The 54,751-nt window shown below is 31.4% G+C and overlaps 6 protein-coding genes across 12 annotated transcripts; 4 read left to right on the forward strand and 2 right to left on the reverse strand.

Moving 5' to 3' along the window:
• The first annotated feature begins 6,107 nt into the window (after positions 1 to 6,107).
• Positions 6,108 to 11,643, forward strand: LOC106774082 (WD repeat-containing protein YMR102C). Of its 2 annotated transcripts, none has more exons than XM_022786300.1 (7): positions 6,108 to 8,863; positions 8,974 to 9,064; positions 9,194 to 9,354; positions 9,445 to 9,496; positions 9,601 to 9,680; positions 9,753 to 9,846; positions 10,556 to 11,643. In XM_022786300.1, the coding sequence occupies exons 1-7, from the start codon at positions 7,868 to 7,870 to the stop codon at positions 11,104 to 11,106; spliced, it is 2,025 nt and encodes a 674-aa protein (XP_022642021.1). In that variant the 5' UTR covers positions 6,108 to 7,867; the 3' UTR covers positions 11,107 to 11,643. The 2 variants fall into 2 exon arrangements, with proteins under 2 accessions (XP_022642021.1, XP_014516400.1); XM_014660914.2 differs by having other exon boundaries at positions 6,109 to 8,863; positions 9,197 to 9,354.
• A 599-nt stretch (positions 11,644 to 12,242) lies between these two features.
• LOC106763485 (uridylate kinase) lies at positions 12,243 to 15,724 on the forward strand. The gene is made up of 7 exons (XM_014647674.2): positions 12,243 to 12,539; positions 12,649 to 12,787; positions 13,293 to 13,346; positions 13,637 to 13,728; positions 13,966 to 14,192; positions 15,052 to 15,228; positions 15,360 to 15,724. Exons 1-7 carry the CDS (start codon positions 12,349 to 12,351, stop codon positions 15,476 to 15,478), a joined length of 999 nt encoding a protein of 332 aa, XP_014503160.1. The 5' UTR covers positions 12,243 to 12,348; the 3' UTR covers positions 15,479 to 15,724.
• Positions 15,725 to 16,809: 1,085 nt separating this feature from the next.
• Positions 16,810 to 19,135, reverse strand: LOC106772029 (protein MKS1). Of its 6 annotated transcripts, none has more exons than XM_022786323.1 (5): positions 17,909 to 19,135; positions 17,750 to 17,826; positions 17,316 to 17,564; positions 17,100 to 17,227; positions 16,810 to 16,999 (listed from the first exon to the last, which is right to left on the reverse strand). In XM_022786323.1, exon 1 carries the CDS (start codon positions 19,009 to 19,011, stop codon positions 18,373 to 18,375), a length of 639 nt encoding a protein of 212 aa, XP_022642044.1. In that variant the 5' UTR covers positions 19,012 to 19,135; the 3' UTR covers positions 16,810 to 16,999; positions 17,100 to 17,227; positions 17,316 to 17,564; positions 17,750 to 17,826; positions 17,909 to 18,372. The 6 variants fall into 6 exon arrangements, with proteins under 6 accessions (XP_022642044.1, XP_022642041.1, XP_022642036.1 ...); XM_022786320.1 differs by having other exon boundaries at positions 17,316 to 17,397; positions 17,469 to 17,564; positions 17,750 to 19,135; XM_022786315.1 differs by having other exon boundaries at positions 17,316 to 17,826.
• Positions 19,136 to 20,640: 1,505 nt separating this feature from the next.
• On the forward strand, positions 20,641 to 21,955 carry LOC106764926. Its single transcript, XM_014649371.2, has 3 exons — positions 20,641 to 20,817; positions 20,915 to 21,110; positions 21,273 to 21,955. The coding sequence occupies exons 1-3, from the start codon at positions 20,683 to 20,685 to the stop codon at positions 21,713 to 21,715; spliced, it is 774 nt and encodes a 257-aa protein (XP_014504857.1). The 5' UTR covers positions 20,641 to 20,682; the 3' UTR covers positions 21,716 to 21,955.
• A 20,075-nt stretch (positions 21,956 to 42,030) lies between these two features.
• Positions 42,031 to 44,420, forward strand: LOC106759204 (UDP-glucuronate:xylan alpha-glucuronosyltransferase 1). Its single transcript, XM_022778750.1, has 3 exons — positions 42,031 to 42,153; positions 42,250 to 42,860; positions 43,195 to 44,420. The coding sequence occupies exons 1-3, from the start codon at positions 42,032 to 42,034 to the stop codon at positions 44,235 to 44,237; spliced, it is 1,776 nt and encodes a 591-aa protein (XP_022634471.1). The 5' UTR covers position 42,031; the 3' UTR covers positions 44,238 to 44,420.
• A 5,369-nt stretch (positions 44,421 to 49,789) lies between these two features.
• LOC106764411 (probable pectinesterase/pectinesterase inhibitor 51) lies at positions 49,790 to 52,760 on the reverse strand. Its single transcript, XM_014648731.2, has 2 exons — positions 51,636 to 52,760; positions 49,790 to 51,052 (listed from the first exon to the last, which is right to left on the reverse strand). The coding sequence occupies exons 1-2, from the start codon at positions 52,564 to 52,566 to the stop codon at positions 50,364 to 50,366; spliced, it is 1,620 nt and encodes a 539-aa protein (XP_014504217.1). The 5' UTR covers positions 52,567 to 52,760; the 3' UTR covers positions 49,790 to 50,363.
• Between the last annotated feature and the right edge of the window lie 1,991 nt (positions 52,761 to 54,751).

Raw genomic sequence — 54,751 nt, forward strand, 5'->3', positions numbered from 1 at the left:
TATATATATATATATATATATATATATATATATATATATATATATATATAATATGAAACAATTTTATATTATTATCATATATTTATAATATTTTTTATTATTACAAAATTTTTGTGTTTACATTATCAACTTTAAAAATTACAATACTTATGTATTGAGAAAGTTTCACCATACATCTACACTTGACTCGTACCGAATCTTACTAACTCTCACTCTTAATATCTCAATACGATAATTTCTTCTACTCAACAAAGCTTAATGCAAGAATTTTCCTAAACTTAGCATTAGTTAATGTCTTAATCCATATAATGCATCTAATGGAATCACAATATCTCCTTTCACTAATGAATTTCAATATACGACATCAAAAATTATAAAATGACTAAAGTATCATTTGATGGATACCATTTCTCATCAAATAAATAATCACATAATTACTTAATCTATAATCATTCTTGATATTCAAATCTATATCATTAAAATGGACATACAACATATCATTCATACATTATCATCTAAAATAAGCTTTTAAAACATTTACATATAAGATTTTGAAAATAAAGACTCGTAATCTAAACAAGACATCATCTTAATAGTTCTAATTTCTCTTTCTTCTCTTCCTCTTTTCCCTCCTCCTTTTGTTCTTTTTTTTTCTTCTCAATATCCCATTTAATTTATTAAAAAAATTTCATTAAACTTGATAGAAAATGACATTTTTTTTACTGATAAAAAAATTATCAAATATAAGAATTATAAATTGATGATGAATTTTGCCAAAAATAAATCAAAACTCAAAGCAAGAAGTAGTGTTGTTTTATTTTTCAATGAAATTTACTAATAGAAAAATTTGTCCATAACAATTATAATTTACCAACAAAATTTATCCATAAAATTTAGTGATGGATACATTACGAACAAAAATAGCCACTAGCAGTATAAATTATAATTTACTAACAAATATTATCGATAAACTTATTAATGACAAATATTTTTCTTGTAATTAAAATTTTAAAATTTATCGCTAAAATTTGTCAATAAATTTAATTTTGTCGATGAATTTTTTATTAATAATTATAAAAATTTTATAATATTAATTCAATTGAAATCAAACATTCATTAACAACAAACTAAATTTATATAATAACTAATCATTCATGAAAATAAAAATGACTATAACATATATATAGGGCTATATAAATCATGTTTACTCCTAAATAATATCACTTGTACACATAAATATCATCAGTCCAAAACAATCTAACATAATCTTAGCATTTCCAATTCAACTTTGTATCAAATTTAAGATTTTAAGTATACTTATTTATTGAACAAAGCACCCATCATACACAAACAAATAATTCCACACAAATTCATCTAGATTATCTAATCATTATTCAATTCAACTATAATCCACTTCCCTAACCTATTAATTCGTATCCTTCAAAACATTCACATCAATAAAAGCTATACGCTATTCACACACAAAAATAAAAAAATAAATAAATACATCTATAGATTTAGATTAACAAAAAATTATAGTTCCTGGTCTAATTTAAAATTGCACATGCATATACAAATCCAACCTACATGCAAATTAACATAAATATCACATAACAAAAGGAAAAATATAAGATATTTTAACGGAGTCTAATAAAATTTGATGGAAATTATATCTTGCATTCTACCAGAAAAGCTCATATAAAATCTATAAAAAAAGAAGTAACTTTTGAATAAAATAATTTGTTTATAAATCATAAGAAAATTCAAATGAATATTATCTAATTTTGTTGTTGTCTTAAAAAAAATACAAATTGAATATTGCGAAACTCTTTTTTCAATGTAATTTCTTCTTTGAATATTAAGAAACTTTTCATAAAAAAACAAATCTTCAAAATTTTGAAATTATAATTCCATATTCATATAGATATATGGGCTGAAATTACTATTAATAAGTGGTGCACAATTAATGAGTTGATAATATTGGTTAAACCCCACTCCTGTCTCCTCACCAAAACAAAACAAAACAAATGTATAATTCTGACTCTCAAAATATCAGAACCCATTATTGTTTATTTGTTTTATACCGTCAAATCAATATTTTGGCAAAGAAAATAATTTAAATATATATATAATTATTCTCTTTTATATATCTAAAAAAATATATATTATTAAATCTATATAATTTTATTATATATTTTAATAGTTATTAATAATATATCTTAATTAATGATATTATTTATTTTAAAGAAAATAAAGATATAAAATCTATAAATACTATAAATATATACGATATTTCAACGATAAAAACATTCTAATATTCATACTTAATATTCTATGTTGAAAGTTAATATACAATTTTTTTTTCAACCAATTACAACCAATTGATCATGTTGAAAGCTCGAAAGTAATGTTATGTCTTTTAATGAAGTTTTTTATCAAAATTTTCATGAGTTGGGTAAATTTTGTTTGAAAATGAATATCATCCTGTTGAACTAAAATCTGTTAGATAATGCAGAATATGAACTTTTGCATTATGTTTCCAAAATTATCCCAAATCTAAATAAGCTAATTAAAAAGTTTGATCAAATTTTAAAAAAAATATATTTAACAGATATTCTCATATATTTATTGTTAGATTGAATGCTTATCATTAAGTTAAAAATTATAGATAATAATTAAAATGCAATTATCTCTACATTAGAGTGTACTAATTTAAGTGTCATAATTCAACTTTGACTCTCCTTAACCTTTATCATAGGACAATTGATGTCATCTTACAATAATATCTCTTTCAACAGTGATTCTACTATAAATCTAACTGATTTGAGCCATGTGACCTATATCATATGATATTTATACAACCTACAACACTTAAACTCTAATGAGAAGCCAACATTTATAATTTTACATGCTATTACTGACCCAAATTAAAACCAAAGCATTTTACTACCAACATTGACACCCAACATCTAAATTTTAAAGTTTAAAAATCAAGTCAACAAAATAATTTATTTTCAAATTATTAACTAAAAAATGTAATATATATATATATATATATATATATATATATATATATATATATATATATATATATATATATAAATTCAATTCCCATCCAACTATTAACATAAACCAATCTTCCATTTACACCAACATTCCACCTTCAATTGAAATAGAACTATGTAAATTAACTTCTCTTATTTGGAAATGAAATCTAGAAAATGATCAAGAACTAGTATCCAAAAAGTTAAGCACCTACAAGCTTTTAACTCCAAAACAACCAAAACAAAAATTAGAAAGAACCTAAAGGTTAGTAAAGAAGAATTCAACTACAAAACTGAGGAAAAATATAAAAAATCAAAACAGATTACAGAAAAAAAAAAATAAGCTTATCTTGTTTCAAAATTCAATTGGATGGATGTACTTTCTAACTCAGTATTATTCATAAGTTGTGATATGAAGTTAAAGAAAATGAAAAATAAAGTCAAATTCGACGAAAGAATGAAAGGTTAAAGAGAGGGAAAGAAACAAAAGAACAAACATGAAAATATTTTCCAAAAGTGAGAAAAGGAAACATAGAAGAAAAAAAGAGAGGAACAAGAAAAGCAAATGGATTCAAACCAATGAGTTCTACATTGTTTGGCCTACATATATTTTCCCCTTTTTTATTTTCTTTTTTCTTGTTCTCATACATATTTCTTCTTATGACTCTTTTTAGTTTTCTTCTCATACAAACTTTTCCCTTTCCTTTTTTTTATTTCATTTACATTTTTCCATGAACAAATCTTACCATTTAAAATTTAACAAATATAAGAATATATGAGAACTCAATTTGGAATAAGTTCTTTTTTCTTTTTGTAATATCTCCTTATATTTACTATTCTATCTCATTTTGTAAATATTTAACATCTCCACTAACTTTTTCAATTGAGATTATTTCTGTTGGGTCTATCAAGAAGGAGATTAATTGAGGAGAACATCAATGAGACATGGAGCCCAACCATATAAGAAATTAACACCACTCTCTACCCTTAAGACAATTGTTATTCATCTTAACAAGACAAGCTTACTTGAAACCCTTTACTAGAAAAACTTTCGATATAGAGACCATTGTACTCATCTTAGCCTAATTTAGGCTTTGATATCACTTGTTAGGTCTTTCGAGGAGGAGGTTAACTGGGAACCACATAAGGGATTAACATCACTCTTTACCCAAAACCTTAAGGCAATTGTCGTTCATCTTAACAAGATACACTTACTTGGAACCTTTTACTAGAAAAACTTTCGATACAAGGACCATTATACTAATCTGAGCCTAATTTAGCTTTGATACCACTTGTTAGGTCTATTGAGGAAGATGTTAAGTGGGAGATACCACATCAATGAAACCTAAGCCCAACCACATAAGAGATTGATATCACTTTATACCCAAAACCTTAAATAATGAGTTAATGGATCTTCAACCTTATATAGTATTCTACTTTCTCATTTCTATCCAATTTGGAACTTAAACTCACACTTGGAGTCTAACAATCTCCCCCTTCAAGGGCGAGTCCCTTCCATATTGGTACACTCCCCCTCCAATGAAAACATTCGAATATCCCTCTTCGTATTGCTGTTTATCTTAACGGGACACATTTATTTGGAATCATTTTCCAGGATGACTTTCAATACAAACAAAGTTCCATATAAGATAAAACAAGATATGAACATGTGTTTATATATGCATATGATACCTTCATTGGTAAAACAGGCTTTTTAGAGTGGTACCAAAAGTAAATTCGTGAGAGTTTAGCCTAAAGCGGACAATATCTTATCATTTGTGGAGATTTATTGTGTTTGTGGAGATTTATTGTGTATTGTCCCTCTTTACCTTTGGTATTAGAACTAGTAGTTAATCTTGGTGACTAATAAAAGAATGGAGATGCTCTTGAATGTATATAATACTATTATTTTTTTTATATTTTGTTGGATTACTTCTTATTTTATAATTAATATATTATGAACAAATGATATATATATATATATATATATATATATATATATATATATATATATATATATATATATATATATATATATATATATGTTAAAGTAAGGATAATTGATTTTTTTTTCAAATATGATTTCCACATTTATCGTAATAAATAATTGTTTATCAATTACCGTTTTTCTAATTTTATTATTCTTTCAAATTTAACATTTTTTTTTAAATTTAACCATTTTAAAACTAAAATACAAAAATATCCAAAAACTATTAATAATAAAATTATAAAATATATACTTTAATAATTTAATTTTATTATTTTTTTGTAGCACATGCATGTCACAAGTATATATTATCTAAATTTAAAAAGAAAAGCCAATGCCTCTCGGCCATCAACATACTTCAGCCTCTACTTGGATATCTAAAACTGAAAGTATTTATTTTCATTATATTATAAGGAAAAAAATGGAAATCATGATTTTTATTTTCTAAATGCTATATTATTCAGAAATCTTTCTAAGTGGAAACGAGAACTAATATTTTTTACTTAAAAATTAATTTTCCCGTAGTAGAATTAAATAATTAAGATGTTTGGTAGAGTTACGTTGTTAGCATTAATTATCAAGAAGTTCATATAAATATTTCTAACATTTTTTTTTTGTCAAAAATCAAATAATTTTTAATCATTCACCAAAATTATAATATTTAGAATGGTTTTTAAGAATTATGATTTTCCCACGTAAAGTTATTTTCTTTAATCAAAGATTGTAAAAGATAATAAAAAAAGAAGAAGAAAGAAGTAATTGTTTACCATTTAAGATGAAACACTTATCCTATGTTTGGAACATTTAAAAAGAAGAAAGAGATGGTTGTTTGGTTACCTAATAACATGGAGAAAAAGAATAAATTGCTGATAGAGCAGAGTTTGTGGTTTGTAATAAAATATATATATTACTTTTTCTTTCCTCTTTCACCTTTTGGGTATAAAAAAGTAAACATAAAAAAGTAATATTTTTGTGAATTTATCTACTCTGCTACAAAACTAAGAGGGAAAAGAGTGATGTACAGGTTGGATGTATGGAGAAAATGATGAAATGAAAAATGTAAGGTGATTTGAGATTTATCCATGGAAATGACAGTGAAGTGAAGTGTGAGTGAAGAGAGGAAGTTGGAATTAACCATAGAAAAGTTGAAGGGAAATGAAGAGATGCTGTGACAGGGAGTGAGAACATTTTGGAACCTTCGATGAATGCTAAACTCTAATAATGATGTAGACTATGATCTATCTTATCACCATCTCCTTTTCTTTCTTCCCTCAAAACACATGTCATGCTTCCCTTCTCCTTCTCTCTCATTTCCCTCACACCCTCTGTTCCGTACACCTCCGGTCCCCGCCACCTCTCTTCCACCACGATCACACACTCTCTTTCCCTTCCCTTGTCCTTTCAATTAACTCATGTGAGTGACAAGCTCCCAGCTTTAAAAAAATACCCTTTTTTGATTCCCCTTTTTCAGAAGGAATTGACTTTCCAAGAACTTAATGCTGTGGGCAATAGAAAGTGGCAACGTTTGCCGTGTCAATTTATATGTGACCTCAACCACAAGGTATGGTATGGTGTGAGTTAGCATATCATATCAGGCCTAACACAACCCTTTCCTTCCCAGAAACACCATCTTTTCTTTCACCTTGTTTCTCCATTTACATGGGAATAGTAAAGAAAGTACAACATACCCAAATAGGCATATAGGAGACCTTAACCTATAGCACCCTCAATCAATACAAGAATATACTTATACTACCACACCACACAACCCGAGAAAATTTAAGTGCAAACTGCAATGCAGAGAGCAACAGTGCTAGCTGTAACTACGAAAGCCTATGAGGGTCCATAGTGGCCACCTACGAGTCTATGACCACCTAATTGGCCTAACACTTTTGAGTTTTCACTTTCGTTTTCTCAGCCTTCTCTCTAGTTCCGTGTACTAGTGCTGTTGTAAGTAACAGCTTCTTAAAACAACAACGCTTGTAACTACTTGTGACCAAGTAACCAGTTGCCAATGAATGCCACTTTTCTAGTCACAGCAAACATAGCAGAAAGTTGAGAATCAAATCCACCTTTGTCTTCATTCGGGCTCACGAAAATTGTTCTCTGTAAATGGAAACGGTTATTAAAAATCCTTGCTTTTTCTTCCGTGTCTGACTTTAAGGTTACACTACGCCAATGCCACAGATCATAGGCGAGGATTACGAGGCGTGATATTAAGATAAGAAAGGAGAGGCATAACATTAACAAACACTATATCGCCGCTCGTGCGCTTTGGCAATCTTCAAATCCCAAAATCCAGATCTCGAGGCATTTTCGCTTGTTCATAACTGGTGGAAGAACTTTTGCCTATCATGAGGGTTTTTGTGTACGGCCATGATAGATTGGGGGTGGGGGATCATGTTGAATTGGGCATTGTTTGACTTCACAATAGCATGTAATCCTGGTATAGTCTCCACTTTGAACTAAGCTTGGACTTTGTTTCTGCTCTGTATTTGATGATTATCAATATTCTATGATCTATAGTCTTTTGGGGTGTGTGGAATTGTTAATTAGTATTCTTTCTGTGCTGGGAGGTTTTTGAACTTGCAAATAAGATGTTGTCATTTACTCATTGGTGGTTAGTTGGTTCTTTGTACTTGGTCCATGGCTTTAACCTGTGACATTTACTATTCTACTGTGTTTTGCATAATTGGGGGGAGAAATTTGGTTCTTGTTTGGAATTCCCTATTTTGAGGTCCTGAGAAGTAGTGAATTGATTGTTGGGAGAAGGGTTAGGACTTAAAGGTGAGATTTTCATGTGGAAGGTGGTTTGTTTCAAATCTAAGTGTGAGATATGCTGGACTCTGATGATGGAGATATTGATGTGTTCTTTGACTCACTGGATAGTTTGTCAGCACAAGATTCTGTTCTAGGCAAAGAAGAGTTTGGCTCTGAAAGGTGTGGTTGTGATTATGGTGACATTTGGGTGAAGGAGCCTGTTAGTGTGAAGGAGAGGAGGGAACGTTTTCTGCAGGATTTGGGTTTAGACGACGCTTCTTCATCCAAGGTTTGTTATCAAGAGAGAATGAACCTTGATGACTCATCTATCAGTTTGGGATTTGAGAGGATTAGGGAGTGCAGTGGAGCAATCTCAAATGCTTCAATTTTGCATAACGATCAGGTATCTGAGAAGGTTCTCTATGGAGGCAAAGCAGCTTCTGAAGCAAAAATCTCATTGGATGAAGTGAAAGGGTCTCCCCAAGGTGAAGCAGATGCAAACTTTGAAGGAAAAGAGCATGACTTCCCTTCTACAAATCAGGAACACAGAGAAGCTGATTCGCAAGAATTTCAGGATTTTGATATGGGTAAAAGGAAAAGAAAAAACTGGTGGAAACGCTTTGTGAACGAGAGGAAAGGGGGTGAAGGAAATGTTAGATCAAAATTTAATGCAGGGGCAAACAAAACTCGAAGAATAAAGGTAAGGCAGAATAAAAAGAGGTGGCTAGAGTTCAGTGGCCTATTCAATGGACAAGAGGTTAGAGCTCACAAAGGTGTAATCTGGACCATGAAATTTAGTCCCTGTGGTCAGTATTTAGCGAGTGGAGGTGAAGATGGTGTTGTTCGCATATGGCGTGTTACATCTCTGGATAAATCCAGTATTTGCTTCACCTCAAAAGACAGCACTTCTAATAGCAAAGTGGAACGTAAAAACACTTCTCCTAAGAAGAAAAACTCATACCAACCCTTCATTTTCCTTCCAAATAGTATTTTTCAAATTGAGGAATCACCACTGCAAGAATTTTTTGGTCATTCCAGTGATGTCTTGGATTTGGCTTGGTCTAATTCAGATGTGAGTTTATAGCAGAAGCTCGTTATCCCCTTCTAATCATGCAATATGCTCCATATGTTCTTCTTGCAATCTTAGTTTTCCTTAAAGCTGATAAAAATTTCTCGTGGCAGATTCTCCTTTCATCTTCTATGGATAAAACTGTTCGCTTGTGGCAAATTGATTGTAATCAATGTCTAAGTGTTTTCCATCACAATGACTATGGTATGTATAAGAGCAGCATGCCTTTTGGTTTGTTTTTTACAACCATACTTTAATCGGTCAATATAACATTTAAAGCACATACTTTTTTTATCTTCATAATCATAATTGTATCTTTACTTTTAATGAAAGCAGTGACATGCATTCAATTCAACCCTGTTGATGAAAATTACTTCATTAGTGGGTCCATTGATGGTAAGGTTCGAATATGGGGAATACGTGAAGAGCGAGTCATTGACTGGGCAAATATACGAGATGTCATAAGTGCTATAAGTTACCAGGAAGATGGGAAAGTATGTCATGAATTCTTGACGGAATTTTTTCTTGACACTGGAAATTCTTGTCTGTGATATTGATAAATTATTGGCTATTTACACATGCAGGGATTTGTAGTTGGTTCTGTTACAGGCACTTGTCGTTTTTATGTTGCTTCAGGTATGTATCTTTTGAGTTACCAAATACCAATTACTGTAGTTATGAAGCCCCTTACAAAAGATAAAATAGAAAGGACTATCTAAATTGGATTTCTAATGATTTAGGAAAATATTTCCAGCTTGAGGCGCAGATAGATGTACATGGTAAGAAGAAAGCATCAGGCAACAAGATTACCGGCATTCAGGTTTCATCCTATTACTAAGATGCTATACTTTGTCCTTTATCTATTTACATTTAACACCCCTTTTGCTTGCAGTTCTCCCAAAAAAGTACACAGAGAATTATGATAACAACAGAAGATTCCAAAATTCATATTTATGATGGCATTGAGCTTGTTCAGAAATACAAAGGTACACCATTTAGCTATTGGAAAGTATAAAAGGATTTATTCTTCCATTCCATCACCCAAACATTATAATGTGCTCTCTATTTTCTTAATTTGAATCATACAGTTGGCTATAATTTTTGTTGTCTGTTACCTCGGAATCATGACAAGCTTTGTCATATACTTTTAAATAATTAATAAAGAACTTCTGATGGCTACGTATGTGTAACAGTTTTTTGAGATCAATAGGGATTATTTTCTTTGCTGTATCCCTGTTAATGTTTGTTTCACTTTATTTGTCATACCTGTCACTTTAAACAGTTTCAAATATCATTGGTTGATAGGTAGCAGATTATTAATTTTGAAAAACCAAAAAACTAAGCTACTTCCCTCACATGGCTGGTGATTTTATTTTATTTTTTGACTTACATAATAGAATACAGATTTGTCTTAGAAAGTAGGTTATGCTCGACTTAATCTTATAAATTATAAGATGACTTGCAATGTAAATCTACAACACAACACAATACATTAACTACCTATAAGAAAGATTTGAACGGCTAATACATATAAGTTTATTCCAAACCTACTGTTATAAACATGATGTTGGATTGTTTGCTCCTTAGCTAATATTTGACTTGTTTTGTATATGGATAAATTTAAGAGGTAGATGTTTGGAGTGTTGGTTTTGCATAAAAATTCTAAGGCAGTGTTAGTGTTATTACGTGTGACAGGTCTTCCGAAGTCAGGGAGTCAAATGTCGGGTTCATTTACATCAAGTGGAAAACATATAATTTCAGTTGGAGAAGACTCCCATGTTTACATATGGAACTTGGATGACTTGGGAAATGCTTCTTCTAAACAGACAAAATCTGAACGCTCCTGTGAGTACTTTTTTTCCAAGGGTGTTACTGTTGCAATACCTTGGTCAGATGTGAAAGCATATCAAAGGGGTTCTAGCAGTAACTTTTCCCACCATTCTTCAGAAATGCAAAGCCAATCAGAGCTTGCCCCCCATGAGACTAGAGATCCAGAGCGTTTTTCTCTTGGTAACTGGTTTGCCATTGATGGCACATGCCGAGGTTCTATGACATGGCCTGAGGAGAAACTTCCCAGCTGGGATTTACCAATAGCAGAAGATGAATATGATGAGCAGCAGTTATGTCAGAAAAATACTTGCCAAGACAGAATTGTATCAGAAACATGGGGCCTATCAATTGTGGTGGCTGGTTGTGATGGAACTATCAAGACATTCCACAACTTCGGATTACCCATTAGGCTCTAAGACAATGTCATCACCATTGCTTCAGCCTTGATGCCTTCCATGCATGACAACTTTTGCTACTTGTCCATTCAGGCTTTGCTTGGTAAAGCTGGAAAATTTACAAGGGTCTTTCAATGCCTGGGAATTCTACATAAGTGGCCAAGGATAGCCTTGGATAAATTTACAAATTCCAACACAGTAAATAAAGGAGCAAAAAAATTATTGTTTTGGAGGTAAAATGTTTTTGAACTTTTCCAACTTTAATCCAAACATTCACTGCCTGGGAAGACAGAATCTGAAGCTGGTGGTATCATCGTCACTGTCTTTTCCTCCTCATCAGATTCTCCGTGCAGAATCCATGGTGAATGTCAAGGCTTATGACACGTTCTAGAAGTTTGTACACTTAACTGTTGAGATTTGTCTCTAGTTTTTTTAATGTGGCTTTGGTGAGTCATGCCAGTGACCACACAAGAATCCTAATCTCTTCTTCGTCCCCCAACATTGTGATTAGATTATTTATTTTGCAGTACAAATTTAAAATGCAATTGAAATTTTATTCAATTATGCCTTCTATAACTTTCTAGAATTACGTTATTATTCTTGATAAAAGTAAAAAAAATGTGAAATGTAGGGGCATGACTTTAATTTAACTGTCGATTCAAAGTTTAATTGACTTAAATTTATCTTTTTTTTTTTTCTAAATTTAACAACACAATCCAACCTAATCCATTTATAATTAAATTCTGTTAGATTGGATTGTTGAGTTGAATATTTAAAGATTATTTTTGCTTATTTTTTAAAATATATTTTCTTAATGAAATGAAAAATTATTTTGATGTGTTTGTCTAATTTACTTATTTTAAAAAGAAGTAATTTTATATTTTTTAAAGAAAAATAAATCCTAACAATATTAAATTATTGATTTGAAGTTTAAATAAAGTGATGTTGCTATTAACTGTTCTCCTTGTATTAAGATAATTAATATTAAATGCATTATACCTTAGCGCGTTCGTTAAACCCTTGGTTTTTGTTATGTACTTGAGATATTTGGTTTTGGTTTTGTCTGGTTACGCATGAAGACACTTGGATTTATTGTGCCCTAGATGTTTTGACAGGGAAATTGTGTTTAAGATATATATTATATAATTGTTTCGGAAATGAAATTGAAAATGAAGAATAAAAAATCAAAGTTATCTTGAGCGGCAACTAAAACCTCGCAACTGAGGGTTTGGTGGCAGCAGTAGCACGGAGCCAAGCTCTCCAATGGCACTATCCACTTCTCTTTTCTCTTCCTCTCTTTCGTCTTCTCTTCATTCATCTTCGCTTCTATGTTTTCCAAAAACCCTCTCCCCTTCCTTCACGTCTACGCTAGGCAATTCAACCCTTCACGCCAATTTCGTTGTTCGCTCCTCTTATTCAGAAATGGGCTCTTCCCCTGACCCAATCGAATTCAGGTTTTTTTCTTTTCTTCTTGTTTTTTCTTCTCCAATAAGCTGTTTGTATAAATGTTTCTGTGGAACTACGATGGTAATTGTTGTGGTTGAAAAAATAATTTGTTGGCAGGAAGCCCATTCCGTCCAGGGCTCACTTGGAGCTCTCCATGAATGAAAATAACAAGCCATCGTATAAATGGCGAAGGGTTTTGCTCAAAGTCAGCGGAGAAGCACTTGCAGGAGATAATTCTCAGAACATTGACCCAAAAGTAACATTAACACTCTATCTCTCTGTTGAGTTCTTTATATAATAACAACTCCTCCCTTGGAGGAACATGAGCAGGATGTTTTTCTATTATTTTAAGGTGCCTTATTGCCTTGATTATTTATAATTGGTTTTGTTATTGTTGATTAAAAGTTTAGATGGAAACTCATGGCTTCGCTTAGTGGTTAAACACCACGCGTTCAGAGGTTGTAGACTGTGTCGATGACTGTCATAGTACCATGAGGGCGGCATTTGTCTATGAACCAATAGATGGGGAACTCATGACAAGATAAAAAAGTAGAACGTTTAGCTAGATATATAGGTGGTAACATGTCTTTAGTTTGGCTTATATACTTAAAAGGGACATTTCAGGGAAATAAGAAAAAAAAAAAAATACTAGAGACGAGTGGCAATGAATACTTCCTGAAAACAAAATGAATTGAAGCATTCTCCTATGTCATGGTGTTCTCGGCATTGTTTCTGAATTTGTTTTTTATGATTGGATACAGATAACCATGGCAATTGCAAGGGAAGTGGCAGCAGTGACTCGCCTTGGCATTGAGGTGACTATAGTGGATTCTTTTTAGACTAATAATACATTTCTGTTTCTTTTGATTTGGTTTTCAGTTTCGTCCACGCAATTTGTTGATCATTTGGCTAATTGATTGTGAGATTTGAGTAGTTTGGGGGTTGTTATTGATTATTGATGTGTTGTACAAATTAATCTTTCAAAGTGTTACATGGATCTATTTTGTATGTGGCAGTGAGATTGGGAGAGCATTTGACTTGAACTTATTCAAAGCTTTTTAACTGGTTTTCAGACTTTGGTGTTATAACTTGGCTCATTTTTCAGGTTGCACTAGTAGTTGGTGGAGGTAACATATTCCGTGGATCGTCCTGGGCTGGAAGTAGTGGACTAGACCGCTCGTCTGCTGATTATATTGGGTGATTTTCTCAATCTTTCTCAAGTGCCTACTTAGATCTTCTTTCAGAACACTTTTCGCCTGCTTACAAAAGTCTGTTAAGTTTATCTCAGATTAAGTCAGAGCTCTTCTGTGCTGGTTGTTCATTTACATTTTCAACTTGCTATGATCCACTGTACTTTGGGTTACTAAAAATGTATATACTACGGTTGAAGTAATACTCCACGTTTTTCAAATTTTTGTTGAATTTATCCTCTAGGATGTTGGCCACTGTCATGAATGCTATATTTCTTCAAGCAACAATGGAGAGTATTGGCATTCCTACTCGGGTGCAGACTGCATTTCGTATGTCTGAGGTTGCAGAACCATATATACGCAGAAGGGCTGTGAGGCATTTGGAAAAAGGAAGGGTTGTTATTTTTGCTGCCGGAACTGGAAATCCATTTTTTACCACGGACACTGCTGCAGCACTCCGATGTGCAGAGAGTATGTTTTATTTTTATTGTTGTGAGCCTACATGATTTGATCCTGAAAATGGATTTACTTTATTTTGTGTTTTAAATTTAGTAGGAATAAGCTCAACTATCCCTTGTCTTAGTTTTATTTTCTCTGTTTTTGTTTGGATATAGGATTAGGAAAGGGAAGTGTTTATCTAATCCCTTTCCACCACACTTTCCATATAAGGAAAACTAATATATTCATTTAATTCAATTTGTTAATAATGTGAATTCATTTGGAGAATTCTTCTCTTACATGGGCTTATCCTAATTGTCCTTTAAATTATCTTTGGTCGTGCTCATTAGTGTATCTTTGGTGATCAAATGGTTGCCCTAATTGCTTATCCTAAGTGTTGCTCTTTAGCTTATCATTGGAGGTGCTTTCGTGTGATTCCAAGTTCAGGATGTACAGAGTGTTCTTTTTTAGGGTTTCTTATCTTTTAAGCTAGGTCACAAGTGACTTTTCTTTATCAATTTCTAGCATTCTTGATTTTTATATTAGGAGCTAGGTCCACAAGTGGCGAATTATCATTTTGTTTATTTTATGGAGTTTGAAAATATTATCTTGTAATCTTTTCTTTTTCATGGTTTTTCAAAATCAAGATCAAATTATTCAAAAATTTCTTTTAAGAATTATTCAAGAGACAGAACTTGAGGTAATCGGTCCACAGTTAAGTTAAACCCCTCCTGGGTTTTCATCACTACCAAACCAAGTCCTACCTGTTTATTGTTGGCCAGGGATGTAGATTTTTTACGTCAATTTGTTAATGTTGTGCTAAATTTGTTTTCACTTCAGCATACGAGGTGAAGTATTGTAGTGGTTAAATGTTGTTCCATCGTTTATTCAGTTAATGCAGAGGTTGTACTAAAAGCAACAAACGTTGATGGAGTTTATGACGATGACCCAAAGCGTAATCCACAAGCACGTCTTCATGACACACTAACATATCAAGAGGTAACTTCAAGAGATCTGTCAGTGATGGACATGACTGCCATAACTTTATGCCAGGAAAATAATATTCCAGGTAACGTCATGCACATAAACCTTTATATGAACTATTTTTCTAATTAGTATCAGTTTAATTGTATCCTTACCCTCTCAAAATTGAAGTGACTGACCACGATAAGCTGTCTCCGTCCTTCCCTTATGGTGCAGTTGTTGTCTTCAATCTAAATAAACCTGGCAACATTGAGAAAGCTATTAAAGGAGAGCGAGTTGGCACTTTGATTGGGGCAAACTGGAATTCTACCGTATACGAACATGAAAATATATGAAGTCTAATTACCAGTTGATTCTTTCTCATGTTTTTCCTATACAACCTTCCTGGTGAGGATGCCAAAAATGTTAGGTGCATTATTAGGTTTTGATGGATTTTTGAAGGGTGCTGTTGAGTCATAAATTTGTAAATATAAAACTTTAAATTATTACTTGACGTTTCTCTCCAGGCTTGGCATTATTTTTACTTTGCCATCTTGTGCTTTAAGCAAAATATATTCAACTCCTGAACTTTGCTCTGTTTACATAAATTCGGTGTTTTTTTGTCCCCAGCTACTAATATTAAGCATTACAATTAGTAATAATAATAATATAATATAATGATACTATAAATAAATTTATATTTTAATAATGAAGATATTAATAATATTAATAAATAACAATACATGATGATTTTTACAAATTTTCTTCTCATTTCTTATCATTTTTTTCTTAATTCAAAATGATTTCATTTTTATCTTTTTTTTTTCTCTCTCAAATCTATTCATTTCCATTCCTCTAATTCCATCCTCTAACCCCAAAAAAAGGAATTTGGTTTTAGTACATCAATCAAAACCATTTAAAATAACGTGAAATAGACATTTTGAAGAAAAGACTTTGAAAGAACAGCAAAATAACATGAACTGATATCCTGTACTCTTAAAGTTTTTTATTTGAATATATTTAGTTTTAGAAACTTTATCCTGTGTTATTAAAGCTATTTATTTTAGTTCTTTTAAAAATATGTGGCTTTATTGGTTTTAGTCCTTGTACGTATATATTTTTTAAAATATATTTAGTGTTTGCTGTCTAAACTTTCAAGGATTAAAAAAAAAATTATGAAAACTAAAGAGGTATATTGAATTGGAGTTTTCAAATATTTTCGTTATAAAAGAATTTAAACATTAAAAAAATATATTATGATGTTTAATCGAAATTATTGAAATTTTTTAGAGGATAAAAAATCATGGATTTTTGAAATTTTAAAATATTAAAAATAAAATAATCTTTTATTCATTATCATATAAATTCCAATAAATTACTTGTTAATTGTTTTATAGATTCTGTGACTTATTTCTTAACCTATATAAATTTTATTGTTATGAAATAATATATATATATATATATATATATATATATATATATATATATATATATATATATATATATATATATATATATATATATTATGTGATCTAATCTTTCCACATGAAAATTTCAAAGACTCACTAAGACATGATCTCATTACTCTGTTGGCTTGTTGTTTCAAGCTCTCAATTATTTTTGCCTTCTCCACCAATGCAGAAAACTTACGAATACACATAGGTGCTAATATTTTCAGCTCATAAGAGATTTCAATCTTTATGAATATTCAAATTTACTTTGACACAAATGTCCAAGATACTCATACAGAGTAACTTCAAGAGTCAATTTACACTTTCAGCAATAAAAGGGTGTGCTGCTTTCGTTTAAAATATGTTCAGCACTTCCAAGTTCCTCTTCTGCTAAATTCCAATGTCTTTTTTTAACATATAGTTTTCCTGGTAAACATCACAGAAATGGCAAATCAATTTCATACCAAACAATGAATGGAAGCTTATCAATCCAAGCAGAGAAAAAACGTACAAGCAATTTTTATACCTAAAGAGGAAGAGAAAGAAACTGTAAACAAAGGCAGATTTAGTGAACATTATGGCTTTCCCCCACTTGAGATAGGTTTCAGCCTCATCTCCATCTCCAATCATTTCATGGATGATTCCTACCTGCAACTGCAAATTTTGTTGAAAGAAGATACATTACATGCCTTCGTCTGAACATATTTACTTTCATATGAGGACTGTGGGATAGAAATCAAACCTGAAGAGTGCTCTCAAGATAACACTGCATAACTTTCCTGTCTTTCAAGTCCCGTGATATAGAATCAAATAGCAAAATTTCCCTAGCATCGGATAAGTTTAGTCCAATATTCTCAACACTATCTATAATGCTCTTTAAGGAATCAGCTATTACATTGTGCTCTTCATTCTGCTGCTGAACATTATGAGTAAACTTTCTTTGGAAGAGTTTAGCAAGTAATCTATGAGCTTCTTTTGCAGAGAAAAGAGCCTAATACATTTGAAAAAAAAAATACTGTAAGTTGGCAGAAACAATGTAATTTTGAAACATGAAACATCAAGAGTAGAAAAATAATCAACGAGAACTTGCTTCAAATATCACTTGTCCATAGTTTAGAAGTTAAGAGATTGGTTATCCGCAACATAAGAATTGAAATCAGAACTAATACAACTTACCTCTATTAACTGTCCATTTGCAACAAATCATTAAAACGACACCCAGCAAGAAATGTAGAATGAATTGGGACAGGAACCTAGGAAAAGATTAATAGAGAATAGAGTGATGATTTTGGACAAAAAGACATTGTGATAAATTCAGCCACAAAATGGCCTTACATTTGAAATCAGACCAAGAGCTGCTTTTTTAACTTCACCAATTGTGATGTCTGTGTTAGAAACTCTTTTGTCAACAGTTTGTTTGAAAAGAGCTCTCATTTAATCAGTGCTGTAGAAGCATTTTTTAAGATGCTCTTAGTTGATTTTGAGGATTTTATCTGTGGCGAATTTAGTTATGGACCTAACTAACTGATAAAGACTACACAAAGGACTCCAATTATTTGTAACGCAGCAGAAAACAGTGGATCAGCAATGACCATAGTTTGAAACTTTGAATTCAAGAGTGCTCTCATTTTGTATTTTTATTCTTTTCCCTTGAAACCACAAACAATATCTACGCTCTACAAAACTTTGGCCACAAAAGTCACCCATAGTTGAATCTTCCACCCTTTTCCCTTTCCAAACCTAATCAATAGTCACCATACCAAAATAGAAAAAACTCAAAGTGGTAATAAAAATCAAAGTTAGTCGAAGAGATTGAAGATGTCCGGCGACGGCAGCGGAGAAATCGCGGCGGCGGAAAGCAGCCCCGAAGGACTTGCAACGAAGCTGTGAGTAGACCAAAACGGGCTCAGGTCGTGCCAAAACGACGTCGACGTCGTCTGCGGCTCGTTGAAAAACCCTGGCGATATCTGAGGCAACGTCGCCGGCGACAATATTCCGGGGAACTGACCCACTTCCAGTCCTTCCAACATCAACATCACGTCCTCCTCTCCGCCGTGATCTCTCTCTCTCTCCGATGGGCTTGTCCTCTCGATCGACGCCAGCCTCGCTGCCGGCGAAACGTCGCCGGGTCCGAGAGCGGGCTCGTCACCAGAGGATGGCCCGGTGAGGCGCTGAACCACGTTCATGAAGTCGCTGACGGTGACGTGGAGGACTTTGGGAGACACGGTGTAGATTATCACCGGTTTCCGGTTCTCTGGTGGGGGCGGCGGTAGGTGCGCGTTGGGGGGCAGTGGCGGCTTGCGGGTCTTTTGGATGGTGTGGGAGTCTTTGCTAACTCTGAGCGGCGGTGGACGCGTCCCTTGGAGCTGGAGCTCTTTCTTCCCCGGCGGGGATGATGTTCCGGCGCCACTGCAGGAAGGAAATTCCGGCAGGGTCATGGTGGAGGTTGGTGATGGAAAGAAAATAAAACAGTTGTGTTTGTTTTCTGTTGGACCTCAAATTACTAAGTTTGTAATAACTGTTAATTTATTACGAAAGGAAGGAAGGACCAAACAAAAAAGACAGACTTTGGAGTTTGGACCAAATAAATAATTTTAATTTTCTTTTTGGATTCAAGGAAATTTATGAGCATTTATTGACCAATAAATGTTGATAGGTCAAAACACGTGTTCTTCTTCTGTTGACAATGAGATATTTCCTTAATAATTAAATTATTATTAACTTTTATTCTCAAGATAAGACTTTTATTGTGTTTTTAGGATTAAAAATCCAATTTTTATGTCTAATATTTTGCTTGGATATCTACGAAATGTGATTTTGTCCTGTGTGGCCTCAATTGCCATTTTGCCTAGAAAAAGACAGATTTTTTTCTTTCTTTCATGACTTTTCAAAGCTATCTTCATAAACTAACTAGAAGGTACATCACATTTCAAACTTTCAATACCTTTTGATGAGTATTTTCCTACTTTTTCAATGGTTTATTTTCTTTAAATAAGTTTTCAAGCAAACACTTCCTACTATTCTAAATTTTTTAAAGTAATTAGGGCTATATAATTAGAGCTTCATAGCTCACAACTGAGAAAACTTTTCTTTCCGGTAGACAATCACACCACTTCTGTTTGGAAAACTTTTGATGGGGTGCACCAAGAAATATGATAGGGTAGTCAGGCCCAGATGAAATACAAGAGTTGAACGGCCCAGTTGAGTAGTAAGCTATGATAGGAGCTCAGAAAATAAATATTGTGATTAAGAAAAATATACAAGATGACGTTCTTATATTACATGAACAAAGTTTTATTTAGTAAAATCTTAATCATCTAGTTACAAATCTAAAAATGAATAAAGTGTTAAACTAAATTTTACTAATGTATATAGTACAAAAACTTGATTTAAACAATCAAAATGTCATCCAAATTACAGTACTATTATCTCTACCGCATCATTCCGACTAGACCGACAAATATTAATTAGGAAAATCTTGACTAGTTAAATGAATTTACCACATTATTATTATTATTATTATTATTATTATTATTATTATTGCTTTTGGTATGATTATATATTAATTATATTATCATGATTGAAATGCTTGAAGTCATATAGAGCCAATGAAATTGGTTGAAGTGGCGTGGACCAGGTTTCCTTCTACCAAAATATTTTAAGAAGAAAAAAAATAGTTTAACAGATTTTTTCCATTAATTAAACTAATTATCTCCATTAGAATTAATCCACAGTAAACTGACTTTCGGATAGCGAATATATATGCGTGATTAAGAAGAAAAAAACATGACGCGCGCATTAATGAGATGAGTTAACCGTGAGAGATAGTTCTAGAATACATTGAAAACACATAGTTATGTCATTTTCATGGTTATTAAAAGAAAGAATTAAGATAAGGATATTCGGACATATCAACTTTTTATTTTATTTTAATTTTTTTTGGTTCCTTTCGTTTGATTGATTTAATATATATTTAGGTTATGAGCAGCGGGCCTCATCTATAATCTGTCACCACACAGGTACTATTTCCACCGCCATTCCTTCTTATATATAAGAAATCCAAACCTCACACTCATTTCCACTGCACACTATTCTTCTCTTTTGACTAGATGGCAAGTTTAGAGGAAGACGAGTTGGTACAAATGGTGCAAGATTTTATAGAATCAGAATCAACATCCTCCACAACTTCCACTTCCTCAAATTGCCACACCTTAACCCACACAACCCAATTTTTTATTCTGCAGGTACTGTTCACCACTCCTTTGTTTTTTGTGTTTTTTTTTTTTTTCCAACTTTGTCTTGGTTTAAGGTTGTCTCTCTCTATGCTGTAAATGGTTTCAGGATATTCTAAGAAGTGAGGGTGATGCAGCACCTGAGACTAAGGTGATGAAGTGTGTACTGAAACATATGAGAGGTAGAAAGAGTGCAGAGAAAACAACCAATCTCAGTAGATGGCTTGCTGTGAGGATGAAAATGGATGGTCTTAATGCTTCTATATGTCACACATCTTGGGCCACCTCTGTGGGTTGTCCTGCAGGTCGGTCTTTCTTTTTTTTTTTCTGCCTTTTTCTCCACCTCTGCTTAAATCTGTGTTAAAATTCAAAATGAAATATCCAAATTTGGATTGTTAGACGTCAAAATTTGAGCCAGAAATTATGTACCCTTTTGGTATTTCTTATGTTTATGCAAAGATGAACAGGTGAATACGAGTATATTGAGGTGATGATGGAGGATGAGGATTACGGTAAAGCTTTGAGGGTGATAGTAGATATAGATTTCAGGTCCCAATTTGAAGTTGCGAAGCCTACGGAAGACTACAAAGAATTGACAGAATCGGTTCCTTACATTTTTGTTGGGAGTGAGAAGAAGCTGTGCAAGATAATTTCCTTGCTATGTTCTGCTGCGAAACAGTGTCTAAGAGAGAAGGGTCTTCACGTGCCTCCATGGAGAACCGCATCGTACATGAAAGCCAAGTGGCTTTCTGTGAGTCGTAAAGAAGGATCAAAGGGTGATGAAGATAGTGATATTATTGGTAACTGGGTACCTCCATTGTTGAAACCAAAGAAAAGAGATTTGGGTGGTGGTGGATCTAGTTTGTCGAATCAATTATCTAACATGAGTACTGTAAATTATTGTTGCTAGGGGAGTCTCTTTATCATCAGAACAACCCAATTTTGGACTTCTATCTGCTGTTAATTCGGTCATCAACATCACAAGTATTTTTGTATTCTACCATAAAATAAGCACTTAGCATGGAAAACAAACAGACAAACACTGCTTACGTTAATTTTTGGAGTTTAGTTCTTTAGTTTGTCAGCCCTGTAATCCACTGGAGGAGGATCCTGTTCTTCAATAAACGAATATCCTTATCTCTTTCATTTTTTTTTCTGTTTCCATTGGGGGAAAAAAGAAATATATATATCCTAATAATATACATGTTATGTGAACCATGTGCATTTTACATGAGAATCGCGTTTTTCTGATTTAAGATTATCATCGAAGTTGCTTCTAAGAGAATATAGATGTCATTTCTATTTTAACTTGGAAATATTGAGAGACACAAGTTATATATTTTCCTAGTGTTTTAAATGTAAAACGTTGAATGTGTATGAGATGTGTTGGAAAGAAAGAAAATTGTTTCCTTCTTTCAATTTCCATACTAGACAAATTCTAAAATAGATGTAAAACAAAATGGAGTATCATAACATCACTATACTTATTTTTTTAATTTTATAACTTTTAAATTTTGACATTTAATACAATCACTTTTAAAGATAACGTATAATATAGTCATTTGAAAAGTAATCTTTTGTGATTGTAAAAGTGAATGTGAAGGGTTGTAAATGAAGTGCTAAAGTAATAAATTTAACTTAATATGTTTTCGATTTCTTATATGAAACGTTTACTTTTAATTAGATCCTTATATAAAAGTAATTTAATTAGTATATGCATACTCGTATTTAACATCGTCTTCGTCAAATGTTTGTACTTTGAAACTAAAAATATTGCATTTTCACATTTTGAATTGTCTTTGTAACAAAATTCAGTAGGATGAACTTGGTGACAAAATTTTAATAATTTGAATAACAATTTTTTTTGTTTAATTCTTAATCAACATTTGTTATCATGGATGAATTCATTGAGAGTTTGAGTTGATTCATTCGATTTACATTAATGAAAATGTTAAGAAATGAGAAATATGAAATTGATGGATCCGTACATAATAAGCTTTTTCGAGTATGATTTTAGAAATTAGAGTCAATGAGATATGGTTTTTGTTTAAATTGTCTCGCTCGTCTCACTTGTTTTTCATGTAAGGCGTCTAAATAATCAATTATCTTTCAAGTATAATTAATTATATAATTTTTAAATAGTATAGTGTAAATATTTACCTAATTCACAAACTTTTTAGTAAGAGAATATTTTTTTCACATATTAAAATAAACTTATGATGAAAATAAATAAAGGTTACTCAATAATAAATCCAACTTTCTCTATTTTCTTTTTCCTTTCAAATTAAATACATTCTTATTCTAACTTTTCGTTCTTTTCTTTTTCTCTGTTTACTCCTTTTCATCAAATAATTTAACTTTTCACTTTTTTTTTTTGGAAAAAGTCTCTTTAACCACTCTTTTTTGACAACTTTTTGACAACGTATATGTGGCAATTTATGATTGGTCCGTTTCAAATATTTTTTAAAGATAAATTCAAACATACCAATAAAATAATGACACGTATCTTGTTGTCAAAAAATTGTTAAAAAAGAATTGTCAAAGTATCATTGTCTTTTTTTTATCACATATTCAAACAAAGTGTTCTAGGAATACCGTATACATAAAAAAAGAAGAAGTCAAATTTAGTAGATTTTCTAGGAATAACACGAAAAAGAAAATTTGTCTTTTTAAATAAGTCATTATAATATAAAGTCATTATTTAGTATAGAGAGATGAAAGAGTTTGAAAAATATCAACTTCATATTGTTGTTTATATATTTAAGTGAAAAAGTAAAAGAAGTGGATTTCATGAAAAACTTAAATATTTAACAGTCAGTTTTTTCCTGCTATATTTTGTTTGTTTCCTAATTAGTCATTCTTACTTTACACTTTCCATTTAACATGTTAAATAACCATTATAATATTTAATTATTGAGTAAAAAAAAATACTATTTTAATCTTGTAGGGGTTATCACTTTTGTAGGGTGCCTATACTTAGCATATTATGTTACTTTATCAACGCAATCTTTTTAAGAAATAAGATGCCACCAAATTACATTTTTTTTTATCAGAATATCAAGTTAAAAGATGTTTTTATTATTATAGCATATTTGAATGTTGAGAAGTTTTATTTTAGTTAAGTTAATTTATAATATATAAATAAATGTAAATTTTATTTTATAAATTAATTTGGTAAGACTAAATTGGACTAAAAAATTACTTTTTCTTTTATCAATATTATATCAAAGTTAATAAGTTAAATCATATTGTAGTAAAAATATATACAAATATTTCATTAGTCTTAGAACATATAATTATATCCAATAACAAAACATTACAACTAGAGTGAGAATTTTATTTACAAAATAAGATGTTTCATGTAACAAGCAATTCAAATACCTTGAATTAGTGACGTAATAGTGTTATTATAATTAAGGGTTAAATATGTTTTTAGTCCCTAAACTTTGAGGTGATTTTGGTTTTAGTCCCTCTTTCAAACTAAGGTACGATTTAGTCCTTCAACTTTAGAAAACTCTGGTTTTAGTCCTTTTTACCAAATTTTCTTAACTTTATTTGCTATTTCAAACGCGTTTCTCAGTTAACATTGAAGCAAAAATGTGTCGAACAGTGTAAACAATCCAAATGCTATAATGAAACGTGCTTGAAACAACAAATAAAGTTAAAATTTTTTGATAAAAAGTACTAAAACCAGAATTTTCTAAAGTTGAAGGACTAAATTGTACCTTAATTTGAAAAAGGGACTAAAACCAAAATCATCCCAAAATATAGGGACTAAAAACATATTTAACCCTATAATTAAATAAGAAATTGTCTCTAATAGTACATATGTTAATTACTATATAAAACAGAAAAATATAGGTATAATAAAAAAAAACCAAGTAGGTGATAGTTAAGCTGATTTTAACTTGACACAAAATAAAATATAAATGATAGAGCAAAATTAAACCTATTACAAATGGAGGCAAATTAAAGAGTAAATAAAATATAATAACATTATATAATACATGGATCAAATTGAAATTATAAAATATTTTTAATCAGGATTAAATATGTTTATAATATTTAAATTTTATGTGAAATTTAAATTTCTTTTTCAAAATTTAAATTTAAAAAATAAATAGATATACTTTTTTTAATTCAATTACATTATTTTTTTTACGTGTCAAATATATGTTATTTTACTATTTTAATAATTTATACAGTTTAACATGTTTTAATTTTAAAAGTTGTAAAACGCGACTGATATTACAAAAATTTAACGTAATTGGATTAAAAGAAATATGTCAATTCATTTTTAAAATTAATATTTTGATCATGAAAAAATTTTAATTTCAAGACAAAATTCAAAAACTAAAAACATACTTAATAATTTTCATTAATATAAACATCGGTTAAACTATACTTGTAGAGAAAATAAATAGATAAAATATTAATAAAAGAATGGGCAACCACTCTAAAATGAACACAAATTAATCAATAAATAAAAATAATAATATTGTGTGAGCTAGATGAAAAGTAAAAAGGCATTTTCCTATTCATACATAAGTGCTGATCTTGACGCTAACTGAAAAAAAGAAAACATTAATGATAAAGAAGGTGATATGGCCACAAATTTAAAAATAATAATAAACAATACATAGGTCCGGCTCACACTAATTAAGTTGTATTTATGAATTAAAACATAAAAGCATAATGATAAAGTGAATCAAACTTATTTTAAAATGGAAGCAAAATAAATGATAAATAAAAATAATAATACTAAAATTTGTGAAGACTAAACTGATACTTAAAAAATATATTTTATTAATATAAATGTCAGTCTAACAAACAATAAATAAAAAAAATAAAAAATTAAAAAAAATAATGATAAAGTGAAAAACCACTTTAAAATGGACCGAAATTTAAAAATAATAATACTAAATATAGAATGAGCTGTACTTATGAATTAAAAATTAAAAATAGATGCATTTATTTCATTCTTCACACATTTTACTTTCCCACTTCCATATTTTTTTTCCCATTTTCAGGAGCTCATTTTTAATTTTTTGCTTGAGCTCATTTTACTCCAACAAAGCCATAGAATAGTTTCACTTCCAAAATTGTTTGGGAGAGGAGGTGAGCCCTTTTTATCCTTTTGCATTTCAGTTTTTTTGTTTTAAGAAATAAATTTTAAACTTAATTATAAAATAAGGTTTATATTTATTTAAAAATTTATTTTACAATGATTTTTAGTGACATTTAGAAGTAACGAACATTATTTAAAAAAAAAAAAATCTATTATAACAATATTACATTGAAGAAGGTTATATATTCAAGATTATTTGTTTACATATTTGATGTTTATAGTTGGTGTTGAGATTAGTATTATAATGAATGTTGACTGCGGTATTCTATACATTTCAAATGGATAGAGTCCAATGTTATTATATTAATTGGATGAATTGATAGTTATTAAAGATATAAGTAAATTATGTTATGGAGTGTATAATTTGTTTTATATATGTATTTATTTGACGTATATAAGTTGAAAGTTGGACGCGTATAGATTAAGTGTGTCCATCAATCAATTATTGGATTATAAGTCCAATCCAAAATAATATGTATAAGAAGAAAAAAAAAAAATCTTTTTAACATTATTATTGTTGAAAATGTCACGTTAATTAAAAATAAAATTAATTCATAAGTGAATTTAAACTTTATCTTACAAACCAATTTTATGAATTGAATTAGACTTAAAATTTATTTTTAATAACTATTTCATTCAAAATTAAACTATATAATAAGAAACTTGAGAGAATATTACTATTACAATAAAGAAGAGATTTATTTGCAGTCCAAATTTTTTGATAATGACAAAAATCGTCGATAAAATGTAATTATCGACAATCTTATGACAATAAAAAAGTTGTCAATAATATGCTTGTTGGAAACAATACTACAAGGATAATGATACATAAACAATAATTTTTTGACAACATTTGAACATTATCATACATGTCATTGTGTGATTGGTCCAAATGATACAATGACACCACCATAAACCAATCACACAATGACACGTATGATGATATTCAAATATTGTCAAGAAAATGTTGTCTAAGTATCTTTATCCATACTACAATTATGAATATTTGTGACATTAGCCTCGATATTACAGTAAGTTGTCAATGGTCGTTGTAGCTTTCTTATCCTAGGAAATTACGTGTGTTCTTGTAAGAAAACAACCTACCACCAAAACGTGGAATCTAGCCATCCTCTAATTTAGTTTGTTTTTATTGCTCAGAATCTGCACAGACTGCTTCGGCTGTGAGACTCGGCATATTCTTTCTATATTAATGTATTTTTGAAATTTTATATGATCCACAAAATGGAAGAAAGAGAGAGAGAGAAATGAATAGTACAATATTAAGGAACATTTAAAACCGTATGTATGTATGTATATACGGTAGTATGGAAGAGAGTGAGTAGACGGAATGAGATAGAGATGAGAGGGTAGGTTTTGGAAGGGAGCATGAGATGAAAAAAATTAATGAAAAGATTGAATAAGGTGTAAGCATTTAAGTGAAACCAGTGGCAATGAGAAAAACATGTGGCAGGAAAACCATGGGAAACTAGGTGACGTATACGACAAACAGACATGTCCATGTCCCATTTCATTGCTTACTACTATACACTTCTTTCACTCTCATCCTTTCATTTCTACACACGTATTCAACACCTAAATATCACATAATTCACATTCTCTACGTTTATCATCTTCCTCCGTTTCCTCTTTAAATATACTTTCATCTAATCATATCTTTCGCTTCTTCATTCTTCTTTCTTAATAAAAACGTAAAACGAGATATTTGGCAGAAGAAAGCTGTTTTTATGTCTTATGATTGTTTGAATAATTTAAATATGTTTAATTGAATATGATATTTTAAAAAATATTTATACATGAAAAAGAAATTCATTTTTAAGTTTAGTTTTAACAGAGTTTTTTTTTATAAAATTATTTCTTACATTAAATAATTTAGTAAGAGTAATACAAAAAAAAAATTACATATTGTATAGTTATTTATTCTTTATGATAGAAATAACTAAAATATGTTTCTAAAAGCAAATAAGATAAAAAGTAAACATTTGTAACTTTAAATTTCTGAAACTATTTTTTTTTAGCAAACATGTAAATGCTTTTATATTCTATATACGTGGCTTGGCTTCAACTACTCATTGCAGAAAGCACGTATACGTATACACGTTAGTGTTTCTTTTTCCCTAACCACAACGGGAAAGTATTAAAAAATTAAAATCAAACTAGTAATAGTTTTTTGGTGATAGAAACTAATAGTGGTTTAATTAAACCACTATTATAAGTTATGCAGAGATAATAATGATTGAGAAGTAAGTATTGATGGTATTTGGATAAGATCAATAATCCATATGTGTCGAATAATCATTTGACTTGCTTTCGATAGAGAAAGTGCAACCTAATGACATAAAAATTATTAATCATATTTCGTATGTTTTAAAAAAATTAACATAGACTAGATAATGCATATAATAAATAATATTGTAGCGAAATAAGAATCTAGAAACATTAAAGAAAATGATACTAGGGGAGAAGAGAGAAGCTGTAAGACAAAATATTAGCGAAGATTAGAAAAAGATGAAAATTTGATACATTTTTATTTTCAATATTCACATACAGACAGGGTATATTTTTTTTATTGTCATGACGATGGACTTGTTTAATTTAGATTGAATCCAAATTTAATATGTTTTTTTCTTATAAGAAAATAATCAAGAAAGTAAAATGGTCACATGAAAATGATATGATATATATTGATGAAGAATAAATTATTATAAAGATTTTTCAAATCTTACAGGTAAATGATTTCTAAAAATTGGAGATACATTTTTGTTATCCATTTTAACAGTTTCTTTTCTTGGAGAGATTTGGCTTCCTCCCTTCTTGATTTCTGTTGGAGCTAAGTATTTAATTATGCAACTCTGCCTTCTGTTTAACATATTCTCAATATTTGAGTCAATACTTGCTTCCAATTTAAAAACCTTAAATTGAAAAGTCCAAAAAATGTTAAAAAGTTTAAATGATTATTATAAAAATTTTAAATTTTTTACTTATTAAAAAATTGATAAAAGGATTAGTTATTTACTGATAACATAAATATTAATATTTTTTTCTTTAAGACGGTAGTGTCACATTGACATCATTCACTATCAGATCAACCTTTAATTTATCAATCGTTAAATGCATCTTAGCTCTTCTTTTTTACGTGTATTTTGTAAATACACACTGTTCAAATTAAAAAATAAGAAATTTTGTTTTTATTGTCATAAATAAAATATTAACTTTTATATTGAATTTGGGTTATTAGACAGAAGTATGGAGTTGTAAAAGTTCTTGAAGAATTGGAAAAACACTAATGTCAGGATCAACATCTCAAGACTATAAAGAAATATGCACGAAAATAATGTGAATAGCCCATGATTCTACAATAGAGAGAATAACACAAAAGGGTTTTGTATATTAGTCAATAGATGAACCTAGTCCAAACATTTATGAAGGTTGAAGTTAGTCCATTATACTTAAACATAATCAAATATTTTGTTTAATATTTATTCAAAGTATCAATTTGTATGGACTGTGATATTACATTAGTTATAGATTACTATTTACTGTAAGTTACTTTTTGTACTTATTTTTTTTCGGCCACTTTTGTATTTAAACACATACATGATCCATGCAAACTAAACAATTTAGTACTTTTTTGTATAGGCTAACATTACTCAAAATTAATGTACTTTATTTCTAAAGCTATCATTTTAAGGAAGGTTGGTGACAACTTTAATGTTATTGTTCTTGCTCTTGTATTTCATGTCTCCTTTTTCTTTTGTAATGTTCTCACACTACAAAAATTATATTTTCTACAAGGGGTTTTTTTTTTCCAGCGGTTGGAAAACCTCTAAAAATTTCGACGGTTTTAACTGTAACTATGTTTTAACTTTTCTTTTTAATTTAAAAAAAGTCATCATTTTCGGTCTCTCTCTTTTCGAAACCCTATTTTCTCCACCTTCTTCACCATTCTTGTCATGCCTCGTTTTCCATCTTCTCCACTGTGACTGTCGACCCCCAACAATATTTTGCTTCTTCTCCACTATAACTCTCATTTCCAACCCTAATTTTGCCTTCACCGCTAAATCATTTGGCATCACTGGACACCGCAACACTTGATCAGATCCATCCTTCCACCGTTCGTGGTTAGCGCCCTCTCCCTCTCTTTCGCCACCGCCACCGCTACCGTGCGCTCTTGCCGATTGCGATCACCATGTTCAAATTCCTCAAAGAGGTCGTTGGTGGATCTGGACCGACCTCAAGGATCTACCGTATAACATAGTCGAACATTTCCCTTCTACCTAGGGCTCCTGGACTCACTCTCGCGGCACCTCCAAGGTAGTCTCCGCATTTTCCCTTTCAATTCACTAATATATGTTTCACGAACACCTAAATCTATTCTACACCTACAGACATAGCTTATACAGTGAGATAACGCCAGATAGATGGAGTGAAACGAAGAATTTCAATTAGATGTACACTAACTATGTTTTCATGTGTTGTTATTCAGTTATTTTTTTGTATAACACTGCCACGCCATTGTTTCAGGACGACGGTTCTCCTGTCTCTGACTTTTCTCTCTCTGGCTCCAATGCTCAGGACGGTCACTTAGCTGTTGCGCGCAACTGCGTCAAGCTTTGGATACCACCATGTAGAACCAAGATATATGTTGTTAACATACTGGATTCTTGAAGGACCTTGCATGCTTCCATTCAATGCATCACATCATGTAGGAGTTGGAGGAATTTGTCATCAATCATAGAAATGAGGTATAGTCATGTACATGCTGAATCCAAAACATTGTAAACAAACTTTAGTTTATTTTTTCCTTCTCTTCTCCCCTCAAAATGATCTCCTTATTCTGCATTTCTAAACAAAAAATGATCATTTTATTCATGTTTGATGAAGAATAAACAATCATACATATTTTATAATCCTACACGGTCAACGACTCCTAGAAATTGGATATGTTTTCTTTTATCCATTTTAACCATTTCTTTCTTGAAGAAGACACGGTCAACGACTTCTAGAAATTGGATATGTTTTTTTTTTTGTCCATTTTAATCATTTCTTTCTTGAAGAGGATTCAATTTCCTCTGTTCTTGTTTCTTAATGGACTAAGTACCTAATTTGCAGCTCTCCATGTCGAGTAACATATCCTAGGTAGCAATTGGTCAATACTCAATTGCTACACATTTAAAAGCCTTAAATTTTAAAATCCAACTATAATAGTAAGATATTAATGCACATGGTAAAAAGTTAAAAAGTTTAAATGGTTATTGTAAAAATTTTAAAATCTTTACCTAGTAAAAAGTTGATGAAGGGACTAGTTACATACAGATAACAAGAATCTTTACCTAAGATTATAATGAAATGTGCACGAGAATAATGTGAATAGCCCAAAATACTTTTGCAATAGAGAGAATAACACAAAAGGGTTAAACATATTAGACAATAAGTAAACTTAGTACAAACATTTAAGGTTGAAGTTGTGCAGTTATAGTTACCCATAATCAAATATTTTTGTTTAATATCTATTCACAATATCAATTTGTATGTATTTGTAATATTATATTAGTAATAGATTATTATTTATTGTACGTTACTTTTTATATTTATTTTTTGTACGCCACTGTTGAAAGGCTTTTTAGTCGCATTAAAGCTCAACAAACCTAAATTCCCTACTAATGTAGTGTAGGGGTAACCTAGGGTCTAATCCAAGGACTTGGTTCTTGTTAAGTTTTAGAAATGTAGAATTATACCTAATTATGTATTTACTAAAAACTAGGTGGGGAGGAAAAAAATTGTATTATTAAAAATAAAGAAACTAAAAATATAAAATCTATAAATTGTTTCAAAGAGGAAAGAAAATGAAAAGAAAGAATAATATCTAAACAAAAATTGCAATCATGAAGTTAAACTGACCTAAACTACTAACTCTGGACATGAAAACTAAAATGAAAATGAATATGAAAATTAAAGAAACCTAATTGCTTAACATATGAAACTAATGGACCAAAGAATCTCCTATCTATATGCATCTTCTGGAAAGGTAAATGTAAACGCACAAACTAGATTATTTTGTACAGAACCAAATGGGAAGAAATGTAAAATCACAAATGAAAGAAGCAAACTAAGTTGATTAGGCAAACGTAAAAATCAGAGGTAGATATCTAACCATGAAAACCTGATCTAAGAACAAATATCAGCAATTCCCTATGCTAAATTCAATCAACAAAAATCAATCCTAAACTACAATTAATCATACTCAGACAGAAACCAAATTGATACAACTAATGCCAGACCATGAACCCTAGGTTAAGGGTTGAGAGAATTTGGGGAAAAACCTTCAAAATCTGATCGAGCCTCTTTGCCTAAATGAAACGCGACTTTGAACCCTTCTCCACTTTGCCCTGACGCAGCAACATGAAACGCTGCGTTTCATTTAATTAGCAAAAGGGGCTTCAACCCATGTTTACTCTTTCATCAACGTTGTCCCAATTCAAGTTTCTTCAGCAGCTCAGTTTCCAGAGGCCCAATATTTGCTTGCAGCAGCAGTGCAACAACAACGTCTCTTCTCATCAGCATGGGCCTAGCTTGATTGGCCCAATTGATTATGGGCTGATCTGCAAAAATAATAGATATAGGGTAAATCAGCAAAAAGAGAAAATGGAAGTCTATAACAGCAAAAATTAATATGATATTTGAAGCAAAGAGAAAAAAAATATTATTTAATAAAGAAAATACTATTTATTATCTAAAAACACAAAATTAATACTATTTCTATTTAAAACCTATTTTTATCCTAATTATACTAATCTATCTTAATTCTAAAAAATTAAAAGCTAAACTATCCTAAAAAAGTAATATTAACATAGAAAAATAGGGAAAATTTGACACTTAACACACCCCCACACTTAAGAAACTGCCCTCCTGGGTAGGGAAAACTAAAATGAAAAAACCAAAGACTCTAACTTCAAAGGAAAAAGACCCAACACACAATAAAGAACACTAGGCTCTATCACAATCAACTCAATTCTACCAATTTACACAACTCTAGCTATTTTTCTCTAAATAGACCTGCACAATCAGAATCATTCACTTCAAACCCAAGTTTCAGCAACTCTAGCCAGCAATGAACAATCAGAATCAACCAAGACAAGCAGACAATTACAATTCAGAGAAGTAGCAGCCCAAATTTCAACCTCACAGGACAAAGTGTTTACACTCTCAACTGTTTAGGTTAGCCTGTGTTTCACTCCACATAACATGATAGGCCACAATTCTTAACTTTGGAAAAACTCTAATTGACACTGCTTTAATCTTGGTAACTCTAGATCACTAGGACTTGCATGACTTGTAATGTAATGGACAATGGAATAAGCTAGATGGATGAGAAAGCAGAAACTGGAATGGATCAGAGAATTATGAAATAGAAACTAGAATGAATTAGAGAATATGCAAGAAAGAAGGGAAACTGGAACTCTGTACAAGTATTTCATTTTTTTTTCTTCTTGGCCAGACTCTTATCTTTTTGTATCTTTCTTTCTTTTTTTCAGTTTTTTTTTTCCAAATCAATTTTCTATTTTTCTCTTTTTCAGAGCTCTTTTTATTCTCTTTCCAGATCAGATTTTTTTTCTTTTTAGAGCTCTTTTTTTTTCACTTTACCTCTAGTCTCACTCTTTTGCTGAGTTCCGAAGTCTCCTTACTTCTCACACATCTCTCAAGGTTGTTTATTTATATGGTTGGGGAATGGTTTGTACTGGATGGAAAACAAAGAGACAGCTAAGGCTCAAATGAGGGTACAATGGAAAGAAATGAATGTGAATGGGAAGAAGAAAGAAGGCCTAGATCATATCTAAAGTTCTACCAAGATCAAGCACACTCAAAGAGAATTAATACAAAATCAGAACTATGGCTATACATGCATGCAATCACACTAGAAAGAAAAAATTTGGCCCAAAACTCTCCAGGGTTAAAAATTTGTCAAAATTGAACTTGCTACTCTCTGTCATGCAAAACATGCTCACTTGAATTGAACTAACTGCAAAAATTACTGTTACAGCTACATCTACTTAAATCTAGAGCTAAAGACTTATTGGCAGTCTATCTTGGAAAAACAAAGTTATAAAGTTAAGTAAATCAGCAAAAAGTTAAGTAAAATTGTGAATCAGAATCTAGAAATACCATTACCTAAAGCTATTTACAATATAGATAAACTAAAACTGAACAGTATGCAACAAAAGAACCTATGCTAAATTGAAACGAACTCATTTAAAAGTAAGGAAGCCTAAAAGAAATCCTAAACAAAAACAATGAATGGAAAAGAAAACCTAAGAAGCTAACTCTAAAAACAGAACCTAGAAATAGAAGGTTTAGAACAGAGCCTATTTGGAAACTGAAACAAAACCTAAATCAAGAAAGTAAAAACAGAAACAATGGAACAGACCTAAAACGATTATAGAAGCATAAAACTATGAACAAAATAAGCCTAATTAAAGAAAGATTAACCAAAGTAGAACAAATTCAGAACAAAACAAATGGAAGACTAAAATCAATTCGTGAAACTAATATTTAGAATAGGAACTACTCATAACTAAAACAAAGACTAGACTAATGAAAAGAAAATAGAAATAAGAACAGAAAAGGACCTAAATCAACCAAAACAGAAATGTAAAAGAAAGTAAAACAGATTCAGAACATAACAAATAAAATCTAGAACCTAATGATGAAAAGACTCCTAATTCAAAATTTAAAACAAAGCAAAAACTAAAATGAGGACAAGAAAATAATCAGAACTAAAACATAACAAGAAATTATCATAAAGAATAGAAAATAGAAATGAAAATAGAAAAATAAAGCAAGAAAACTAAAAAGAAAACGGATTTAAAAGCAAAAGAACCTAAGCTAAAAAAAATGAATGAAAGAATTAAACTAAAACAGATTATGAAAGTAGGTATTTGCAGCTTCAGAAACAAAATCAGACCTAAACTAAAAGGAAAAACATCTTCAGGAAAAAAATTTTTTACCCCTATTTTATTACTAAAACTGATACTAAACAAGGTTATTTAAATCAGAACAAAAGATTAACCCTATACCTTCCCACCCCCACACTTAAGAGGCACATTGCCCTCAATGTGTGAGTGGGTAAGGCTCCTAAACAACACAGAATCAAAACAAATATGCACAAGATAGATAACCAACGGATATATACAAGAATTAAAAGCACAACTGAAAAAAATGTACATGGCAGAACCAGAATTTAACAAGAAATATGTAGAACAGAATCAAGAAAATTGAACACAATATATACAAAAACAAAGATGGAAAAAGAAAACTAAATCTACAAGCTACAATAAAACTTTACCATGTACCTTTATATTTATTTTTGTACGTTACTTTTTATATTTATTTTTTGTACGCCACTTTTGTATTTAAACACATATATGATTAGTGCAAATCAAACAATTCAATACCTTTTTGTGTAGGCTAACATTACTTAAAATTAATGCACTTCCAAAACTATCATTTAGTCGAGGATGTTTTTGTTTCAGATATTGAAACTTGATACTTGGTAGTGATGAACTAAATGTTGTAAGGAGAAGAGTTGTGGGTAACTACTATAGAATATATGTTATTAGAGTATTCTCCTTCCTTCACTCTATATTTAGATAATAATGGTTCTTAGTTTTTATGTGTGTTTTCCTCTCAATTCATATGCATTGGAATATATTTGATGAAATTCATTGATGAAACTATTTTTTTAGCATATATAACTATTTCACTAATTATTTACTTCACCTTTTAATATAGTTTCACTTAAAAAAATAACGTATTTTATTAGGGATTTTTTTCCGACGGTTGTATAAACCTCGGAAAATTCCGACAGTTTAATATATAAAGCGTAAGTATAGTTTTTATTAATATTTCTCAACTCTAATTCATTTTGTCACGTCTTTATCGATAAATTGTTTTTCATTTTCTCTCCACTATCTCTGCACGAGTTTTCTTCTCCTCTTCGGATGTCAATGGTTTTGCGTCTCCATGGGTGTTCTTTGCGTCTCCATTGGTCCTCTTTGCGTCTCCATTGGTGTTGCACCCCTAATTCCTTTCGTCGCGTGTTCAATGGTTTTACATATTCTTCACTGGCTCTACACTTGAGTCCGCGTCTTCATTGTTTCTCTTCGTGTGTCAATTTTTCGTTGTTCACTTTGTCTTCACAACTTTGACTAATCTCCTTCGTCAATTTTTCGGTTCACAGGATTTTCCTATTTTGAAAACCTTAAATTGGCGTTCGGTTCACAAGATTTCCCCATTTTGAAAACCCTAAGTTGGTGTTCCTGTCGTTAAAATTCTTTTTAGGCAAAAGCAATTGAGAAAAAGAGTGAAGGTGAAGATGGAGAGCGAGTGTGGGAAGCAAAGACATGGCAGTGAAGGGAAGAGAAAGAATAACCAAACGTTTTCGGAGAAAACAAAGGAAAATTTGTCCAAAATCAAGCAACAATGTTCTGGCCCAAGGAATAATTTGCATAATATGATTTTTTTTCCTATTGAGATAGTTTATTAGTGTGTTTTACCTTAAGTATGATGCAAAATTATTTATGTGAAGAAATTTTTCTGGACATAAAATTGGGTAAAAAGGAAGGTCAATGGGCTGACCCTGATCCATAGGGCTTTGGGGTATTTAGTCCTATGGGTTTTTCTGGTCCTATGAGCTTTTTTGGCCCCAACCCACATGGATTAGGGTCAAATCTTATCAAATGGGCTGATTTGATAGGTCTAGACGTCAGTATCAATGTTAAAGAATTTGATCAAACAAGGCAATGGAGGAAAATTTATTTTCGCAGTCATGGACACCCTTTGATAGCAATTAGACTAAATAAAATGTGAAAAAAAAATGAAGACTATAAAGAAATGTGTGCAAGAATGATGTGAATAGCCCAAAATGCTTCTGTAATAAAAATAATAACACCAAAGGGTTCTGCATATTGGACAACAGATGAACCTAATACAAACATTTATAAAGGTTGTATTTGTGTAGTTATAGTTAGCCATAATCAAATATTTTATTCAATATCTACCCACAATATCAATTTTTATCTATTGTGTGATATTGTAGTAATTACTATAATCATTTATCAACATCAAAATTGTATTTGTCTTTATTTGCTGCATCATATATTATTATTTATTGTACGTTACTTTTTATAGTTACCTTTTGTACGCCCACTTGTATTTAGACACTTACATTATCAAATCAAATAAGAAAATTTAATACCTTTTTCCATAGGTTAAAATTACTCAAAATTAATGTACTTAAAGGATAATAACTCAAACATGAAAGAGAAAAATAACTACACATAAAACTAACCTTTAAGTTGTTGACTACGTTTCTAATCTCTAGATTACGCATGTTCATAAAATGTTTTTAGGCTTGGCATCTTAAAAAAACAATTAAGAAAGTAAAATCGTTACATCACCAAAAAATTGATAGATATTTGTTAATGATTTACATGTCAATTGTGGATAGATATTTGTTAGTTACTTTACTTGTTGTTGCCAACTTTATTTCCATAAATTATGTAGGCTTTAGTTAATTTGTTTTTGCAAGTTGTAAGGCTTATGTAAGCTTATCTTTGCTTTCAAAAAAGATACAACAAATAAAAACATTTGCCTTTGTTTTATTTTGTGCTCTCTGCATTTTAACAATTGGTATCAAAGTTCTCTAAGAGCTTGATCCAAAAAGTGTGTAAGCTATTAAGGAGTGAAAAGAGCTAGAACTAGTAAGATGAGTAATCTGGTAGAAAGAGTATGGACAACCTAAGAAATGAGTTTGAGAGCAAGGATGTCTACAACAGAAAAGTTTGTTCAACCGATCATGCTAAGGTTTGATAGCCACTACGATTTCTGGTCCATGACCATGAAAAATTTTCTACACAATAAGGAATTGTGGCAACTAATAGAAAATGGGGTTCCAACGCTTGGAACCTAGCCCACTGAAGCATAAAGGAGGAATGTTGTTAAGGCAAATCTAAAAAATATGAAAGCTAAAAACTATTTGTTTCAGGCTATTGATAGAGATTCTTAAAACAATTCTGTACAAAAATACATCCTAGGCAATATAGAGGTTCATGAAGCAGAAATACCAAGGCTTAACATGGGTTAAATGGGCTCAATTCCAGGCACTAGGATGGGAATTCCAACTGCTCACCATGAAAGATGGCGTGAGGATTTATAATTATCTAGGACACATTTTTACTGTGGTTAACAAAATGAAAGTTAATTGAAAAACTTTGACTTTGACATAGTTTGACTTGTCCAAACATGAGAAACTAACTAAGCTCAATCTTACAAAAACTGAACCTAACCTAATTGAGTTTTCTTATATCAACTAACTTTCATAACTTGAACTAGTTGATCCATACTTACATTGATTTTGGATTTTCAAAATCTAAAGTTTTCATAAATATAATTAAATTATTTGGACTTAAAATTCAAAAATATGTATTTTAATTTGAGATGAATTGATTAAGATAACCTTAAAGTAATATTGGTTTAGAGAATTACAAATTGAATTTGAAGATTTGAATGTTTTAATCCATCCACCCTTATCTTTAGAGAAAAATTGAGAAAAGATATGAGATGTTTGTGTCTATGAGATGAAACATAAATGATCATACGTTAATATTTCTTATATTCAAAGGAATTTTAGACGAGGAAGACATAAGAAGAAACTAGATCAAATTATAATAGGAAACATGAAGATGTTTTTCAAAATACCAAAACATATAGTGATATAGAAAAACAGAAGTGAAGAGTAATAGATAAGGGAGGAATGACAATATGAAAAAAGAGATGATAATGAAACAAAACAAAGAAATTGGTAAGACACAATACAATTATGAAAGACCCGACACATATGCTAGAGAAGTAAAAGAGAAATATATAAAAAGCGACAAATGTGACAAGCTAAAAGAGAAAGACAAAAGGAAGAGTTGTAAGAGATATGGAGAGGAATGGCAAATATGACCTCAAAGAAAAATAAAGAGTGTGATTGTAAGTGATGAATCTTCAAAGGAAGGATTTATAAGAGAATTACAACATCAGTAAAATATTAATTAATCTCCTTCTGACCAAAAATATTAAAACAATATGGAAGACAAACCTTCATGAATAAAAGGAGGAAGTCTGGATATTATATGAGAATGTACAGCAAAGCACAAATGACAAAAAAGAACACCTTGTTTTCTGTGTTGTAAGTTGTATGTTGCTTTTCATTACATTTTCTTTTGTTTGTATCCCGTTTTTTAACACCTTATAGCAGAACATTTGAAGATGAAGAACATTGTCCTAACACATTTTACCATATGCTTGAGAGTGGTTGTTGAAATTAAAGTTTTTCGTTGGTTTCTATAATGGAAAAAGGTGCATGTAAAACCTTCGATTTTTCGCTTTCGTCCCAACGAATATTACTGTCTGCACCATAATTGTGTTGGACATAATGATAAGAACGCCAAATTCAGAAACACTTGAAACAAACTGAACCCACGTTTGGTGGCCAAGCGATAAAACAAGCATCTTCCTCTCCTTCGAATCACATGTAAGAATTTACTCAGAATTTACAAATTACAATATACATTCTACACAATCAAATTCATCTTTCTTGCTTTTTTCAATTAAACTTCTCAATATTTTCACTTTCTTTCTCTTGTAGCTGAAATATAGTTCGTGCATTACTTATATACATAAATATCCTTCTTTTAAGACAATGTTCTTCTAAGTCAAGTATACCTCTCCCTATGGAAATTCAAACCAAGATCTTTGATCTTTACTTTTTTTTTTTATGTATTTTTATCAGTAAAGATAATTACACTTTGTATAAAAAAAATATAATATACAAAAATGGAAAAGGATAAAAAAAATAAGAACTAACAAGAGAGAAGAGGTGAAGAAAAAACTTTGATTATGATAATTACATAACATGCATGGCTGTGCATGTTGCGCCTTCATATATATTCTTTCCCTCTTGGAATCTTGTTTTTCATGAATTCTTGGCATATGAACACCATTCCATGTCTGTCAAATAGTAGGGCATGTTATGCAATAATAACATCTCCGAGTTTGCGCCAAACGTCAACTTTTTGTATAATTAATTGTTTTAAGAAAGTTATTTTAAAATAAGTCTTGAAATATTGATGAATCGTGTTCAATATTACCATTGGCCTCTGGGTTTTAAAAGATTAATTTTCTACAGTTTGAATATATATATATATATATAAATATATATATACATGGTAATTTCTTTGTACTGTTTTTTTATCTTTCAGACTACGTGTATGCCTCAAGAGCAAAAGATCTAAGGTAGAAAAGAAAAGTTTATGATTCCTTTTATTAAGCTTCTTACTGTATTTTTCACATTTTTGTTGATGTTTGATAGTGACTAGACCTGAGATTTGGTTAGTGAAATAGTATATAAAAGGACATCTGAACAAATACCATCATTTTCAAGGAAGGTTTGATTTTTTATAAGATAATACTGAAAACACAACAAAATAGTAAAATTGATAAATTAAAATTGGACCTATCTTTGGAAGATAATTTAGGTGTTTGATGCTGTCTGCCACTAATTCCTTCAAATGCTAGTGTACTTTAGTTCAACATAAAGTGAAAATTGTAATGAAGAGAGGAGGATTAGGAAAAGAAACGACTCCTATGCAGTAAAACCTACATTAGGTGCCAAATATATATATCAGAACATAGCATTTCATTCCTCGTTTCAAGGAATACTTCTGAATATAACCTATTTGACGTGAAACATGCTTGCATGGATTGGGACCATCGAAATAAAACACTTGTATCATTAAGCTTCACTTAATTTCGTTTTATTCTCAAAACTTTAAATAAATGATTATGAAAACACAAGTCTGCTGATCACGGTTGGCACCTAAAATGCAGAAAGTAGTATTTATTTGACCAGGTTGAAAATTTATGACAAGTTTAGTGATTAGGTTAAAAGATCTTAAAACTAAGCCAGACATTTTGCTTCTAATTTATTGTTAAACGACTAAGAGTGCAGATTTGAAGTGTACTGCATAATATGTTACACATGATGTCCTTACAACAGTCACTTGTGAACTGTTAATCAATCTATAATTGAATAATTACATAAGCAGATCAGAATGTAAGCAGGGCTAAAGATAGAAGAAAAACTAGGAATTAGAAAAATATATTGAAGATAAAGCAAAGTTGGTGACTATTGAAAAAGTAAAATGAAACCGAAAGAAAAGAGAAATGTCTACATTGACTCAAACTTCCCAACTATGTCATAATGTGTCCATTCCATCTCTTTATCTTTGTTCTCCACAAGCCTCTAAATTAGCCTATTTTTTCTAGATATCTCAATCTCTCATTTTTATAATATAATAACCTTCATTTCTCTGCACAGCGAATTCTCAGAGGATTCGTTGCATTGCATGCCTCTGTAGCTGAAAAGTGAAAAGATAGAACAATGGCTACTTCCCCACGTGCTCTTGAAGGTAGACACCGTTTTCCAGCATCCATGTGAGTGCCTTCTGGTTACACTTTCAGCATTACATTCTCAACTTTATCATTGTTATTTAGCTCTTAACAGTGTGTTGCCTCCATTAAATAGAATTCAGGAAGCAACTATCCTATCAAATTTCTTGCTCTATCCCATCAAAAGTTTCTAAAATATTTTATTCCGAAATAGAAAAGAGGTGATTGTCTTACGGAAAAAAATTTCCATATTTATTTTAATGTGTTCTGGAAAATGAAACCTGGAATGATAGGTGCCATGAGAAATTTGACAGGGTGTAGGAAGCAACAGCCCTCTAATACATATTCAAAACAAAAAAAAGAGAAAGAGTCTTGAAGAGAAAAAAGAAAAAAGGGGTGTGAAAGGAATGGGCCACCATATTTAAAATTGTTTAAAATATATTTTCTTTTGGTTATACTATTATTTTGACGTTGAATAACAACGTGGTACAGTGTAGATTTATACAGACGAAGATTAACAAAAGGCAATGCCAAAGATGTTAAGAATGAGAAGCCTATCCAGTTATCCATCAGAGACAGAAACTCAAGATGCAACGTTTCTTTCTTGAAAACTTTTCTCTTATTCATAGCCATCTGCATTACTTATGTAATGCTTCTGTATTCTGCAAAAGCTTACAACAGCAACCATTTACCAAGCGTGTTCGCTCAGGGTATGCATGTGCTACGTTTAAGTATGTTCTCATATATATATAGCAAGCATCGAGTTACCAACATGATGAACTGATTCTGTCAAATTTTGAGAACAGGTGGATATGGGGTGGATCAGATCCTCGGTATACATCGGATGTAGACATTAACTGGGATGATATGTTACAAATTACAAAGAAACTGATGGGGAAAAAAGAATTTCAAGGAGTTGGGCTTCTAAACTTCAATAAGACTGAATTAGACCATTGGGAACAGCTTATTCCTAATGTTACACATGTTGTTCTGGACTTAGAGTATGCTGCAGAAAATCTGACATGGGAATCCCTATACCCAGAATGGATTGAGGAGGAAGAAGGGACCCAAGTTCCGATTTGTCCTTCCCTTCCAAGTCTTAGATCTCCTGGTATAAGGCTCAATCTCATAGCTCTCAAGCTTCCTCATGCCAATGGAGGGAATTGGTCTAGAGATGTTGCTCGGTTGCACTTGCAACTAGCAGCAGCTAGGCTTGCAACCTCTTTCAAAAGCAATTATCCCGTTTATGTGCTTTTTATGACCAAATTCTTCCCAATACCCAATTTGTTTACCTGCAAAGAACTCGTGAGACATGAAGGGAATCTATGGTTGTACAGACCAAACTTGGCTGTTTTGAGACAAAAGCTCCTCCTCCCAGTAGGATCATGTCAACTTTCACTTCCTTTGAGGGGCAAAGGTTAGTTCTGCTTTTCTAACACACTCATACACAGCAATGCTATATATGATAAATATATTTCATTTTTTGAACACTCAGACATAGCATGATAACGTCAGAAGCATATAATGTCGGAAATTGTATCCATTAACGAATAACTTTATCAGAAATCAATGACTTGTTTTTAAGTAACAGTTACTTAACAACCAAGAAAAATAACTCTTTCTACTTGAAACAGACTTGTTATGCTCTCTCATCCATGATCATGAGCAATAGAACATCGTCATGTTGTCTCTTCGTTATATTTCTTTTATCGAGTATGTGATTTTGATAAAATTGAATTAACTGCAAGCAGAGCTGATTTACGCGGGAAATGCTCGAACAGAAGCGTATGTAACCATTCTCCATTCAGCTCACGTTTATGTCTGTGGAGCTATTGCTGCTGCACAAAGCATTCGCATGTCTGGATCAACTCGAGACCTGGTTATACTTGTTGATGAGACATTGGATGAGTACCACAGAAGTGGTTTAGAAGCAGCAGGGTGGAAAATTAGGACAATAGAAAGGATCAGAAACCCAAAGGCTGAAAAAGATGCTTACAACGAATGGAACTACAGCAAGTTCCGTTTGTGGCAGCTTACAGATTACGACAAGATAATATTCATCGATGCAGATTTGATCGTTCTAAGAAATATAGATTTCCTATTTGGAATGCTAGAAATCACTGCAACAGGAAATGATGCCACACTTTTTAACTCAGGTGTCATGGTGGTCGAGCCATCAAATTGCACATTCAAGCTCCTCATGGATCATATTGATGAGTTTGAGTCCTACAACGGAGGGGACCAGGGATACTTAAATGAAATATTTACATGGTGGCATAGGATACCAAGACGCATGAACTTTTTGAAGCATTTTTGGGTTGGAGATGAAGAAGAGAAGAAGCAAATGAAGACTTTGTTATTTGGTGCTGAGCCTCCAGTTTTGTATGTCCTTCACTATCTAGGAATGAAGCCGTGGTTGTGCTTTCGGGACTACGATTGTAATTGGAATGATGATATCTTTCACGAGTTTGCAAGTGATGTTGCTCATGAAAGGTGGTGGAAGGTGCATGATGCAATGCCTAAGCTTTTGCAAGAGTTTTGCATGCTGAAGTCAAAGCAGAAGGCGAAGTTGGAATGGGATCGTAGGCAAGCTGAAATTGCAAACTACTCAGATGGGCATTGGCGAATCGAAGTTAAAGATAAGAGGTTGAAGAAATGCATAGATAAGTTGTGTTCATGGAAAAACATGTTGAAGCATTGGGGTGAAACCAATTGGACTAATGATGAGTCTTATTATACTCCAACGCCGCCTGCCATTGCCACAATCCCTTTCTCATCTGTCACATCAATTTAACTTTCTACCTTCATTGCCAGTGTTAATAAATTTCTTGGTGCAGAAAAATGGCATCAAGGGAGAAAATTTTCTGCTTCAGTTTTTAATGAATATGTTCCATTCTACTCTTCTTTTTCGTGTGCTGTTGAGTTACTGTGTTATCATGTATTATATCAAAGAGTATTATTATCAATATAAGACACTTTTATGTTAATTTCACACAAGAATTTCAAGAAAAAAGAAAATAAAAAATAAGAAAAAATAATGTTAAATGAATATAAAAAAATTTAGGTATCTCAAAAAATCATTTTTCATTAATATTTTATCAGAAAAAAAAGTGTAAAATATTCATTTATTTGAAAGTAACATTAATTCATTTGTATCTCACTCTTATATTTTGTTACTATTCTGTAAGACATATCCATTTGTAAATATTACAATTATTGTTAATTAATAATTTTAATTTAAATAAAAAACATAGATTAAGTGTAAGTCATTCCTCTCTCTATATATATTACAAAAGCATCCAATATTACAAATGTTAATATCATTTTCATATGAAGAACTTTCATTAATTTTGCAATAAAACTAAACTGAAATAAATGACATTAATTATAAATTATCTTTTATAACAATATCAGTGAATATTAAGGAAAATTTTTGTCTTTTTGGAGTTTAGAAAAAAAAAAAAAGATGAAGAATATTTTGTTATTGGACTAATACTGTAATAGTAAATTTCGGTAGACGACAAAATGAGAAAATAAAAAATAATAGGAATAATAGTGATGGAAGAAACAAAAAAGGTTTTTCTTAATATGTATATTTAAGCTAAATACACATATTAATTATAAAAAAAAAAGGTTTTTCTCAATGTTATCCATTAAGAAAAACAATAAATAATAACTGATAAATCAATTATAACCAGACCAATAAGAAAAACCGCTAATAAATCATTTAAAACTTTCAAAATGAAAACAATAACTTACGAGAAAACAATTCAAATATAATAAAATATTTCCTTTGAAAAAATAGTATTACCTTTATAGTAAAGTTATAAAAGACTTAAATATATTATGAAAAAAAAAATTAGTTAAAGTACATTTTTGTTGTTGACAAATTATAAATAACTGTTACATAAAAACAAAAATTAATTATATAAAAAAGTTAAAATAATTTTTGAGAGTTCAAACTCATGCACTTAGAGTTAGTAAAATAGAACCGATTTAAATAATGCGTTTGACCAAATTGAAAACAATAACCTAAATTAAAGGAGATCAATGGTAATATTTCAAAAATATAATATAAAACTATATAATATAAATTTATCACATATATAATAATCTAAGTCATAAAATATTATCTCTTACCATTATTCCAAAATAATTATACAATTTAAAACTTTATATTTACAAACTTATAATTTCAAAAATATACTTATCACATCCAATGTCTGTTCGAAGAACATCTCATCTCTCTGTTTACACCCACAGGATGATCATTGTAAAGAAAGAAACATCAACACATACAAAACACAGATAACAAGCAACAAAATAAGCTAATTTAAACAAAAGAGCAATCATATGTTTATTAACTTCAATTCACACAATCCTACATATTCATATATTCATATAAGTATATATCATCAACTCTGTATGCATGACACTACACTGAATAAGACAGTCGAGACTTAGAATGATAGTTGAGCTATGGCGGGTTGTGCACTCGTTGTGGCTTCTACTGCTTTGCAAAGACATTGTCAATGAGTTTCACCCTACCACACTCACGAGGTTAGTCTGTAGCAAGCCTTGGAACATATTGGAAGCCTCCAAGACTAAAACCTCCTGCTACTCCTCACGACATCAATCCTCTCTATATGAGAATGAAAGACCATTGGAGTTTCAGGATAGTCCCCAAGACTGAGCTCCTGCATTCATTCTAAACTATACTTGAATCTCACTAAGAGATTCTACTTTGCGAACTTTACTTTCACCATGATACATGATACATGACATAGTCAATTCATTTCTTTAATACACATTCATGCATGTTCAAACACTTAATCAATACTAGATTTAAATCCCACCAGAACAAGAAGGAAAGAATAAACCAAAGAACCTGAACCATTCGCTATGCACAGGATCTCGTTGAGCGAAATCAGAGGTGTCTCGCAAAGCAATCCAACTCGTTGTGCGAATCCTCAAACAGAGACTCAAACCTCTCAACCATTTGCACAACGACTAAACTCGTTGTGCGAATAAACTCTTAAAAGTATCAGACCCTAAACCTGTCGCATAACGCCCCAAGTCGTTATGCGAGAGCTCCAAGCAAGGACTAAAACTCCCCAAACACTCACAGAGCCCACCCCCTCACTATTCGAATTAATCTGGCAGTTATCCCAGGACACCCCGAGGCACTCAGCATCTAGATTTGCTATGTGAATCACCAAACAGGGAGCAACCCTCTCCAGCCATTCGCAAAACGCACCAAATCGTTGTGCGAATGCCCAGGCAGAGAGCAACCCTCTAAATTCATTCGCACAACACATAAGTTCATTGTGTGAATGCCCTAGCAGAGAGTATCTCGCCAGGATGACTCGTGCGAATCCACTCGCTCAGTGAGTCTGCATAATCTGCAAAACGAAATTCTGTAGAATTATGCAACTTAACCACCAAGTACCAATTCCAACTATTTCTCCCAACTTTTAACCCCCCTAAATTGTGTTATATACCTAATTAGACGTGACTAAGTGATTCTAAACCTCCCTAACATTAATCTAAAGTGTTTAAGACCAAAATCCTAATTCAAAACCTTTATAATCACAACTTTTAGATCCAAAGTCTAATCTGCCACTTTGAACACATTTTTTTACCAATTTAGGGACTCAAACTAGTCACATTTAACTTACCAAGACTGCTCACATAGTCCAATTTGACATACAACCTCTACTTCTCATTTTCACTACCTCACTTCCTCAAAATGACTACTACAAAACAAACTATCACAATTCAAGACTAACCAACCCTCATCACAGACTTTTAACTCCTTCTAATCATTAAAACAAATCCAAATTATCATTTAAACACTCCAATATATTGATTCATACAATCAAACTCAAAATTCATCACATTTCGTCACTTTTGATCCAATTCACAATTTAGAAAGCATGACTTCACACAAACGATTCATCAATCAATTTCTATAAACATTTACAAGTTATTCAACTACAAATAAAAGGACTCCTAGCTTTCCTTACCTCAACTAAAAATTGCCCAACTCCAAGAAAACCTCAACAGATGCTTGCACTATAAGGCAACTCTAGAAAATCCTACAATTCATCGATTGATGCAAGAAGACCAACCTTAGAACTTAAACCAAGCTAGAATTTGAAGAGAAACACAGCCAACAACATGCAAACAGAATTGACCTACTGGCTCACTATAAGAAATTGATCGATAAATATCGCAGCCCTCTACGTCATGATCGTCTAGGCACCTCCTGATTGTTGAATAGGCAACCCAAACATGAGAAAATCTAGAGAGAAGTCAGAGAAGTTCTGGGTGAATAGTGTTCTAAAGAGATAGAAGTATTTTAGATAATGAACTGAGTTTTAGAAAGTTATATTTGTATTATAAGATTATTTTTAAAATAAAATACTCGTCTCATTATTACAATACACCTATCTACTCTAATACTTTATTTTCTAAGTTCTTACATAATTTTTATCTAATTCGTTTAACCTATAATCCAATCAATTTAGTTTAATCAATTCAAACTTTCGAGTGGACTTTTTTAAAATTAATAATTAAATTTAAGAAAATTAAAAATAATATGTTTTATTAAAATATATACAAGTTTTATATACATTAATTAATTGCATCTTAAAAAAAATTAAAAGTAATTTTATTTTTATGATTTAAATTTGCAAAAAGTTATTTGTATTTATTAAAACAATTTTAATTTTATAAATGGAATAAAAAATTAATTCTTTAACCATCCACAACATGTAAGTTTTCCACTTAAAAACGAACCATCCCTCTCCAATGAATCAAGTAAATTTTGTCCTTTAAAAAACTATCATAAAGATTTATAGTTTTATGTATCACAAATTCATATATTCAAAAAGGAAAGAAAGTCACAAAAAAAATAAAAAGCAGAAAGATTTTCTCTAACATAACTTTATTTTAAGAAAAATGTTTTTTTTAACAACTTTTTTTATAATCTTTTATAATTGTATATGTGAGAGTTTGTAGTTAATATGTTTCAAATAGACGAATGAATCAAATAGGGACACTTTTCCTATAGATATGAAATCGCTTCAACTTAATGTTTTAAAGTCAAAAAATTATCGATAACTTTGTTAGTGACGGTAGTACTAAAAGAAAAGTGGAGAAGATTAAATTGAAATGAGAGGAAGATATAAGAAGTTGGATTCTGCTTGACGTTTAAATTCAACACACAATGGTTGGGGACAGATGAATAATGGTTGAACCAACACACCTATTATTCAACTATAGTGTTGGATTAGGACCACTCTCTCAGAAACTACTTCAATTATGAGCCACAATGTTTTAACTACACATGGAACCAACAAACTCACTCATTATTATATTCATATGTCAGGAATAACATTGCTGTTTCATAGGTAGTGCTGTTAGTGGACAAACCACGATTTCAATGGCTGCCACCACTTTCAAAGAGTTGCTAAGGATTATCACACTGCCTAACCACTATGCTCAATTTTTCAATTTTTTTTAATATATTGGCTAAAGTAATGAGACTAATTTATCAAAATATACTGCCTCAAAAACTTCCATTAATTATACCTTTTGGAAAAGAAACTCTCACGTGACGTGATCCGTGAACCATTTGGAATAATTTTCAAGACCTTTCCGCAACACGTGACTACTGCCAACACTGTCAGTTCCTCCTCTCCTGCAATGCTTAGGTCAAACAGAGATAATAAAATATATCATAAGAGTTTAACAACCTAGTAAAAATATAAAACTACTGTCTAACCTATTCTCGTATAGTATGTCCATCACACTGGATGTTCAAATTAATTATTATTTTATTGGCAAATAGTTAACTTAATTCCTTTCTACTCATATTTATTATATATTATAAACTAAATTAAATTTTTGATATAATAAATATTTTTTTAATAAGAATTTAATCTGATTCATCCATCCGTTGATTTTATTTTTGATTGAATACTATGTATAGCATACAATAATTTGTGGTAGTAAAGAGAGAGTGGGGGAAGTAACTGCCCATAGATGCGTGGGTGGTTAAAAGTTAAACTATGTGAAAATGACGAATGAATGATGTTTGTTTATGAAATTATGGAGTGCTCCTACCATATTCCTTTGTCATTCACGTGCAACTCTATGTGAACATAGATGGATACTTTATTAGTGGGAATGGGACGCATAAGCAACTAAATCACCCCTTTGCCAAACCTCATCACACTACAACTCTACGTCTGCCACATGTACTACACTCATTTACTTTTTTTCAATAAACATCACTATTTCTAACTTCCTTCTTACCCCCAAATATTTGCTTTAATTATATACAATAATATGTTTCTCTTTATTTCATGCTCCATGTAACAATTATACAAATTCAAAAATCAATGGTTTTGTTAGAAGATCGTGATGCCCATATTCTGGTGTTCACCCCACGTTGCTTTTTTTTCGGACAAAAGTGCAAATCTACGTGAACAGGGCAAGCTGTCTAACGACATTTTTCTTATGTATAGTAAAACTGTCGATGAAGGATTCTGGTATTTCCATGTATATACTTGGAACAGAGTATCGTGGTTGGAAGTCCCGTGTGTAAGGATTCAGGCAAAGGAAAATTCCCATTTTCTAAATCATGAAATCGGTGAAGGAAGATTTTGAATATATATGATTTAGTTGGAGCTTGTTTTCCATGATTTTAACTGATAACCAAACACGTTAAATGATCCGTATAGGGGTCAACCCAGTAAAGAGACTGAGATCACATCTATTGCCACCTGCAGTTTTCCAGTAGCACTCAAATTGATTTAAAATTTCTTCCTAACTGGAAAGCTATTATTGATACTGTATCGATTGATAATGGGTGATGTACAAAAAGTCCTGCATTTGCTGTGATGTCAATTAATTAGGAGGACGATGATGGAATCCAATCATTTCCTTGAATGAAGTTCTGTACTGAGTAGGCCAGGAGGTGGTCTTGAGGGATCTTACTACTCCATGATACCCTCTGAGACAGATCAGAACCAGGTCCCTTGTTCCCAAATTCCCCATAGTAAAGTGTCTTGAGGGCAAAGTCACCACTCCATGGCATCCAACCCTGGGCTGTCACAATCACCTCCAGCTCTGAATTAACGAAAACAGTTCTGGAATACTCCTTCCAAGGCCTACCCAAATAGTTCTTGTGCACCTTAGGGTTGTTGTGATACAAAGCCATGTACTCCTCAGTGCCATTAAGGAGACAGTTCTGGAAAACAAAGCCTGTGGGTTGTGCTGGGTCTGTTCTGCCATGTGCAGTGATAGCATTGTTCTCGCCCTTCTCTGGACGCACTTGCCTGGGACGAACCAGGATGAGACAGTCTTGGAAAACTGCAGCAGCGTTTCCAAAGATGAAGTCGACGTTGCCCTGAATGCGGCATGACTTGTAGAATTGGCGCAGGGAGTGAGCATAGAGAGTGTCTTGGTTGCCCAAGAATTCGCAATTCTCAATCACAGAAAGATCACTGTCTGATCTGAATGCCACTGCTTGGTGTGCGTCAGGACCCGCCGTGTTCTCAATCGTCAGATCCTTTGCCATGAATCCATCCCCAAGAACCGCTGCCATCATAATTATCTCAAATTACTTAATTAATCACATCTTTCACATAATTAAATTCTTCTTCCTTTCCAATTCAATTTTTCTAAATTTAATTTTAAAAGCACTTCAGTCTCCCTCTTTTTTCATTAATGATATATATATATATTTAAGTTTTAAAACTATTACTTTATGTTGTGCGTACGATTATAAAAATCAAATAAATAACAAGTATAAACATAATTACAGAAAATTTTAAAACGTATTAATGTAATTCATTCTAAAAAATTAAGTTGAATAATCATTTCAATTCCTCAAAGTATAAATAATGTCAATTTAACTATGAAAGAATAAAAATATTCTTATCCAATTTTTAAAAAGTGAGCTAAGTTTATGAAACTATTTTCTTAAGTTATAATATTTATACATTTTAATATTTAACGTTAAGCAAGTTAACTCACTAAATTCTATTTTTTTACATAAGAAAAATGCTATTTTGTGTGGGATAACACTTTTCTATTTTAAAAAGAAATAAATCAATAGTTGGAAGAGCTGGTGAGGGAAGAAAATGACCAATTTACCCATAAATATATAATTGAAACGTACCGACGGTGGCAGAGTTGTAAGTTGTCATGGCTGGTTGCCCCACGTTAGCATCACCGGTTATAACCGTTTTGCCAATGCCGTCACCCAAGAACACCACATTCCTCTTCGCCAGCGGAACCCTAACGGTCTCCTTGTAAACTCCTTCTTTTATGAGAATGACAAACCACTTCTTCCCGTCGCCGTTATCTGGCGCAGCGTTGACGGCCTCTTGTATGGTCTTATAACAGCCGCCAGCTCCGTCTTTACAAACCGTAACATCGGGTTTCAAATTGGGCGGAACACCTCCCACGGCGCCGGAGTCGCCGGAGGCGAGGCTGCCCCAGAAGCCGTTGCGCTCGGTGGCGGGAGGCTTCCACGAAGCGGTGTCGTTTCCGAAGGCGTCGAGGGAGAAGGCCATGCCGAGGGCGTTGCTGGAGAGAGATTCGAGGGAGTCGATGAAGGCCATCGCTTTGCCGACGGCCGAGGACACGTTGGCATATTTGAGGCTGTTCCAGCAGTCGTACTGGTACGAGAGCGCCGCGCCCAGCCACGCGCGCGCGTCCTTGGTTTTTCCGAGTGGCAGAGCGTCGCTGGCGAGGGAAGAGCGGTGCTTCGAGTTGTCCAACACTTCCAAGCAGGTGGAGGCGGCGACGGTGAGGTTGCGGCTGCCGGCAGCACCATCGAGGAGGGATTTCACCATGGACTGCGCGGTGGCGAGGTTTTCAGAGTAGATGGTGATGGCGGACTGGATTAACTGGAGAGAGGTCGGGTTGGGCGGGAGTTTAGGGTCTTGGGAGAGAGAGGTTTCGCATTGCTGCGGGAAGCGCGTGGCGGCGCAGGCTCGTTGGATCTCCGGCGTGACAGATTTGACGGCGGCGACAGGCGGGGATTTTCGGTGCGCGGCGGAGAGGGTTAGGAGCAGGAAGAGAGAGAAGATGAAGAGATGATCCATTGTGGAATGTTGGGAGAATGGATGATCGTTGAACTTATTTATAGGTGTATGTGGTAATTGATATTTGATAATTTAGATTTTGTTTTTGTTTTGAAAGATGGCAGTGGTATGAAACTGATGGCTGTGTTTTTGTCTCGTGACCCTGAGTTTGGAAACGGTTCACGGGTTTGTATGTTGGTTCGAGGGATGAAGGAATGGCCACTTTTGGTATTATTAATTTGATTATTTCTGTGTTTAATAATGTTATTAATGCAGAGACGTTATAATTATCTGAATTTATGGTAACTTGTGATGAGAAAAGAAGATGATTGAAATGTAAAGAGTGAGAGGGAAGACTTGAGTAAGGAGTGAGACCGGAGAGGTATTTATTATTACGTTCCCCAGGTTTTGAAAATTTTACTTTTCACAATATTCATAATCATTTAAATAAATTGTTAAATTTAATTTAAAATATTTAATTATTTAAATAAGAGTTAAAAATTTAGATATTTGATTTAAATTAACGTGCTTATTAGTTTAATTATATAATATATCATATTTATGGAATTAAATTTATTGGAATATCTTGTTTGTCATAACTCATTCATGTCAGACATACTTTTTTTATTAAGCGTAATAAATAATTTAAGATTTAATAAGTATATTTAATTCAGATTTAATGATATTTGTAAAATTTATTGTTTTAAAATTAAAATAATAAAAGACAACAAAAAAAGTGTTCTAAAATTAGAAATAAATGTTATATTCGTTATAATTTTATAAATTTATTAAATATTATAATAATTGTAACAAATTTATTGAATAAATTGTATAATATATAAAATGATATATTAATTAAGTTGTGTAGTTAACAAAATAATGTTATAATTATTTTTTAATTTTTAGTTATAAATAATATATTTAAAAAATTAATTTTTATAGAAAGAATTGAGTTTATGATGTTACTTACTATTTAATTATTAATTTCGTTTCGATGTCTTTAACATAAAATAGGTGTTGCAAATTCTATAATAAATATAAATAAGATCAATTTATAATACCATGATACTCATCAAAATTATTTATCTTTGTTAAAATTTGAGTATAGTGTTACTTGTTATCATATTTCCTTAATTTTTATGTTTAATGTCTTCGACCAAAAAAGTGTATTGAAAATAACACATAAATTATATAACATTATCTTCTAATAATTTTAACTATGATTTTAATGTTAACAGTGGATGGAAGTTGAAGAATTTATCTTCTAATAATTTTAACTATGATTTTTAATGTAAATAGTGGATGGAAGTTGGAGAATTTATAAGTTTAAATTAGGTGAATTTATAATTTTTTATAAAACAAGTTATTTAATGTTAATAAATAATAAAGTATAAAATTAAATATATTAAAGAATAAAAAATTTATGAAGATTTTTTTTTTCTCTTCCTTTTTACATCTTTTATTTTACGTGTTCACTCTTTCACATATTATTTTTTGTTTGTGAAGAAAAGAAAAAGAAAATTAAATATAAATTTGTTATTTATATTTTTTTTTCTTACTCTAATTGATACTAAAATATTATATAAAATTTGAGCGTATTTTTTTACTTTTTCAATATATCATTGTAAATGATGCAATAGTACAAAAAGAGATATTATGATTAGATAGTGTAGAAATGAATGATGTGGTATTGAAAGTTATATCATTCTAAAAGTATAGTCAAATATTGTGTAGAAGAGTCTAAGAGTCATCACAAATATGATATGATATGATAAAATAGTCATTCAATTATAATATAAAGTAATAATTTTACATTTATCTAAAATAACTATAGAATTTAAACTTTACATATACAACTAGTTTACTATCAAAACTATATACAAAACTATTTTAAACCTAACTACTCAGCAACATCTCTTTTGTCCAATGTCTGTTCCAAGAACACCTCATCTTCCTCTGCTCACACCCACATGATGATCATTGCAAAGGAAATAACACAAATACATACAAAACATAAACAACAATCAACAGGGTAAGTGATAATGCTAATTCTTACCATTATTTAAGCATCATTTTAGTGGCAAAATCAACTCCTTCATAGCTTTTACTTTGTTTTATCCTCACATTTAGTGTGTTTTCTAGTTTTCTTGTGTTTATTTAGTATATGCTTGTTTTTACCTCTAATCTCTATGTTTGAGTGTGTGAA

The sequence above is a fragment of the Vigna radiata genome, chromosome 1 (genome assembly GCF_000741045.1).
Source record: "Vigna radiata var. radiata cultivar VC1973A chromosome 1, Vradiata_ver6, whole genome shotgun sequence".
Classification (NCBI taxonomy): Eukaryota; Viridiplantae; Streptophyta; class Magnoliopsida; order Fabales; family Fabaceae; genus Vigna; species Vigna radiata.

Bases quoted from the DNA above. Each gene is read 5' to 3' on its own strand.
- LOC106774082 (XM_022786300.1), top strand. From the start codon at position 7,868: ATGCTGGACTCTGATGATGGAGATATTGATGTGTTCTTTGACTCACTG. The intron at 9,355-9,444 runs GTATGTCATGAA...TTACACATGCAG, and splicing joins GTTACCAGGAAGATGGGAAA to GGATTTGTAGTTGGTTCTGT. The intron at 9,497-9,600 runs GTATGTATCTTT...CTAATGATTTAG, and splicing joins TCGTTTTTATGTTGCTTCAG to GAAAATATTTCCAGCTTGAG.
- LOC106763485 (XM_014647674.2), top strand. From the start codon at position 12,349: ATGGCACTATCCACTTCTCTTTTCTCTTCCTCTCTTTCGTCTTCTCTT. The intron at 12,540-12,648 runs GTTTTTTTCTTT...ATTTGTTGGCAG, and splicing joins CCTGACCCAATCGAATTCAG to GAAGCCCATTCCGTCCAGGG. The intron at 12,788-13,292 runs GTAACATTAACA...GATTGGATACAG, and splicing joins CTCAGAACATTGACCCAAAA to ATAACCATGGCAATTGCAAG.
- LOC106772029 (XM_022786323.1), bottom strand. From the start codon at position 19,011: ATGACCCTGCCGGAATTTCCTTCCTGCAGTGGCGCCGGAACATCATCC.
- LOC106764926 (XM_014649371.2), top strand. From the start codon at position 20,683: ATGGCAAGTTTAGAGGAAGACGAGTTGGTACAAATGGTGCAAGATTTT. The intron at 20,818-20,914 runs GTACTGTTCACC...AAATGGTTTCAG, and splicing joins CCCAATTTTTTATTCTGCAG to GATATTCTAAGAAGTGAGGG. The intron at 21,111-21,272 runs GTCGGTCTTTCT...AAAGATGAACAG, and splicing joins CTCTGTGGGTTGTCCTGCAG to GTGAATACGAGTATATTGAG.
- LOC106759204 (XM_022778750.1), top strand. From the start codon at position 42,032: ATGCAACGTTTCTTTCTTGAAAACTTTTCTCTTATTCATAGCCATCTG. The intron at 42,154-42,249 runs GTATGCATGTGC...TTTTGAGAACAG, and splicing joins ACCAAGCGTGTTCGCTCAGG to GTGGATATGGGGTGGATCAG. The intron at 42,861-43,194 runs GTTAGTTCTGCT...AACTGCAAGCAG, and splicing joins ACTTCCTTTGAGGGGCAAAG to AGCTGATTTACGCGGGAAAT.
- LOC106764411 (XM_014648731.2), bottom strand. From the start codon at position 52,566: ATGGATCATCTCTTCATCTTCTCTCTCTTCCTGCTCCTAACCCTCTCC. The intron at 51,053-51,635 runs GTACGTTTCAAT...TTATGATGGCAG, and splicing joins TTACAACTCTGCCACCGTCG to CGGTTCTTGGGGATGGATTC.